General features: G+C 36.5%; 1 protein-coding gene across 1 annotated transcript; it reads left to right on the forward strand.

Annotated features, from left to right (window-relative positions):
• The first annotated feature begins 21,378 nt into the window (after positions 1 to 21,378).
• Positions 21,379 to 40,520, forward strand: HNF4G (hepatocyte nuclear factor 4 gamma). The gene is made up of 10 exons (XM_053949377.1): positions 21,379 to 21,496; positions 24,329 to 24,497; positions 26,857 to 26,951; positions 30,462 to 30,568; positions 34,718 to 34,873; positions 36,761 to 36,848; positions 38,842 to 38,994; positions 39,172 to 39,408; positions 39,873 to 39,995; positions 40,402 to 40,520. Exons 1-10 carry the CDS (start codon positions 21,379 to 21,381, stop codon positions 40,518 to 40,520), a joined length of 1,365 nt encoding a protein of 454 aa, XP_053805352.1.
• The last annotated feature ends 31,569 nt before the right edge of the window (positions 40,521 to 72,089 follow it).

The raw sequence follows: 72,089 nt of genomic DNA on the forward strand, positions 1-72,089 counted from the left end.
TTTTTTTAATTTTAGGTGAGTCCATTATCACTGGTCTGTCTGGCAGTGGCTGCAGTGAGTGAGCTGCCATTGAGAACCCAAGGTGGCTGGGGGTCCTTTGGGGTGACCAGCAGTGATGTGATTTCCTGTGGTGGCATGGCAGCCCTCTGAAGGGTAGCAGGAGACAGGGAACCAGGATTCTTCTTGCTCTATTTTAAATGGTTTTGCCCTCAGCTGTTCAACTTTTCCCCATTAAGTTCTTGCACTTAGTACTGGTGAAGTTGGCTTTACTTTCATGCTGTTCACAAGTAGGAAGGTATTTGCAGATATTATTATTTCAGCTATCTTGTTACAGTTTGTATTTACTAATCTGCCTCACTAGTCTGTGTCTGTCACCCTATATCGAAGGCCCATGGAAAATGGTAAAAACGAGGACATTTTAAAAATTATTTTTTATTTATTTCTAAAAAGGGTTGCAGATGAAATCTGTGGAACTACAGTCTGAGCTCAGTGAAAAAGAAAGTCTGATAAAAACAATTTTGGCAGCAAGAGTGCACACTGCATAAGAAACACTGAGCGCAAGGATAGAGATGTGTTATTGACACAGGTGTGCCTCAGTGAACGTCCTCGTGGTGTGTGCTCCATGTGTCCTGGTCTCTGATTGCCTTGCCTTGGGAGAGAAAGCAAATACCATAGCTCTTCTCCTGCCAACAGGGTTAATGAGAGGGAAGCGAGGCTGCTGGTGCCCTTCTGGACCTCATCCCAATGCAATATGTAGTAAAGCTGGGGTATGTCAGGCTCAGGACCTTTCAGTACTTTCTGGTTGTGGTTTTAGACATTGTCACAGTATAGTTAATGTTCCAAGATGCCTTTGGCAAATTTCCACAAAAAAGCATGTAAGGAAACAAAGCTACCATGAGTTAAGGTAGAAGATTTTTCCTGGATTAATGATTGTTTAATAGAAAACAAAGGGCAGGGCTAGGATTAGGGTTAAAGTTAGCTTTTGTATTGAAAGGAAATTGCTAATGAAGTCACAAATAGATTTGTCCAGACAGACAGATATTCCTAGGACTTCTGTTGTTCAATATATCCATGAAGACTTACTGAAAGGAATTGATTTATGAGGTTGCAAAGTCATTGTTGCAGACCCACTGCTGCAGAGTACATCTAACACATACCCACATCTTAGGTATTGGTAAACCACTTAAAAAGTTGAAAGAGAGGTTGCAAAGATACGCCTCACCTTAGTGTCAGTCAAGATGGCAGCCATCACAGTGATACTGGATAGGATTTTGTAACTATTTCAATTCTTTGGAATTGAACAGATGCTTTAGCTCTTTTCTCCACAAACTGTGCACTGCAAATCCTGGTAAAACAGACGTGTTAAAACAGCCAAACAACACTGTGTTCATGGGACTTCTAAACATAACTCTTTCTTTTCTATTACGTGTTTTGTAATTTCTGCTGATTTTTCTGCAAGCCCCTTTGATTATACTTAGTGCAGCCTTGATGCAGCGTGCTTGAATTACTGTATCAGTGAGATTTGCTAAAATAAGTTACACATGAATTGTAGGCCATTATCTATCATTAACTCATATAGAATTTCATGGCAAAGAAAGTGCTATGTATAATGTGTTTTCTCAATTGTGACAGGCTATGTTGCTTTAGTATATCAGAATATGGCTGATAGTAAAGTCGCATGGAGTTTAGATATATGGAAATCAGTTTTGGGGGAAGTATGGTTCTAATTAATACCTGGTAATATTTAGAATTATTTTAGTTTACTCAGTTAGTTTAGAGATATTTAAATTAGAATTTATAATGCATTTATTTCTTGCAAATACAAAGTCTTATCATCATACTAGTCTAGAGAACACTTAGGTCTAGGGTCAGATTTTCATGCAGCAAAAATTGCAATTAGATGTCTATTAAAATACATTCTGCCTGTTTTATGTGCTGTGTGTAAACTGATCATCTTGTCTGCCAGCAAAAAGGAAGAGTGATCAAAACCATCACAAATAGTTGTTGTTGCTAGTTCTCTTTCCTTTTGAGAATGGTGGTACAATGAATATGGTTGGTCTCTGTGTGTGTGTGTGTGTGTGAGTGTAGGAGCAAATTTTAGTTTGGAGAAGTTGCTGCACTAAATACTAGATATTAGTAGATATTTTTGTGGCATAAAACAATTGCAGAGTTTTTAGGGCCTAAAAACCCTGAAAATATAATTTTATTGGTATGACTAAAATTTGATTATCTTTTATCAGAGTTGCATTCCAGCTGTCATCTGAAGATTGTCCTCTGACTTACGTGAGCTCATATTTCTAGACTTATGTTTATTTCTGGGTTCAAATTTGTCTTTTCTAATTCTGCTTTTTGCTATGAGTACTAGATAGCTTTCTTCATCAGCTTGTTTGAAAAAATTGTCCTGAATGGTACGTATTTTTTAATATATGTAAAGAGACTAAAGGAGTTTTGTCCTTTGTCCCTTAGTACAAAGGGAGATAGTACATGTTGCTGTTGTTTGAGGTGTAGTGCTGCTTTGTAATAATTTGCACATTTTGTGTGTGGATTTGGTTACTGAATGGTATACTTTATGACTACATTCAGTTAAATACTGCAAGTTTATTGTGTGATCATATTTGTTTAGCTTGATGTAGATATGTTGGAAAATCAAGAAAAGTGGCTTGATTTTCTGACCTACTAATGTTTTTCATAGAATTAATACCATTTTCTTTTACATATTTCTGATGAACAATGGTTTCAGCAATGAACTTGTCAGAGTGAGAGATAAAAGACTGTGTTCATTAACTCAGAAAAATAAAAGCTTAATAAGACTGCAAAGAGTAAGGAATAAGAGGACTGACACGAAAGGGTAGCAGAATGAAAAATTTCAGGAACTTGAGTGACTTGTAAGGTGAGGCATGATAAAACACATACAGAGATTGTAAAAAAGCTTTTTAATCATTCTGCTCTTCACTGGTCACAAGTTTCCGAAAAGAAAAAAGGTTAATCTTGTTGGCTGGTTGGGCAGGTGGAAGGCACTGTACTGCAGTTCTGGACCTAAAATGCTATTGAGTAGAGAAGAGGAAATGAGTTGGAAGAAATGGATGTAAATGAGAACCTGGTTTTGGTGTTGCATCTAACTATTGTTAGAGATAGAAAATTTCTAATTTGCTGAAGGTTTAAAGAAACTTTTTAAAATTTAATTAACAATTTTTCATCATTCAGTTAACTAACATTTTCTTCATTTTGACAACTAGCTTGATACATTGGTTTTAATTTTTCACTGTCACTGTTTTGTAGATGCTTTTTCAGAAAGTGTATATATTAATCAAAATTTTGACTTAGCCTAGTAGTTACCATTCTTATCATGTCTTTTTGATGATATTTCTGTATTCACAAAAGAATTAATATGGCGAATGTTTACAAAATTCTGGAAGTTTTCTTCTTAGAAATTTCACTTTTAAACCTGCTATAAAATGCATATGTTGCAACTTCTAACTTATCAGCACATTTCCTTAAAGATAATGGGATTGCATTGAAACAGGACCCTATCTAAATATGTGCATATTTAGATATGTGCATTTGCATAACCTTTTAACTCCCTGTATACACAAAAGCATTCTCTGTCTCTCTCTCACTATATATATATGTTTGTTGAAAATAAAACTTTAATGTAAATTTGTATAGATTAATTTTTCTTTATATTTTGGTAATTTACAGTACCCAGATAAATTGGTATTGATTTTCATTCTGGAAACTAAAATTGTAACTCTTAACATGACTATATTTGCTTGTCCAAGACCTCAGTGCCAAGTTTTGCTATTAAGATTAGGTAAAGTACATGTTGGCTACATTTTAACTATGAGTTTTTTAGAATAGTTTAAACATGTACGCAAACAAGCCACAATATATATAGGGAGTGTAGGGTTTTTTTTTGAAAGGTCATCTGTGTAAGTTCAGCTACAAATAACTTTTTTGTTACCAGTTGGGTTGTTGCTATTATTTATGTTACGAAAATTCTATTGAAATATATTAAAAATGTTTTCATATTTTTTACAGCTGGATAATTCAGACCACATTATAGACACTGTTTTGTGATTTATTTTTAGCTTCTTTATTCAGAAATGTCTTCTAAATTTAGGGAGGCATAAAGTTGACAAAAAGCTATGTATGTTTTTTCAACCCTCTTCCAACTGCCTGACTTTGTCAAGAGTGTAAAATTATGTAGCAGCGAGTAAAATATGGATTAAGAAAGATTCAATCATCCTGAAAGAGGCACTGCTTTGTTTTGTGTTTTGGTTCACTCCCATTATTTTTTCTTCTTCTGTGTCCATGTTTTGTTTCCCCCTGCTTTTAAGCAAAATTATGTGATTTATCATAGTACTTTACTTTGGATCCTAGCTCACTAAAATAATTCAACACATAGCTCTTTTTTATCGTGCTTTTATTTCAGCAAGCCGGGTTTTTGCACAATGGGATAGTGTTTGGACACCTGAAAATTCAAATGAAAAGGAGAACTTTTACCCCAGTAGTTTTTGACTGACTTTTCTAAGTGGAGCATGCTATTTGTAGAATTTTGCCAATCTGTATGCATTTTCTATATATTGGATGCCCTTGCTTGTGCAAACACGACCTGTTGTATGTTTTGCTTACAATATTAATGCAGCGTATCACATGTTATCTGAGTCACATCACTTATGTGTTCTGAGTAGTTACTACTTTATGGCCAGACTTCCACATTTGTGCATCTCATTCCAGTTTGAAACATGACAGGTACCCAGAGGTCAGTGTAGAGAAACAAACTCCTGCTGAAATCTTTAGTAAAACCAATCTGTATAATAAAAGGCTAACCAAAAGAGTGAATATCTCTAGAAAAGTCTAAAGATGGAGACACCAAGAGAAGAACAAGCAATGCAACAGATTTTAGATTTTTATAGAAAGAGTTGTAGAACTAACCACTAATCACTAATCACGGTATGCTATAGTTAAGTATTTTGGGGAGAGAGAAGTCTGATTTGCCATCAGATTCACAAACCTGTAGTTAGATTTTAAATACCTTTCTTACCACTAAGCATATGTCTACAGTCTAATAACAACAACCACCAAATACCATTTGATGTTTCCAGCTAATTTGGACAGTATACTCAAAGACTAAGGTACATGTTTTAGCACAACCTCAGTGCACCCATGCAAATTTTCCATTGTATCTAACTCACATGCAAGTAGATTTGGGATGAATTTGCAAAGCTTTCTTTTTTCCTTTTTTTTTTTTTTTTTTTTTTTTTTTATAGTTCATGTGAAGCTGGCTTTAAAACATTGGGCACAAGTCTGAGAGTAATAACCATGGATCTGAGGCAGTGGAGAATTAATAGCGGCTCCAGGTATCAGTGGGTGCGAAGGTCTCTGTCATTAAGGACCACACTAAATAAACATGCTGGAATATGATTGCTTTATTGCTCTTTGCTCATTTTATGTCATTTTATTGTCCTACTAATGACTATAGAATTAGGTGTGGTAGGGAGATCTGAAAATGTAGAATTAAAAGAGGTACCTAGACAAGTGTGTGCTTCCTGTAAAGATTCCAGCTTCTCATCATGGATGATGGAGAATTTACCTTGCACAGATGAGTGAGGGTAGGAAGAGAGGCAGAGGTACCTCAAGTACGGATCCATTTCTAGGCTTCATCCTCACTTTAGCACCCCTGATGATTTCTATGTGCCTTTTTAGTGATCCCAGTGGAAGAGGCTGTGTAGGCTGTCATTTCAAGTGGTGTTTTTTTTCCCTCCTCTATTAGCCAAATGGTATATTCCTGATCCAGGGGCTATACGTGCAAATACACAGAAAATAATTAATTTTATAGATGTTTGAATAAAATAGTCTAATTTATGATAATGCCAGAATCAATCTGATAGGCTGGTAGTATCACTTCTGAGGACAGAAAGTACTGATGGGCTAATAATTTTACTGCTTTCTGTTTTGCATGCACTGCAGTTTACAAAATCAATAAAGAATGTAGTACCTCTGCCGAGTTACGATTTAGACTGTAAGAATCTCTGTTCTTGACTAAAGTCCTGTTGTATCTAAATAAGGGGAGTTAGTTTTATCCCTAGTGTTTAGAGGTGATTTTCTGTGTTGTCACTTTCTTCCAAGGGAAAGTAGGATGTATTACCCATAAGGTTTCAAGTAATGTAAAAGGCAAAAGAATGCTGCTGAAGCAGGCAGATATTTTTGAAATACGAAAAGCTAAAAATAACATGCTTTTATTTGGATCTTAAGAGCATGAAATTATATTTGGGGTGAAGAAAGCAAATTGTCTTTCAAAACTTTATGAGTGACCAGTGCATATTTTGTTTGGATTTAAGAGTTGCTCATAAATGCATAGACTACACATGCATAAGAATGTATAGAATTAATAGGCAACATTGAAATAAATATATATAAAGCAATAAATTGGTACTGCCTGCCTAGCTAAATCTTAGCATTTAAAAGTACAGCTCACCCCACCCAAGACAAGTCAGCAAGTCTGCAAGAGTTTAAAGTAGTTCTCAAGGTTACTACAAAATGTCCCTTTGTTTCTTTGGTGCTTTCATCCTTTTTGAAATGCTGTGCACATAGCCAAATTAAAATTGTTTTTCTTTCAGGCTTTTCTACTACAAATCCTGTTTTACTATGTAGTTTACCCAGTTTACCTAAACATTAGTCATCCAAAGAGCAGGGGATCTTTTATTCATATGCTTCTATGTCAACAGAACCACAGTCTTAAAAACCATTTTGTCTTCTATTCCCTATATGTAATCTTTCCAGATAGTATTTCAAGACATTGTATAAATTCTGTGCCTTTTTACTCTACAAGTGGAAGAAAATCTGGCATCAATGTTGTCTGATGACTTAAGCATTTTCTTTAATCTTCAGAAATGCCTTTATACCTTGAATGAAAGCACTGTATTCTCAACCTTTATAATCGAAGTAAGAATTTTATTTAGGAGCATATTTGGTTTGCATTGCAGATAGCTTAGCATTTATTTTACTCTTATTGGCTGCAGGTATTACTTAGAAATGAGGATGGAAACACAGCCTAGGAAATTGGCCTTTCCTCATCTGTGTATGAAGAACTGAAGTGTCTGTGCTTTGCTGTTTTCTTTTTTGAATGCAAGTAAAGTTTTGCTGCATGCTTCACTAACCTCCTTGCTTACTAGAGACTGTATCAAGTTAGCTGACCTATTTCAACATGCCTCTCACTCAGAAACTGATGGCCATTTAGAGATGAATCAATTGTAAAGATCATGTGCTTCTGAAAGCCATATAAATACCTATGAAATTGGAGAAACTGGTGGTAGGTTGGTGGAAGATATGCACACTCCAAAAACTTTTGCTGAATGCTATCATTATTTTTGTCCAGCCAAGGCCATGTGTGCTCCTTCCACATTAGGCAATTGTTCCCTCATCATATCTTATTAGTTTCTCCAGTTGAAATTTTCCAATATCCTTAGGGGAAAAGTTGGAAGACCTGTGAGCAACTAGTTACTTCTTTCTTTTTCTTAATTGGTATGCTTTAGTCAGCTAATTAAGGACTTTACCATTCCAACATGTATTGACCATGAAGACCTTATACTTGAAAGCTGAAGATTTTGTCTACTGATTTCATTAGACTTTGAATGATCAGAGATTCTTCAGTTCTGAGGCTTAAATATACATCACTTGAAAAAATATTCTTCCCCTTTTCCACTTGTTAAGTGAATTCTACCTTGAGTGTTTTCATCTGTCCCCCGGTGAGCTCCATGATACTTGTTCCTTTCTACTCAGCAGCCATTTGTGTTTTGAATTCAGTCCCACTTCGTTCATCATGATGATTTTTTTGCAAATTTTTAATAGTAGTTTAATAACACTACTTTTGCTCAATTTGTGTCAACATCTTTTGGAGTTGTTGCAGTTTGATTTTCTGTCAGGGATAGTTCCAAAGAAGAGAAAATGATGGACAGAGGAAATTATGCTGGTGTATATCTTATTTGCAATTCTAATAACAGCTTTATGAATTTGAACACATTAGTAAAGAGCACTTCATTCAAGTGCATATTACCACAGAACTTGCTAAACATGCCTAAGAATAATGCTATTCCATTCTGGGCAAATTAGATGGATAACGTAATTTACAGCAGTTGTTAATTATGCATCAGCTTAATCACAACATAATTCTGTTAATTGCTTATCACAATGAGGTTAACTTTCTCTCATTTATATTACTTTAATTTTTAATTAGAATAATACACTTCATATTTTTCACTGGCCACTTTATCAAAAATAGTCTTGATGCAAATGTTCAGCACAATAAGACTAGAAGAGATCTCCAATTTGACTAGAGGAGTCACCAATTTGGCTGACATCACCAACCCATGTAATACCTTTCATAAATTTCTCTCCATGTCTTAAAACCAGTTAGGTTCCTCGCCTCTGCTGCCCAAATGGAGGAGTTTTGTTGCAGTGCCATAACCCTGACATGTTTAGAAGCTTTCTACTTGCCAGCCTCAAATTTATGCCTTTGTTCTTATGGCAGAATTGTTTTATTGTCTAAATAAGTTTTTCCCCTATGTAGCTTACAGTGCATGATTTATTTGTAGAATAAACTCCCTCTCACTTTTCACTTTCCTGAGATGGGCAAACCAATTCCTTTTAGTCTCCTTCAGTAAGATCTACATTCTTATGCCCTGAACGTGGCTGGCAAGCCATTAGTACTCCTTAATTCCAGCTGTAATGGCAGCTTTTAACTCCACTGCTTGCGTAGATGGAAGGAGAAATGCCATTCACTGTCAGATGAATGACAGATAGCAGAAGGTGTAGGTGAGTTCTGCTGGCTGTAGGAAATGAGTCTAGAAGTGATTGGCTGGCTTCTTATTCTGGCTAAATTAACAGATATGACAGTGTCTTAATTAGAGCTGTTTGAGACGGCTAAGTGAATTTTTTCAAACCAAGTCCATCATGGTAATTTTATTTATGTATACACCTGAAAAATAGGGAATGCTATTAATGCTAGTAATTTAGCCTGGGCAGGCTAGAAAGCTGTTGTGATTCTTAGGGAATAAAAATTTCATTGAGAATTGTGATTCTGAAAAAAATTGGAGAGCAATCCTTTACTGGGAAGACAGTTAGAGGACTAGCTAGGAAAAAAAATATGCTGTGAAGAACCAAAGAGTCTTGGTGGGCACTAAGCAGAGCATGACCCAGCACTTAATCCCAGGAGAAGAGGGCCAACAGCCTCCTGGGCTGTATTAGTAGGGCTCGGGGAAATTATTATTTCCCTTCACTCAGCACTTGTCAGATGACATCTAAAATGGTGCATCATTGCCCCCTTCTTTCTCTGAGGAAATAAATGGATTAACTGAAGAAGGTTCAGTGGAAGGCCACCAAGATGGAAAGGGGCTGACACACCTGACCAGCTGTGGAGAAGCTAATGGACCTGAGTTGTTTCAGCCTAGAGATGGCTTTGTGGGAGGCACCCTCACAGCAGCCTCTGGTACCTCAAGGCTGTTTGTGAAAAGATGGACTTTCACTGCTGTGCAGGTAAAAGGGCTGTGATGGCTAAGAAGTCTAGAAGTCTATGGATGTAAGTTGAAATCAAAGTATTTCAGACTGAATGTAAGGAGAGAAATTCCCATTGTGGGAACTAGGGGACACCAGGTCCAGTAGGAAAACAGAGTGCCCAGAGAGGTTAGGCAGTTTCCATTCTTCAAAGTATTTCTGGATATGAGTCTTTTAAGCCCTTAGCTACCTGGTGTGACCTGCATTGAGAAGAATGTTGAACCTGATGATCTCCTGAGAACACTGAAGTGGATTAAGAATGTATTCAAGGATTAAAGGATTAAGAAAGTATTCAAGATTCCTTATGTCCATAGTAGTATTTGATACAGTTCCTCCTTTTGGACTCATAAAACTTGCTAATGGATTTTATATAAATACCCAGTCATTTAGTTCTCTCCTGTTTCTCTTCTTACTTGACTGGGTTTTATAGTTATATCCCTTTCAGAAAATAACTCTCAAAGTAATATTTTCTTTTTAATTTTTATTTCTATTTTTCTGTTAATTTCTCTTTTCCCTTTTATTTTTCTTCATTCACTTCAAAACACTGTAATGTGCTACAATATTTCTTTAGTCATTTTAATTCACTTCTGTCTTGGAAATTAGCAGAGCCCAGTATCCTGGTTCACCTTTAATTATTTGTTTTTCTCTCCTAAATTATGAAAAGTATGACTTCATTTATGTAAAATCAAACTGTTTACAGAAAATATTGTGTCTTTATGTTTTTTTAGTATTTAGTATTTTAAGTATTCAATGATTCTGAACACTTTGGGTTCCTAAAGTAACTACTTCTGCCACACTTCCTAAGAACGGCTGGTTTTCAGATAATTTTAGCTGTTCCTTTCAAGATAAGAGTAGACAACAGTACTGTAGTTTTGTTTCATTTTTTTCCCTCAAGAACACTATGTAGATCAAATGAGACAGGTCAGTCTTCAACTGGAAAATATCATGATGTTTCTTCTCCCTAAGATTTATTAAATATTAAAAATAAAAGTGTAACAGAGAAGTTCCAGTGTTGTTCAGAGTTTTACTTACTCAAAAGCCCAAGCAAGCCCAAGTTTTAGCAAGAGGCGCCATCTTTCTTACACCAAACAGGACTTTCACTTCAAACAGACAACACTGCTATTCTTTTTGGTTTGGCTGTTATGTTGTTGATAGATTTAGTGGCCAGCACTACAACTGCTAGACTGACTGTAGACCTTACATTACCTTAAAAGGAAAATCATGTTAAGCCTATTTTTCCACTCACCTGCAGTTTCTGAAACTTTCAAATAGTTTTTTTTTGTTGTATATGTAATCTACTTTAACATAAATAGGATATACCCAGTAGTGACATTTCCATCACCTAAGTGAAGTATCTTTGCTTCCTTGCATACAATTGCTACTGACTCAGCTTTCCAGATTCCTAAACAAATAGTTCTTTTTGATTAGGACAGTCTTTTCTACTGCTTCTTTTTCAGAGTTGAAGGACTACATTTTCACAGGAAGTTACTTCTGCTGTTCTTGTAAATCAAGAGCATTTAAATACTAATGTGTTTTAAATGCTAATTTATTAACAGAACTCACTTAGCAAAAGTGGACTGTCACCTTAGATATTTTCTCACGTGTCTGGTTAAAGCAATGTTACCTAGAAGATTAATCAATTTTAGGTGTTGTCAGGGCATTTAATCAGTAGCAAGTACAGTTGACAGCTGCTTTTTCTCCCTAATCAGACAAAAAGGTGTGTATCTTTACTGCATTGTTTTAAAGAAAACTCAAAAACTTTGGAGTGCAGCAACTTTTATGTGTCTTCAGAGATAAATTTAACAAATCTGTTGTGATTTCTCATTTTTATAAAAATAAAGTGTAGCTTTGAGAAGGCAGCTTAACTTCAAGCTGTTCCTGTGGCTGTGTATGTGCGTCACAGTCCTGGCCACAGGAGATGCATCTGAACAGTGTCCCAGCAAGGTGGGGAAGTGACCCGTGTCTTCTGCATACCTTGTATTTCTGGTTGTCAGGCCAGAGGAGGTATCAGCCAGGAAAAGAACTTGTGTGCTTGGTGCACCTTCTAAAGAAAATTATAGTCCTCTCCTTTGGTCATGGGGATTTTGGCTGCTCATTCACAAACCAGGGATGCGGGCAAGACCATGCAGGACAACTGTCCCCCTTTTAGCTGTGGTAACTTAATATTCAGTTCAACCTCCTGTTAAAGATAAGTTTGAGGAATCTGTTTAGATGTGCCTGTTTCTGATCATTATATACAAAGGGAATTGAATGTTTGGTTTGTGTGTAGGCAACTCCGTTGTAGACATGTGAGCTCAAGTGTCATAAACACTATCTTCAGTTGTCCTTTGCCTCACTTCTCTGTTTATTAAAAGGAGATTATAATTTGTTCCTCTCTCACAGATGGGGAAATAATGTTACTGATTGCAAAGTTCTCAGAAAAAAATAGTTGAACCTTCCTACATGAATACATTAAAAACAATGAATACAGCCATATGAATGTTGTTCAGGTCCAGAAAACTCACACAAGACCTAAATGTTACCTATACTATTGGAGGAAAACTTGATCATGTAACCTACATTATTGCAGCTACACATAATTTTTTATATTTTATCTTGATGACTTGCATGGTGTTTTTATGCATAACTGCACTTACGACCATTTCTCAAAGTTTCCTCTTACCTTCTCTCAAGATATAGACCACTTAAAACCTTGCTAGATTTCTCTCATGTCTTCCATGCCAGTGATTTTTTTCCTGCTCAGCTCAATCAGTTCTGGCTTAATTAGTTAAAAGACATGCAGCCCAACTTATTTTCTAATATTTATCATCAGCTTTTAAAACAGACTTCTGCTGATTTTGAACTTGTTAAAATCATTGTTTAAAATCTGTTGGGAGCAGATATGTCTGTACTTCTGTGAAGTCACAGTATTTAATGTTTTGTTCATACCTGGGAACACACCTAACCTGTTAAAATTAAAGAGATAACCACCAGTCGGTGGAAGAGTGTCTGTATGTGTACAGCAAAGCAAAGACTTGAGCTCCTTCTTCAGAGAATTCTGCTTTGTGCTCACTGGGATGTGAATTTTCTGTGCTTAGGTTATAGATGCCTCTGCCAATAAAGGTATCAGGTGTCCTTGTCCTTCCCGATTCTTAAGACAGCCTTGTTATTTGAATTTTCAAGGAGATACTGCTGTCAGTTCATGTCTGGTGAAACCAATAATTATTTTGTTCTCTTAAGTAATATAATGTAATAATTTTAGGGAGAAGGCTTCAGGAAAACCTTATAGAAGGCTTTCAGTACCTGATGGTGGCCTACGAGAAGGCTGGAGAGAGATTTTTCTTAAGGGTATGTGGTGATAGGACAAGAAGGAAAGGATAGAAACCAAAAGACAGTGGGCTTAAATTGGATATTAGGAAGAAATTATGTGAGGATGGTGAGACACTGGAAGAGGTTGTCCAGAGAAGCTGTGGATGCCCCATCCCTGGAAGAATTCAAGGTCAGGCTGGAGGGGGTGTTGACCAGCCTGGTCTAGTGGAAGGTGGCCCTGCCCATGGTAGAGGAGTTGGAACTAAATGATCTTTAAGGTCTTTTTCAACCCTAATCATTCTATGGTTTTATAAAAATCAGGGTATTGTACACACATGCCTTCCTAGGCCGTGAGTTGTTCTAAAAAGTTATTTATCTGATTAATAAAATGGAGTTACTTTGATACTTTAAAGAGCTGATCTGAAATATGGTCGAAACAGAGAATATGCCTTTATGCTTTCTTATTGCTCTTTTGTTCAGGGAGTATTTGAAGTCTTTATTCATTTGTCATAATTTCACTCTAAACTGATAGTCTTTACTATGCTCTGAACTTCTTATTAACTCATTTTTGTAACGATAGCAATTAGAGAACTTGTTAAGCTAAGCATAACCATTCTAGTGTCTTGGAAGAGTTAAACTGAGAGTGTTGACACAACCTTCTTTCTGCAGGAATGTGATGAGTCAGCCTAGGGTCTAGTTAAAAAATTTAATTTTAGACAGAGTAACTGAAAATAATGGCACTTGTCTGACTATTCAGTTGTTTAATTAGCCTTTTACATAGGACCAAGAGTTATATAGTCACTAGCATGGAAAGAAGTGTACTGAGTTTGTTTTGAAATGCTATGTAGAATGCATAACTCATTCAGCAGAGGAGAGAATATAGAAATTAGAAAACTTGCAATGATTAATTGATCACAAAGAAAAGAAAGATTCCAGGCAAGCTAAAAAAAGAGAATACCAAACAAACCTTGCCTTGATAATGGTTAACCTCTTTTTGAACTCTTTTATTGTGTATGACAAAGGCAAGGGTGTTTATCTGTGGAAAAAAAAAATCTCATTATATGGTATTTCTAAGATAACTGTGGGTAAATTGTAAGTTAATTTTATCTAACTAGCTATATAAAACATTGTTTATGAGCAAGTTTGCATAAAACCTGCCAAGAAGGCTTATTAAGAAATTACTAATCACCTGGGGATGGCTGAACAGGAGTGCTTAGTCTTGCTTATCAGTAACATGATGGTTTGGTTTTATCTTATGCCTGAACTCTTTCCTCTTTTCTTCTCATTTCACTCTGCTCTCCAGGACAACTCTCTGATTAATTTTCCTCTGTGTAGCAGAAAATAATAAGTGACCTGATTTAAGCAAATAATTAACAAGTGTATCCAGTCATTTAACTGTACCTCAGCAAATCTCACCACAAAATTCTATGCTACAAAAATCCTTTAAGCCCTCTAAATGGGCAATACTTCATGGCTATAGTGAGTTTTCAAGAATAAAATGAACTAAAGAATATTAAGTTAAAATAGAAATATTAAGTACTAAAGTCTACCTAGTACTAATTCACATACTTAACAGTAAACCTAATCTGTTGCAATATAAAAAGCAAAAGTATCCTGTTTTTTATCCTTCTTCCCCATAAATATGCACAATTTTCTAATAGTGCCTGCTAACCTCAGGGTTAGCAAATCTACTGTTAATCTGGACACAAAGCAAACACAGAAATGGATTGAACTGGCAAAATACAAATTTGCTATTAGTTCATGGAGAGAATCTGGACATGGGCAATACACTGTGAAGAATTACTAAGAATCTGTGTGTAGAAGGAGAGCTTCCCCCTGTCAGATTAATTTTTGTATACTCAGTGATAATTCAAGAGGCAAATTCAGCTGTCACAGAAACACTGACAATAAATTCCCGTGTGTACATACTTATATATAAACATATGTGTACATAAAACAAGATTTTAAATCTGCATAACATTTGATATCTACATGGCTTGCAGTCTACTGTCATTCCAGGACGTCCTCCTGGAATGGCTAGATAAAGGAACATAACTATTCTGTGTCCTCAGTCTTTACTGCCTATCCTGAATAGAAAATATTAGGATTCACTAGACTAGAAGAGATTGGAATATAATAGAAAGTTTCAGTTGAGAGGGACTTGTAACAGCTATCTAGTCCAACTGCCTGACCAAATCATTGCTGATCAAATTAAAATCTTGATGAGCATTTTCCAAATGCCTCTTAGACACTGGCAGGCTTGAGGCACTGATCACCTCTCTAGGAAATCTTCCATGTTTGACCACCCTCTGATAAAAAAAATTCTTCTCAATGTCCATTCTAAACCTCTCCTGACACAGCTTTGCACCATTCCCATTGAGCCTGTCTCTGGATATAAGGGGAAAGAGATCAGCATCTCCATCCCTCTCCACTCCCTGTCTTCAGAAAGCTGTAGAGAGCAATGAGGGCATGCCTCAGCCTCCTTTTTGAATGACTGTCTTCAAGATTCCACTTCACCATTACTCCTCCTTCTAAATCTTCCCATAGAAATGTGCTGCTTCAACTGGCACCATCATGGCCTTCACTCTTCCATCACCCTGACACGATGCTCTCCCTCAGTGCAGGTGTGCAGCTAGCTGTTGACATTTAGTGATGACTCATAATGTAATGGTCCATGTTTGATGGCTATGAGATGGCTTTTCCTCAAATATTTCCTACTGGTGATACTATTTGCTGAAAGGCTGTCACAGATACACTATGGGTTCACTAAACTGTTGACAAACAGTAGCATGGGACATCTGCAAAATGAAGAAGATACTGTATTAATAATTTTGCTCTGTGAGGATTGTGAGTGAATGTAATGTGAGAATCATCCTCAAAACACCTTTCTGCTAAAGAGAGAGCACAACTAAGGGTTTGTAAACTACAATGTGCCTTATACTTCATGAGATGCTACTCAGGTCACTCATTGATCTATGTGTGCATGTGTAAGTGATAAATAAAATCAGATAAACCTTTTAAATCAGATAAGCTTTGTCTACCTTCACCTTAAGAATGGATGTAACATCTCTTTGCATATGACACCATTATATTGCTGTTGCTATCCTAGCATCATATTCTGTCAGTGACACTGTGGTATATAAAGTGAACAAATAAATAATTTATCCTTTTATAATAAGATGGAACAAATTATACTTGGAATAGAGAGGGAGAATCTGAAAGTGAGCTATGTCCTCAGCAAGTGTAAATTATCCTTAAAATTATCCTGCAGCAACTATTCTTCAGGCTCAAAATATTTTAGAGCTTTATTTTCCTTTGATATTTCCCCTCAGCTACTGACAGTGCAAATACTGATGTTGATGCAAGATCAAAATTGTAAATTACTCATCAAAGAAATTGGAGTACTAGATCTCTTACTCAGCTTTGAAACTCTGATGTAGATTACTCATTGACATTTTAATAACTATTTTGGGATTATTTCAAGCTCTGAAGAGTGCTGTAGGGTGGGTCCATAGTATTTGACAAGTCAGATACCAGGCATGTTCTTTGATTTTTATATTTATTCACATTCATAGCCATTGAATTTGTAGCTGGTTGTTCTGAAAGACGAATAATGTTTTAAGCCAAAACATAAATATGATGACAATCAGACCTCACAATAATTGTCTGTTCTGTGTTACGTCAAAATGGAAAAAAAAAAAAAAAACAAAAAACACAACCCTCCACATAACTTATAAAAGAAAGCTATATGTGCTGTATGTTAGAGTGGAGCTCAACATAATGAATTACCAATTTAACTAAAAAAAGAGGCAAATTCAATATGTGCAAGAATCTCCTTTCTATAGAATGCCTGGGGTGGTCTAAGTGTGTAAAAATGTGAGTAATGTAAACAGGCTTAGCCTGGATTTCCCACAAAGATTTGTACTTAAGTTTCACCTGGCATGATTTGTTGCAGCTAATCTTACCACCTTGCCTAATAAGTGTGCCATGAAAACCTGTAATTCAGTTCTGGTACTGATTGTGCTTTTCTAGTGTTTTGTTTAATCATTTTTTTTTTTAGGACAAAGTGAAAAGTCTAAGTGCCATAAATTTACTTGTTGAAGGTGATAGTTGGTGCTGGGTTTGAGCAGGGTTTGAGATGATGATGCCTTTGGTCACCTTAGTGGAAGCCTTCGTGCTATATATTTATTCTCATGATTCACAAATTGTTCTAAAAAGTCCTTTCACATTAGCCATCTCAAAGGCAACTTTGTCCCTGTTCGGCTCTGAAGTTTTTGGGGGTGGGGGAGGGAGAGAGGGGCATGACAATGCTATAAGCCTTGCTGCAATATCTTGGATTGTAGAGGACTGTAATCATATTTCCATCAGGTTACCCAGGTGTTAAGCAAAAAGACTATTTCTTTTTGAAGAAGCTTGGTAAAACATATTTATACTTTAATACACACATATTTTATCACTGATTTTTAGATCTGATCCAACTCTAACACTTTTATTTATTTAAAAAATAAAAAGCCAGCAATATCTGTTGAATAAAGTAATGCCACAGTGTTACAAAGCTTTCCATGTTGAACATGTCATAATTTTATGTTTTAGAACACAAGCAAACATTTCCCAGTCATTACTCATGGACCATTTATGAAGCACTTGGGGGTGGGTGTCAGCAGAGCTGATGTGATGGTGACTAGCAGTGTTCTTCCTGACACTGAGGGAGTGTTCCAGGAGAGGAAAGCTCAGTCTGTGCTATTACATGGGTGTGTACCTTTGTAAGGCAAAGATGAGATTGCCCATGGGTGTGCGGACAATTTCACACTGCTTCCTGGGTAGCAAGTTTCTGGCAAATAAACTCTGTGGCTTGGAGGTCTTTGAGTTTACTGTAGTAAGGAGGCATTCTGGCTTAGCTCATATGGTTTCTTTTGGGTTTTTTAGTATGACCTCCATGTATACCCTGACCTATGTGTGCCAGCCATCAAGAGGCAAATAGATCAAAATGTGTGTTTTGCCAGCATTCTGGATAAATATGACAGATTATTGACAAAAACAGTATGCCTTCCAAGTATGTCCATCACAACTCACTGTACTTACAAAGCAAGAAATCGAGTGAAGATGTGTTCTTATCCAGAATACATTGGAAAGAAGAAAAAAAAAAACCTTTGAATTAACACATTTTTCTGGCAACCTACATTTCTCACTAAGCTGGAAAGGTAAAAGGACATATTGCTACTTATTAAAAGAGAAAACCAAAACTGTTTCAGTGGTGATAGTAGTTTGAGATTTGTTTTTATTTTCAGGAAGACTTTTATGGAAATAACCTTGATTTTATTAGGTTGTGCTGTATTTTATACCACAGTCAGAAAGAATGATTACATTTTAATATGGAGAGCTGAACAATTAACAGAGGTAATAGTCTTAAAGATAAGATAGGAATGCTTTCTATATGTGATCCTGAGGTCATCAGATTTAAAGAAAAAAAGCAAGAAAACCACATGAACAAAACCATTATCGTGTAGCTTTCTCTTCACAATTACTGCAAAATTTACTTTGAGAAATTGTTTCTTACTCAAATTTACAGTATCACTTATCTCAAAGAAGTGCTTAGCGGTTTGACTAATTACACAGTTTTAAAACTTTTGCTTACCTTAGGGTGATATTTCTTGGCTGTCAGTAGTTGATGACTTGACTCAGACTATTTTATACTACAAGCTGCCGTGTCATTCAGAATTTGAAAAACAGTGCAGGTGTCCAATATGAAAAGAAATCTGCTGTGAGGGAGTCTGAATACTAGTGAACAGTATAAAGCTTGAACTGACATAAGACCAAAAGCTGTTCATCATTAGCTTCTTTCGTCAACTGTTCTAATTCCAGGACTGCATTCTAATCCACCTAAGGCTGAAAGAAAACATATTAATATTTTACCATAGTGATTTAGTATACATTAATTGTTCATGATATACTTCATGATGCCAAAAATCCCCCAGAAAGCGCATTTTTATGAGTGCAAGATTTGACTGTAAGAAGTTTCCTTAGCAAAACATGAAAAAATAGTATAAAGAATGTCTTTCCTATAGCATACATTTTTCCATATTAAAAAATCAATTGAAATGAGTTTTTAGATGACAGAAGTATGAAGGGTCAATTCATTCCCTCTCTTTAGCAGTCACTAAGGGGCCTGTTTTGGCAGCATTGAAGAAGTTCTGGTAATAGCAGAGGGAATAGCAGGATTTGATCATGTCATACATGATATCTTCCATCTTACATTCATTCCCTTATTTTAAATTTACTTATATGCCAAAATGTTGTCAGGGCTGGCATTTTGAAATAAAAAATATACAATAGATATGTTTGTAAGCATACAAATTTGGCATTATAAGCCAGATAATATTTATAGAACATATTATCAAAAAGTGTACACTGAAGAAAAATAGATAATTCTAGTTAACATGTAAGCATTTTTATTTTATGCTAAGTAGCATATGAAGGCAATGAATCATTTTTTATGTAACTAGTAATTAGTTTTATAGCAAAAACTATACAAATACAACAAATGGTTATAGCAAATACAACAAATTCTGCTACAGAAGAAACTTTCCAAACTGAGCCATCAGGTAATATAAAATTATTCTATCTCATGATGAAATTACAGTGATTTTCTAAACAATATTGGCTGTCAACAAATAGGTTTTCATCAATCTTAATTTGATATACTTATTTAAGCAAAAGAAAGAAATATTAGCTTTGTTTAAAAACTGTGAAACCTTGTACACTTCCACTACTGTGAAATGACACTTTCTGAGTAATTTTTTCCATGACTGTAGGCAGTGAATATTCTAAAATTTCAGTCATATTTCTAAATATCTTTATAAATTGCCATATTTTGTATTATTTGTCTTCTGTCATGTATAGGAAGTATCTGTAGTCATATCAGCTGATCTTTTTAAGAAGTAACTTTTGCAGTTTTTTGATATCTCATTAAATATAATAATGGATGAATGGTTCAGAGGAAAATTAATAGCAGTAGGTTGAAAAGGACAGCCCCTGTGGACACCCGCCAAAATCTGAGGAGAATTTGTGCAAGCAGTAACACAACTGTAAATACACTTTGGTTTAGGGATAGATGTGTGAATTATACAAGAATCCTGTTGTCATAATTATGTTACTGGGCTCTGCTGGAGTCAGGAGGAGAACTGGCCTGAGACTATATCTACATGTCCACAAGGAGACAGGATGGTTTGTGTCTCTCAGGTAATCCTGGGGACATGGATATTAGAAGAATGAATTTTGAAAGGCTTTTTTGGTAGGTCTTTTAGTGTAAATTTTCCTCCTTCAGTGGTAGCTTGTCTGTCATAAACTACTTTTAAAAATATTTATTTAGTTATTTAATCAAGAAGGTAATTTATGGTGCCCTTTTACAGCTACTTTTACTGAGTAGGAACTGCAGACACTTTTCCATTCAAATATGCATTTCAATGCTGTATATGCAGTTACTAGCTCTTCTTAATTAGGCATTAACTGGGTAGTTTTCTTTATGTAACTATTTTTTAGGACTGCAAAGTTTTCTGTAAAGAATGTATTGAGAATAATAACATTTGAAATTCTTCTATCCAACATTTGAAAGCACCAGATTATCAAGTGAAATTCTGCTGTTCAGGTATATATTTGGCACAGATTCAAGCAGCTTTACAGGAGGGTTTTTAGCTGGGTTTGTATACACCATGTCTACCAACTGATGAGCTGTGGATCTACCCAGAGATTCTTCATTACAGAGAAGGTGATTAATATTTCTTTTCCCCCTGTACATCTGAATGGTGCTTGGAAATGCCATGCAGCTGTCACATCTTGTAGGAAGAAGGGTTAGAGCAGGAAGCTGCTGTCTGAGAGGCTGCAGGGTACAGTGCCTGGAGCCATTGCAGCAGCACTGTGTGTGATGGAGGGAGTTATGAACTGGCCTTGCTGCAGACTTGTGTGACTTGAAGCCTTCCTTGCTTAAGGATGCCTACAGAGCTAAGTCATTACCAGTGGGAAAGAACATTACCAGCTGTAAAATGAGAGAATTTACAGCTGTCTTTTAAAATATGTTGGTGGGTGATTTCGGTATAGTTTGAGATAGTCCATAATCATATCACATTTCCTTATTGTTCTGAAGTGAGAGAGCAAAATGGCACATGAAATTAGTTTCTACATAGAACAACCAGAGTAGTTTGTTTAGAACTGTTCGTACCATACATTGACAGCAAAATGTACAGCAAAGCATGAGAGATAGGAAGCTTCCTGCATGTCCTTGGGTTCGTGCAAGAACTGGAACCAGAACAACTCCTGATAAGATTATTTCAAAAAGCATTCCAAGATTATCAGAAGGGTTGCACTGTATCATAAAAGAAAAAAAACACCCAGGTAAAATACAGCATGCAGAAGCAGTTTTCCAGCTCCTCCCATTGCTGCATGCAAGTGACACAGTTATAGTTAACTTTGGATTATCAATCACTGTGAAACAGAATGGGAAGGTTGTACATTTGAACAGCTTTTTCACTGCTTTTGCATTCAATGATGCGTCTCTCAGAACCAATACTGGACATGGAAATGGCAAACTACAGTGAAGTTTTAGATCCAACGTATACAGCACTGGAGTTTGAAACTATGCAGATTCTGTATAATGGCAATGGTGAGTTCTGCCCTTTGAAGCAAATTCAAGCCAGTTAACAGAAAAAGTGGAGTAATGCTATAAGGTGTTAGTTAAATGTTTTATTAATGGAGCATTTGGGGGTTATTTTCAAACTACAAATCTGCTCTCTTACACTTCATCGCTGACTCTGAGTTAGTAACATTATAATTCTTTAAGGAAAATATAAGAGAAGTTATATATAATAAAGTAGCTGTACTGTCACCAGTCAGTTAATCAAAGGAAAAAAAATGGTCTATTCAGCAGTTGTTTTATTTACTGTAAGACGAATGAATAACTGGTATTGACAGTTTGGACATGGAAGTATATTTTGTATATAAGTTTCAGAAGGAAAGGAAAAAATTATCTAGAGGTTTGTGAAAAAAATTAGCTACTGTTTCTTGATGCCTAGTTTCTAATTGTTATACTAATATTTTTTTTTAATTTAAGTATTAATCTAGCCTTTCTAGCTAAGTGTATATATGCACAAGAGGGATTTAAAAATAATCACATCAGCTTTTTAGAGGGTAATGTTTAGTTGAGAAAAAGTATTTGCGTTTGGCTAATGTAACACTTTAGGAAGATTTTTTAATATGCAATTTTTGAGAATTTTTCTCAATAATTTATGCTTGAAATAGAAAGCATACCATTTTATTCTGCCATCTAGTACTGACAAAAAATACTGTGAATAAAAGTATCAAGCAAGTTAAAGTACTCAAAAATGGCCTTTCAAATCTTTTAATACACTAAAAATGTTGGTTAATTGTGTCTTAAAGTATAATTCATAGTTCTGTAGTAGTATGTATTTTTAAAAGGCAGAACTGATATGTAGTGATTTGCAGGAAAAATATTTAGCACCTGCCATATAGAACCTAGTTAACTTTTTATTGTTGGGCTTTAAGTTTTATCTGAATTTCTGATGTTAAATTACAGCAAGCTTAGTAAACAGAAGGTTAGATTTGGTTATCGATTTAGGAAGAAAAAACAGAACTTTATGCACTAACTAAATTTGTAGCTGTCAACAATGATTATATAACTTTAGATGATTTCTCTGCTTTTTGTTCTAATATGGGTATTTCATTGGTCATATGTTTTTTGCTGAATAGCACCCTTTTGGACCTGTTAATGTTAAATAAAATGAGAAGGCAGATTAGGGAGGTTGTGCTTGGTTGCATTATGTGTTGGTGATAGAGCTGGTTAAATTATCACTGTAAGTGATTAGCTTGATAATTATCAGGTGCAGCATTTTTATGTTTAGAGTTTGTTTTGAGTTTAGCCAAAGTATTTTCTTATAGCATTTATAAAAACATTGTATTGTTACAGTGCTAGTTTGGAACTGAAAGCTGCCCCTTATGAACTTTCCTCTATATCTTTTCTAGCTGTTTAAATTAATTAGGAACATTTAGAGAAGTTTAACAAGCCACATTCAGGCAAATTACACAATTCTGTTGAAATCAAAGAATTTTTCAATATCAGGTCAGTTTTCTAGACATTTTGGTTCACAATAATACCAAAGAAAATACATATACCCTTTTATATATATGCGCACAACTTATATTGCTGTGAAATATTTCATCATTACATTTAAATATCATGTTTTCAATTACTCTGCTATATGATACAAAGCTACAAAACTCCAAAAGAAAGGTCTTACATTTTTCTAAAGCAATTCTGTAACCTAGTTTAAAAATATTTTAAAATTTTCCAGTCATGACAATCCTAATTTTAAAATAAGTTCTTTATAGAACTGAATTCTTACCTCTAAGATTTATTTTTTTAATTTTTAATGTAATTCCTATCAATTACAACTCAGTAAAACAAAACAAAACAGAAAGGCTGCTTCTCTCTCTATCTAGAGAACTCTTAACCTTTGTGGGACACAACTAAAATTTTATAATGTATCTGTGTTATACATTTTGGTTGGATCTATACAATATGAGTAATATTAATCAATATTAACAGTTTTACTGTTCATCCTGTATACTGTTCATGAACTCATGTATTTGACTTTTGAATTCATTTTTGCATATCTGATTAATGTGGCACTCTTTCCTCTCCTGGACAAAACAGCTACAAATGCTTAGGGTATATTTTCCTTCCATTTAAATCAGAACCAAAACAGAAAAAGCTATTTTGCAGTTGTTTCTTTGAACACATCTGTTAACATTGTGACTCAAAGAATAAATATATCTGGTTTGATTTCAGGTGAATTTATTCAGTAGTGTTTACCATATTCAGTGACTAACTGTTAATCACATAGCTAATATTCTGTGCAAGGAAAGATTGCACCAGTGCTCCTGTCAAAAAAGTCTTCAAGGAAATAACAGACATGTTAACAGTATGCTCTTAGCATGTACTTTTGTTGTTTTGTTTTTTTTTTTTAAGTTGTACAAGATCCTTCTTTTTTTGTTTCTTTTTTTAATGTCACAAATCTTTGTAAGAGTTGCCAGCTATTGCCAGCTTGTATGAGAACTGATACATGAGATCTTTGCCAATTAAGACTGCTTTGTGCCAAAGTTCCTCTTCATGTTAGTAGGAACATTTATAATTATAAATGCAGAAGTGCAGTTTTATTTTTAACCCTTCAGCTGAAAAGAGTTTAGAACACGATTATTTGTTGTTATGAACTTCATAAATTCTTTTAACATCTCTATCACTTTGAAAGTGTTCATGTCAGTAAGAACCAGATGTAATCAGGTGGGTCATGCTATATAAATTTTAAGTGGCAATTAAAAGAGAAAAGGCTAGAAAAAGCCTCTGTTTAGGTACAATTTGCTCATGGGGTGGATTTTGGAAGTCTTATCCATAAGTGTGTATGTTCTTGTTTCTTGTCAGACAGTTCAGGAGAAGCTGTCAACATGAATGCTGCTGACAACGGGGTCAGCAGTCTCTGTGCAATATGTGGAGACCGAGCGACCGGAAAACATTATGGTGCTTCCAGCTGTGATGGATGCAAGGGATTTTTTAGACGTAGCATAAGGAAAAACCACGTCTATTCATGCAGGTATTTCAAAAGTTCTAGAGGCACTAAATTAATGAATTTAAGCAAAAATTATATTCATACCTTATCAGAATTTTTCAGTTATGTCAGGGGATTTTCAGCTTTTTCTTAAGGAGTGCTACTTGATATTACACATTCCAGAAACTATGTTCCAGGTGCTTGATGATATTGTTGATATCATTACATCACTGAGAAGCTGTTTCACTCTTTTATTTATGATTACAAGTCATCTCCTGAAAAAAAAAAAAAGGAAAAAATGCTCATACTTTCACTTCAATGTGAAAACTGTAATACTTAACTGTTTCCTAAAATTCTTTCCTTATGAAGGTAGTTTCTGAACAGAAAGTCTAAGATTTATGGGTCTTTTTTTAAGGACTGTACAAACACATCTGCACATATTCCCACTTGGTGCGACACACAGATCTTTTGAGCAGCCACTTCCCCCTGTCTGTCTGAATGGCAATCTGTTAATTTCCAAATGGTGCCCCAAATACCACACTGCATCATGTTTGATGAAATTATCTGTGTAGGCTCAGGGCTATAAAATGTCCATTTTGAGTCATGAGCAGAGTATATGGAAAACTCAATGAGTTTGAACAAATCACTGAAGGGGTATATTGGGTTTTCATGCCAAGATTTTGGTAGCAATATGGCTACAAAAGTGGATTCTTGTGAGAAGCTGTCAGAAGTGTCCCCTGTGTCTGGTGAAGCCAATGCCAGCCAGCTCCAAGATGGCCAAAGCTGAACCTATCAGCAATGGTGGTAGTACCTCTGGGGATAATGTATTCAAGAAGAAAAAATAATTATTATGCAGAAAAAAAATTGTAGCCAGAGAAGAGCAGTGACAACGCGAGAGAGGAACAGCTCTGCAGACACCAAGGTCAGTGGAGAAGGATGGGGAGGTTGTGCTTTAAGTGCTGGAGCAAAGATTCTCCTGCAGGCCATGGTACAGACCATGATGAGGCAAGTGTCCCTGTGAAAACCATGGAAATTCACAGAGGAGCAGATATCCACCTGTAGCACATGGAGGACCTGCTGTTGGAGAAGGTGAATACCTGAAAGAAGGATGTGACCCCATGGGAAGACTGTGCAGCAGCAGGCTCCTGGCCGGACCTGTGGCCCCATTGAAGGAGGACCTCACACTGGAGAAGGTTTTCTGGCAGGACTGTTGACCCTGCAAGGGACCCTTCTGGAGCAGCCCAATCCTAAAGGACTGTATGCTATGGAAAGCACCCATGCTGGAGCAGCTCATGAAGAACTAAGCCCATGGGAAGGACTAACATTGGAGAAGTTTGTGGACAACTGTCTCTGTTGGGAGGGACCTGACAATGGAGCAGGTGAAGACTGAGAGGAGTCCTCCCTTGAGCAGGAAGCAGCAGCAGAGACAACATGTGGTGAACTGACTGTAGCCCCCAATCTCTGTCCCCCTGTGCTATTGCATGGGGTGACGATAAAACCTTCATAAGAATGCCATGTTACTGGAGATGTTGTTTCCTACACTCTTCTTTGGTTGCGTAATATAAGGAAACCTCTCCCTTACAAACATCATCCAGTGATATAGCATAGACATGCCCCTAAAGTGGTGTGTTAAGAGCTGACATAAGTGATTTCAGGAAGAGCTCTGCTTTTGCAGAGTCTGTTTACCTAACAAACACATGCAAAGAAAAAAAGGCAGACCTAGACAGAGAGAGGGGCAAATGGCTCATATGCATTCCCTTTAAGCACACCTGTAGATGTGCATAATAGCCTGGGTAAGCTGCCTTGCAGTGTCGTGCTCCATGTATTTCCTCAAGTCTTTATTTCATTGTGTTGGTTCCTCTCATTTCATGTTTAGGTTGCCACCTGTAGTGATAAAACATGCAGCTTCTTCATTGTTATCTCCCAGAAGGAGTAAACACTGCCAGACAAGGGTAATGGTTTTACAGCTAAGGGGCTCCTCCATGCCAGCAACATATGACTTTTTCTTTGATTGTCCTTTCCTTTTCTATTTGCAGCTTTTCTTATTTTTTTTTCTTCCACTTCCATTTGATGCAGCCAGTTACTGACATACCTCACAAATCAATTGAGGTGTAAATGATGCACATCCCTACAAAAATTTCCATACTTGCCTATTGCAATGCATACATGGGTTTATGCACACACATATATTCCTGGAAAATTATCAGGTTTGAAACACCTCTCAAAACTGATTAATAAAGAAGAATAATCAATGCAACCGAAGCAGAGAGTCTGGTTATAGACATTATTCTGACAGTGGTTATAGACATTATTCTGCCAGGACAAAGTAGCTGGTTTTCTTCTTTGTAATCAGGGTGCTACTTTATTAATGCTGTAAACATTTACCTTTTCTTGTCTCTGATAGATTCAACCGACAGTGTATTGTTGACAAGGACAAAAGGAATCAATGCAGATACTGTCGCTTAAAAAAGTGTTTTCGAGCAGGAATGAAAAAGGAAGGTAACGGAGTCATTTATTATTTGATATACAAAGATAAAAAAATCTGAATTAGCTTTGAAATATAATGAAAATTCTAAAAAACTCCAGCAGAACAAACCAATGGAAAGTCTGCTACAATACCTTCATAATGACAAAGTGCTTTTATATTTAGGTGAAATATATGTCTTCTAACTTTCAAGGATAAGCAGTTCTAGAACTTGGAACATTAACAAGTCCATGGATTAAAAGTGAATTTGCAACTGTTTAATTCATTAATTCTTTCACCAAAATTCATTGATTTCTACATATTGAACCATTTGCTGGAATATTCAAACCATGAGATTTTACTTAAAATGTTTATCAAATCTGAGTAATAAAATCTATATCTGGCTTTTTTTTTTTTTCCCCTGCCCTAAGTAATGACAGGGCCAATTTACTGTTTCTTCCCTTAAATTTAAACATATGAAGCATTTAAGCCAGACAAAGGACTGTGAAGTTGAGTGAAAAAGTAGTGGGAAGAGTAGTGGCAGCTGTCAGTGGAGAGTCCACATTAATTAATAAAAAAATCTAATTTCCCTTGGGCTTAATATAGGAAAATTGTTACTTAGCATCTCACTGACAGATATGAGAAGCATGTGTCACATTGATTCTTCAGTCAAAGTGGAAGGACCAGATCACCACAGGAGCAGAGCAACAGGGAAAGAGCAGCAGTGCAAATATTAGAGGGTTTATTTTTTTGTTTGAGCTGTTGTTTCAAAGGCAATAATGATGTAGAGGCAAAAGATGTCCTTTTCTGTTTCAAATACACACTCAAAAGTGGTTTGTCACAAACTTTGCTGCCTTTTTTGTTTGGAGCATGGTGCATGTGCTTGCAGGCCAGTCTGAAATTTGAATGCTTAGTTCTCTTGTAATGTGGCTATCATTCTTTTTGTCTGTACAAAGGAAGCTTTTTCTTTATGCTCTTAAGTGTCTGTCCTGTAGCAGTACTTTTCTAGTGATCAAGTTATTGGTATGAGATAAAATGGATTTTTCTCCTTGAAAGCTGTATGGGGATATTCTAAACAGTGTTACATGGTGTATGAAATAGGTTTGCCTACTGTTGTGCATCTCTTTTAAGAGACTTTGGCCTTTTGGAATTTGAGCCATTAAGTCAGTAACATATTGTATATATGTTATGAATCTGATGTGAAGAAAGAGAAAGATCTGTGAATATGCAGCAGCCCTAGATGTTTTGCAAATTGAAGAACTTTACAGACTTTCAAAACCTGGCATTAAAGAATAGTTTATCTCAGAAGAAACATCTAGAGTTCATCTAGTTCAGCTCCCACTTAAACCAAGGCTGACATCTAGGTTCAGTCAGGTTGCTTGGGACCCTGTCCAGACAGATTTACACAGTCTGTGAGAGGGGAGATTGAAAAACCTCTTGCTCTACAAGCTCTTCCAGTATTTGACCACCCTCACTGGGAAGGGTTTTTTCCTTCTAACTAGTTAGAATATCTCTTAGTGCAGTTAGAGTAGCGTCCATTGGTTCTTGTCTTTTCATTATGCATCTGAGAAGAATCTGTCTCTATTTTCTATATGCTACAGAAATGAAGACCCTCACATCCATGTTGCTCCTCTTTTTTCCACATAAGCAAAGATGCCTGTCTCTACTTCACCTTGTGCATCTTGTGGATTACATCTCCATAGCCCTCTGCTGGACACTACCTACTTTTCCAGCATCTTTCATGTGCTGAGGAGCCCAAAACAGAGAAATGCTCATTTCCCTCAAGATGCTAATGCAGCCTAGCATGGCACAAAATTTTTAACCCACTTAACGCTACTCTGCCCTACTCTGATCCCACTGAGTCTAAGACTTTCAACATAGCTTTTGTTTGTTATAACCTCTCTACATGATCAGGGCATGTCTCATAGTATAAGTAAGTATAGCATAGAGTCTATGATATTTTCTCACACTTTTAGAAAATCTCTTTCTTTTCTTTGGGACAAAGAAAAAAGAGGCTTCAGTTATTAAAAGCATTACAAGTCCTCTTTGAGCAAATGTTCCACCCTCCTCATGAAGTCTCTGTTTAAGGCACTTTTAGCCTGAATTGACAATAAAGCTTTAGCCACATAGACTAGTCTAGTAATCCAAAATTATGTGTATGTAGAAGAAAATTAAAGCATCCACTATGGTTTTAAGTGTGCTCCACCAGCGATTTTCACTAGTGGTGTATTTTCAGAATACCTTACTGTTTTTGCAAAACTAATCAGTGCTGAACTTATTTTAATTACCTATGTTTGTTTCAGCATTGAATGTTTGTTTCAGCATTCTTTTACAAAAGGTTATATTTTCTCTTTCCTGTCTACAACATACTGTGTGTTTATCACCACACAAGATTTCTTCCTGTGACCTTAATAAAAGGTCCATCAGTGAATGTCCCTGCAAAAAAGTTAGTACACCTCTTGAATAAACTGTGCATTGTTCAGATAAACTCTGAACCTACTCAATGCACAGAGGGGTTTTTTTATGTTTTTTTTTTTTCAAATTGAAACTTGTTCTACTACTCCTAAATTCTGTAATGCAGATTGTTTACCACAAACAATATAGCAAATGTATCTTTGGGAATAAAGCTGCTGCTCTTAAAAGACAATGAAGTTGCTCATGCAATAGAAAGGTTTCCATTGGCACAATTTCCCCCCCCTTTTTTCTTTTCCTTGGCCTAATCTTTCACTACATATCTTGGTTTTAGAAGGATCTGACTGTTAGTTTTTATTTTTTTCTTCTTCCTTTGGTTTAAAAGTATACTTTCTTGCTTCATAAGCTTTGCATGTGCTGATTACAGATTTCTTATCCAAAGCTCTTTCAAATGCCTGTTTTTGGACCCCATGAGACAAAACTTAATGAATTTACTGTCCTAAAACTTTCTTCGTGTGCTGGTTTTTGGGTTGATTTTTTATCCCCATGAAACTTAGTTAATGTTCCATAAACTGGCTAGGAATGCAATGTCACTGAGGAGGAACCTGAGATTTAACTTTCAAAATTATCTTACTAGTGCATTAAATTCATGATTCATTCCTGTTTCATTGTTTCCTACAGCAGAACATGAGTAGGGCTTTCATACTTCCTCTGAGAGATATTTTTTCAGTGGTGATGCTATACCACTTGACCTGTTTGGTAGTCTGGAAATGTCCATTTCTGCTGTTATCATAAAGCCTGACTTATTAAATTGGTTGAAATTGAGACCATGTGTTCAAGTTCAAAGGAAGAAAGAGGTTTGACTGTAATTAAGCTAGTGACAGCAGTGCAGATGATTCAGTGTTTATCTGCAATTAGTTATACATGCTTTTTGCAGGCAAGTAGTGTTCCAATAGAGACTATAAACATGTATATCATCCTTCCTCATCACTCAGAGCTAAACACAGATCATCTTCTTTGAATGGCATACCTTTCAGTTCTTACAGTTATCTTCTGGAATCTAGTAAAGTTCTGAAATTATTCTTTGTGTCAGTGTTTACAAGTCAATAAATGAGATGATTATTCTTTTCCAGCTGTACAAAATGAACGGGACAGGATAAGTACAAGAAGAAACACTTTTGATGGCTGCAACAGTCCCTCTATTAGCACACTGTCACAAGCCGAGACACTCTCCCGCCAGGTACTGAGATCTATGACAAAATTATTTAGTGACATTAAGACCACTTTTACTAAAATTAAATACTTCTCAATTTCTTATTGTATCGAAGATAATTATTGAGATTACTTTTTTCCTACTTCCAAAATGCACTCAGCTTCCTCTTCTCAATGGAAGAAGTGGTAATAGAATACATTCTTGAAGCATAGTCAATAAAAAAATTTTACTTTCTCTAGAACAATATGTCTTAGGCACCTTTCTTAATAAAGGTTTATGGTTCTTACTGCTTTTAAATCAACTGCTGTCTTAGGCAGCTGGTGGCATCTATCTATCTTTGAAGCAGGCTTTCCCATGAAACGTAGGGAAAAATTTGTCCAAAGCCATTACATTCAAAGGGGTGTGGACACTCATTTCCTTACATTCTTTTGAAATCCCATTTTTAATATCCTTAGACATTACAAGTAAGGAAAACAGAAGTGTTCCAACTGCAGTCTATTCACATCTCACTTTTAAATTTCTTTGTCTCATCTGAACTTCATTTTCTCTTTTTCTTTTTTTTTTCCTATTGAATCAATTGCTGAATGGAACAGTCTCCAGTCCTTTTCTGCACCTCAGATAAATCATGATCATTGATTCTGCATTCTTGCACCTCTTACTAACTTGCTTAGAATTTAACTGCCACCTTTATGATTTCATACTGACTGATTTATACATCCCCAAATGTTTTGTAATCTTGTTCTTTATCAGCATCTCTCTTAGGCTGGAACTGCCTGTAAAGAATTGATGCAGGAATTACTGGGTTATAGTCTTTGTCACGTATTGCATGTCCGGGCAGACTAGATGAACATAATGTACCTTCCTACCTTTCCTACCTATACACTATGAAAAATATAGCTATATTTATCTCCTTTGTAATTTTTTGAACCTGCTTATTGTGATTTTTTTTAATACTCCTTAATCATTTCCAACTGGTATATGCAGTTCAGAAATAAGAACTGTCTTGAACAGAATCACATCCTCAGCTGTTTATAAGACAAAGGTTTTTTTCAAATAGTAGGTTCTTGGCCTAAAACATCTCCTTGTGTATACACAAATTTATTGTACTTACTATTTGATATGTTTTAGTAGAACAGAATTGCTTCCATTATGTCAAGCATATATGAAGATACAATCTTGGCCTTAAAGTCCAAGAGACTCCATTAGCAGGATGGAAAAGCAAAGAAGTCTTAAAAGTACTTCTCCCTCAATTGAATAGGTCTGTAAGATGAGTTCAGTCCTGAGAAGAGACTTAGAGGAGGTGGTAGAGTCCCAAATGATTATCCAAGTACTTCAGCTGTGAAATGAGGAAGAGGGTGGCATTCATCTTTTTTGAAATGTTCATATGAAATAAGGAAAAATAGATATTTTCATCCCTTTTGAAGTGTTCATAATAAATAGGGAAAATTAGTAATTTTGTTCCTTAAGATCCCTTACAGGGGGGAATTGTCTAAGTACAATTTTTCTCATACAGACCTGGGAGATATGAATAAATATGAAAAGGGCATGCTGGACTCTCATATGAGTAAAGGCATCTGTCCCTGAAGGTTTTCAGAGCAACTGGGATACAGTGTTACATTTTCATGTTCATCAACTCATTAATGGGTACAAGTTACACTGGGAAAGATTTCACCTCAATATAAGAAAGAAATTTTTTACAGTGAGAACAAGCAATTACTGGAGCAACCTTTCCAGGGATGGGTGTGGTGAAGTCCTCATCACTGAAGATTTTCAAGATGCAATTGGACAGGGTGTTAGATAATCTCTAGGATTCCTTTCTCATAAAAGTTTGGATTAGATGATCTTTCAAGGTCCCTCCTAACATGTGCTAATCTGTGATTCTATCAAGTCAGTGAGTCCTGTGTTGTACCCCATATATGAATATAAAGAAATAGAAATTGAAAAGTTCATAGCTTCATATCCTTGTCAAGATATGCAATCCTAGGTGTTCATAATGAACTCCATGGGAGTCATCCCACGAACCTCCAGCAGAAGTTCACCAAGTAATTTCAGCATGGAGACTGTAGTTTGTAATGTAAGACGTAAATTGTAAAAATGCACAGCTTTGATTAAATATATTAAGGGAAGGACAATGTATTAACTTCATAGGTCAGTATGTCTAACAGTTAAACAATCTACCTCTTCTTTACCGTCTTGTAGTATCTTCTAGCTGCTGCATGGTTAGTATCATTTTCAGGTAGTTCAGAGTGTGACCTACTATCAGAAATCTCTTCTTTGTACCTTTGAATCATGATCAAGACCCTTTTTACTCTTCTGGGAAAAAAAAAAAAATAAAGGAAATGTATTGAATTTCTTTACTGTCTTTCTGTACTGAAGTTTTTCTAGACTGAATCGCTCTGGTAGCTCTCACCTGAATGAATATCAGTATTTTCAACATCCTTTTTTGTAGAGGAGATGCCAGAAATGGATTCATGATTATAGCATGGATTTCACACATTCTCTGTCTACAAAGAGGCAATACCTCTAACCATTTTCCTACGTGATAGCCTTTGAATTATGTGTCTGAGGAATTTTTCACCTGCCTAGCTGCTGTATTTCCCTGAGAGCTAATGTTCAGCTGGTTAACTGACATAAATATCTAAGCTGTTTTCACTGTTTTACACTACTGAATTATGTAGGAAGCACAGAGCTTTAGTTCTGAAGTACAACTCCTTTTGACTACTCAAGGATAAGAGATTTCACTATAGATCCCACTGTGGGGTTTAACATGGGTATATGAATGAAGGGAACTGGCAGGAGTCAAAACTAAATACTTTCCACCATCCTGAAAAATAGGAATGTGGTAGTGGAAGACCAAACAATTAATTTCTTTTCCTGAGGAAGATAATCATGCTACATAATTTCCCAAATATGCTTTTGATAATAAAACATGAAGGGAAAGTCAGTTTCTTAGGCCTTGTACAGTGATCTTTTTGTTTCCCATTTTTCTTTTTCTTCTTTTTCTTCTTTTTCTTCTTTTTCTTCTTTTTCTTCTTTTTCTTTTTCTTTTTCCTTTTTCTTCTTTTTCTTTTTCTTTTTCTTTTTCTTTTTCTTTTTCTTTTTCTTTTTCTTTTTCTTTTTCTTTTTCTTTTTTTTCTTTTTCTTTTTCTTTTTCTTTTTCTTTTTCTTTTTCTTTTTCTTTTTCTTTTTCTTTTTCTTTTCTTTTTCTTTTTCTTTTCTTTTTCTTTTTCTTTTTTCTTTTTCTTTTTCTTTTTTTTTCTTTTTCTCTGTTTCTTTTTTTTCTCTTCTTCTTCTTTTTCTTCTTCTTCTCTCTTTTTCCTTTTGTTTCCTTTTTTCTTTTTTTTTTTTTGCCTTTTCTGCTTCCTTTTTCTTTTTGTTTCCATAGTACCATAAACTGGCCTTACCTTCTCGGGTTTGCCTTTATCTTAAGCTGGCTTTCCTGCCTGGCTCAAAAGAAAGCCTGATTTTGTTCCTTTCCTTGAAAAGCCATTAAGAATTTCAGGAATTGTCTCAGTAGAAGTGCCCCAGCTTTAGGCCCAGAAAGATATTGCTCTCTTGCCATTTCACAGAACACTGTTCCCTGCAGGTGGTCTAATGCACACTCATATCCTTTACATTTCCTCTGAAACATCTCAGGCCTCTGCCTATACCACTGCTTCATCATTACAAACCATTCTCCTCCAGGCACTAAAACCCCCCTGTTTTACCTTCCACAGTTAATGATACTTATCTTTCTACTAGAAGAGCATGCTACCCCTTTATCATTCTCTTTCTCTTATTATCTCTGTCCCTTAATATTACTACATGCCACTATGACCTCTTATTTTTTTCTGAAATGAAGTAAATGTCAACCATTTTAAAGAAAAAAAAACTCAAAACACCTCCCTTCTACAAATGAAAAGAGCTATAGTATTTTTAAAAATAGTATTTTGGAATGAGAAGATATTGTATCATGATATGATTAATTAAAGCTTTAGCATATTGCAATGCATACTGGTAATAATGAGAAAGAAAAATTTATCATTTACGTACAGGGTAATGGTCCATATGGTCAAGGAATTTCTCAAGAGTACCTGTGATTACTGCCGTGATTTTTTCTTAAATATGCTACTAACTAGTGAAAATAAAATTATATGAAATTAAACATCATTCATTTTTTTCTCTCATTATGGCTAGATCTCAATCTCCAGTCCTGGTGCTAGCACTGATATAAATGTTAAGAAAATTGCTGGTGTTAGTGATGTCTGTGAATCTATGAAGCAACAACTTTTGGTCCTGGTGGAATGGGCTAAATATATTCCAGGCTTCTGTGAATTACCACTCGATGACCAGGTATAAGAGGAGAACAAAGAGAAAACTCTAATTACTGCTCTGTTATTTCTGTGATATTTAAATGTCAGGATGAAGCACTCATTCTTTTTTGTCTGAACAAATAGAGCTGAATACTAGACCTAGCCTCTTAATTTATTTTATTTAAGTTGTGAAGTAACACCACTATAACAGAAAAGACATGAACAAAAAGAAACAGCAAGGAAGCATGGCTTTAAGTGTTTTGTTCTTTCTGTAGTGTTTTGGAAGCAGAACTTTTTCTGACCTTAAAAAGTATTTCTTTCATGTTCACCTTTCATTATAATATGGTATAAGACAGCATGTTACTTAATTTGAAGCAAGTCTTCTCTACTTGCAAAAACCAAAAGCGATTAGAATCTCAAACAAATTCCAAACATATTGGTATCAGTCCATAGCAAATAATCTTTCATGCAATACAATGTACTAAAATTATATTCATTAATTCATTGCTTAGGATCTCTTGATTCCACACCAAAATCTGATTCATCTTGAAAATCACTCTGTGAACTGGAATTGTGGAAATACTTTTGCTTCTTCAGTCTCTCAGTTTTTTAACAAAACCCTGCAAGTGTCAGGTTATCCGTGGTTTGGACTGAATCATTCCCCTTTATATTGTTCCTCAGGAATATGGGTATGTTTCAGGCCACAGGAAACTCCCCAAAAAAGAAGTTAAATGATGTCTTTGCAGACTGACAGAGCACATATGTTCACAAGCGCAACATACTCAAATAAGTTTAAACTGTTCATGTGAAAAAGAATTTCAAATGTCATTACTACACAAGGGCAACAAAAGCAAGCAAAAAATATTGCTGCTTTTATTGTTATGATAGCATGGAGGAAAAGAGAAGGTATCAAATATCCTTAAAATGTTCCTATATGCATTTAAAAAAATAAAATATCAGATTAGAATGATAGGCTGAAAACACACCTGCTGTGCTTGAAGAGTACATGTCGGGAAATACTCTGAAACCTTAAGTACATTAGAAAAATAGGGATGAGGATGTTGAGAGATAAAACAAATGCAACCTTTTCATTTGTGAGAGCTAGTTTCTAAGGCGCATTGTGCATTCAGTTATGAAATAAGCCATCTGGTTTTGAAAAAACAATTCCTGATCTGGGAGTAGCCTGATTTACAAACCACAGAGCAAAGCAGCTAAGGTAACTCTACTGAGAACCTGAAGTCCTAACACATAAGTATTACCCAGGTGCTGTGTACCTTTATATCTCTTTTAAAATGACTGGCTTGGATTAGAATTACTTGTCAAAAGATGAGTTCTTTGAGGAAATAAAGGCCATTGCTGAAATTTCAAGCAGACATTAAAACTAGAGGAAAGTAAATAGGTGACTAAGAGTAAACTAATAAAAGAAGTTCCTTCCTAGTGCAAATTGGGATTCCTCTTTGTGGACAATAGTGGCTCTGTTAGCATATCTGACTTTGTTGGGAAAAAGCTCTTTTAAGTGCTGCAGAAATTTTTGGTTCAAGAGAAAAATTAAACACTGCTAGAACCAAATTTACTGTAACAGTTCATTCCAGCCCACTGGTGTCTTTAGTGTCAATTTAAAATGCCAGAGAAACTTTGTCAAGGGAAGCAATACATATTAAGAAATAAATGCAGGTAGTATATTTATTGAGAAGCATTTTGCAGATGTTTAAAATCTAGACAGAATGCTAGATATGACAGAGGATGACAATTTAATTAGAAGGTGCTGGTTTTATGGTGTTCAGATTTTTACATTCACTTTATATTTTACATTGGAATCTTAACAGTCTTCAACATGTACCTAACACACAGTAATATGTATCCTCTTTTGCTCTTATTGAAACTTACTGCTTTATCATCTAATGAGTCTGCTGCTTTTTTTCGTGAGGTTGCCCTGCTAAGAGCACATGCTGGGGAGCACCTGTTGCTTGGAGCAGCAAAACGGTCCATGGCATATAAGGACATTTTACTTTTAGGTAAATATTGGTTTTATTTTACTTACTGATGATGATGTTATAGTACATTAGCAACGATGTAGTCACTTAAGTGGGACAACTGTTCTGGCACAATCAAAGCAATGCATTCTGTAAATGCTAAATAGCTATTAATGACATAATGTCACGTGTCTGTTCTAGCAAAAGCAGGTGGATGTTTTCATGTAGGTTAATACAGGTAAAGGTATATTGGATAGCAGAAACCATAGTTTAAAGGAGTTCCTGGCAATCGCCTCCTTACATTATTGTCCTTTCTGCACCCTTTCCCATAAAAAATTGGAATAAAATAACAACACCACAAAAACAGCATAAAAATCCCTTTGCTTAGGAAAGGAGTAGCCAGCCTGTTGCACATGTACTATTATCAGTCTTCATGAAACCATTTATCTGGAGCTTTCTCAGGAGTCCTTCAGATTCAGAGAAGACTCTGCTGGCTGAAATATTAGATAGCATGTTACCTGCAACTCACTTTCCCAAGACCTCTCTTACTTCTTCCTCTACAGTCCCCATATGGCTGCCACGTAAACATCATTCCTGCTGTCCCTGTTGCGTGGCAGATGGGTGCACCACGGCACAGTGCCGAGACACGCCTGCAGGAGCGTATTCTTGGTCAGCTCAGATGGCTCCTACGTTGGGTTGTATAAAGGGAACATGGCTGTCAGGGAAGAGGATGTTGTCACTGATGGAAGCATGTCTTCTAGTTCACGCAGCTGAGAGGCCCAGCAAGATGAGATGTGCACCTGTGTGGAGAGTGATGTGATGAGGCATTTGTTAGCCTTGTTTGACACAGTGCTCTGCCATTCTGAAGTGGGCAGGATTTTTGATGTGAGGCAGGGCTATATGGAATATGGACTCACACTTGTCTCTTCATTGGTGCTGTGGTACAAGGACATTTTCTACTACTTGTTCTCCTTCCTCTTTGGAAGCTTTTCATAGCTCTGAATTAGCTTGAATTTATTTTTACACATATTAAAACATTAAAAGAACAAGAAGGGCTTGGTCTGAAGGTATTTCTCTCACCAACAATCTTTTCAAGACAAAAGCTGTACAAATGTCTTTCTTAAGGTACTGATTTACCTAGATACAATTTCACTAACAAAATTAACAGAAACTAAGAAAGATAAATTTGCAATTTTATTTGCATTAGTAATAAGGTAAAAAGGAAAACAATGATAAAATAATAGTAAGAAAATTATATATCATGAGCATCAGCAGATACGCCAAAAGAAGAAACAATTTGAGGCTTCAAGGCTTATTTTTTGATACTTGGAGGCAGATATCTGTTTTATGAGTCATTTTGACGTGGATCTCTTGTGATATAATAATCAGTTTTTCTTTCAAAAACTGCATGGTGACTTCTGAAAGCTCCATGATATTCCTAGTATACTCCAGAAGGTGAATTAAGATACCGTAGTGGAGACCTCCAAATTGGATATTAAAAAAAAAAAAATCAAAACCCAAAAAACTCTAGGTAAAATTATTTCCTAACTGAAAATTTTACAATGCTACTAAATTTTATTAGGAACAACAGAAACATCCTTTAGAAAAATAAGTATTTCCAGTGTCTCCTCTTGCCTATTGTCAAATCCTTGTCATTCAGCTTGGGATATATTATTTTAATCAGGGAAGAAGACATTTTAAGATCAATACATTGGTATATTTATCTGTTATTTAAACATAGAGGTCTACTTGCTTCACACTTGTGCCTTCAAATACCAGCCTTGGTCCTGTGGACTAATCAGTAACTACATGTTGGCATACTTACATGTGCAAAGTATTTACTGGGGGACAGCTATAATCTGCCCATATATTCTGTTTGCAAAGAAAAGTTGTGTGTGATGTAAGGGAGAGTTATTACTTTAAAAAATTAACTTGATCAAGCAATATGAAATATACTTTTGAAAACTGGCTTAATCTAGTACATTACATCAAAATGTTTCTATTAATTCATATGTTGATATTCTTTCTCTCTAAGGCAACAATTACATAATTCATCGCAACAGCACTGAAATGGAGATCTGCCGAGTGGCAAATCGGATTCTGGATGAATTAGTTCGTCCCTTCCAGGAAATTCAAATAGATGACAATGAATATGCTTGCTTGAAAGCAATTGTGTTTTTTGATCCAGGTATTTTTACAAAAATATCTCTCAATTGTTTTACATGTGATTGTATTGAAAGTAATTTTTGTTAATGTAGCATCTGTTTGTGTTATCTAGCTGAATGGAAAAGAATAAAATGAAAAAAAAAGATGCTCCTCCCAAATTATAATATGCCTTGACTTTACATTTTTGTCATTTTTTAAGATGCAAAAGGCTTGAGTAATCCATTGAAGATTAAGAATATGCGATTCCAAGTCCAAATCAGTTTAGAGGATTATATTAATGACCGTCAGTATGACTCCAGAGGAAGATTTGGAGAACTTCTTCTTCTACTGCCTACACTCCAAAGCATTACTTGGCAAATGATTGAGCAGATACAATTGGTTAAATTATTTGGAATTGTTAAAATTGACAGTTTGCTTCAGGAAATGTTACTGGGAGGTAAGCTAGCAATAATCTTTTATTATGTTGAATTTAGCATGTTGGGATGTTGAGGGAATCCTGATCTAAGCTACCACTCTGACTCACTGGCTGAGCTTTGTGTTTTGTAATTGTTAGCTAAAGCATTCTTGTCTTGGCAGTTCATCTTGTTAACTTAGTCCTACAACAACAGATTTTGTATGTACTTCTCTGTAACTACTGGGTTGTCCTACAATTCCCTAGGCAGATGAAAGAATCCTTAGAAATGTTTCATGAAACACACTGTTAATGTAGTCAAAACAGTGAAAATAAACACAGTGCTTAATATGCTTGAAGCCTGGTTAAATTGTTTAATGAATACCCAGAGGCAATTATTCAAATTGCCAATCAAAATATTTACTCTGTGGAAATGTAATTACTGAAGTATAAGTCACTGGCAACAACATGCTCGTTTACATTGATATATGCTCATGTTATTTTTGCAGGTACTTCTAATGATGCCAGTCATCTGCATCATCCAATGCATCCTCACTTAGCCCAAGATCCCTTAACTGGCCAAACTGTCCTCATAAGTTCAATGTCTGCTCCTGTACATGCAGAACAGATATGTAAGTAATTGCAAGTTAGCCTTCTGTCATAACACTTCACTGTTTCATTTTAAAATATTGATTAGCATGGTGGCCTGTCAGTGTTCATAGAGCTATTTCATCATAATTCTTAAATTAAAATAATTGTGCATTAAAAATGTATGTATATAAATGGTGTTAAGTAATAGACTTTGACCCGAATTTGATTTAATTTTAAAAATTCAGCTCCATTCTGATATATCATTGTTTTTACATGCACAGTCTTTAATAAACTAAAAATTCTGATCATTAAAATATCCTATATCCCTGCGTGTCAAGGCACTCCTTTCCCAAGCATGCAACAGGACTCCCTTTCAGTGCAGTAGTATATATATGTAGAGTAGACCAGGCTCTAAAAATATGTAATTATTTCTGTGGTTTTTTTCAGCAACTCCAGAAACTCCATTACCTTCCCCTCCACAAGGCTCTGGGCAAGAATACAAAATGTCTGCAAATCAAGCTTCAGTCATTGCACAGCAATCTATTTTGAAACAAAAATCATTGTGATATTTTTATCTCTGTCTTATCTTTCCTTCATTCCCTTCCTTCTCTTCCTTTTCATGCACTAGATAGATTGGTAGAACACTTGCACATTTAAAATCTCAGGATTGATAAAGGAAATTATTTCCTCTGCAGCCACTACTAAGTGGGTGTTCCTTAAAACACCTCATGATTTGGAAAGTAATGCTGTTCTGACTACTGCATACAACTGCAACTGTGGACACTGCAGTCTAACAAATATGTATAGAGGTAGATATTATTTTTAGATCTTAGAAATGCACAGATTCATGTTTTATTTCCTGTTCTAGTTGTTGTCTTAATATTATTGTTTTAGATGTGTATATAATTTTTTCATCATAATGGAACTGCTTAGTGCTTGTTTAGCTGTGAATTGTAGATATGAAAAAGTGGGTTATTCAGGCAAAAGCCAAGATTCCACTAATAGTAGAACATTAGGCTACCAAAAAAGCACATGAATTGAAAAAAAAAAAAGGAAAACATTCTTAATGGACAGAAAACCCCAACTATTTTTAAAAATCCTGATTTGAAAGGACCATCTCTTTCAAGTAAAATTTCAACAAAAGCATTGAATCCTTCCTGCTTAACAGTTTGTTTGAAGCAGAAGGCTTGCCTGGGTGTATATGCTTGAGGACTTCTTAAAATCTATATATAGAACATGTATCGATACTATGTCTATATATAGTCAATTGGCCACTGCTGAAGCATTTATATTGATAAGTACTTAGAACAAGGACTGGTAGGCTTTTTGGTCTGGACTAATTAGTGCTTTCCCAAAAAATTTATGAGAACACTTTGGGAATTAGGCCAGTCAAGGGACACTCTTCACCAGGTTCTTTGGACACAGCCCTTCTCTTTAAGAGTACAGAGAGTGTCACAGAACCCACAGAATAAACTTTGTGGGTCCCTTCCAATGAGTTGGAAGGGACCCACAAAGATCATCAAGTCCAACTCCTGGCCTTGCACAGCACCATCCCCAAGGGTTGTCCAAATGCTTCTTGAATTGTCAGGGTTTCCTTTGACCACTTCCCTGGGGAGCCTGTTCCAGTGTCCAACCACCCTCTGGTTGAAGAACCTGTTCCTAATATCCAACCTAAACCTCCCCACACAACTTCAGGCCATTCCCTTGAGTCCTGTCTCTGGCACCACAGAGAAGAGATCAGTGCCTGCTCCTCCTCTTGCCCTCACAAGGAAGTTGTAGACCACAGTGAGGTGCAACTAGGACCATGTTATTTGACCTCAGACCAAGAGGACATTTGTGATTTTTGGTTTACTAGTGTAAGAGTAGCCATTGTGTTTATTTGTCTGACTGGGTGGTAAATGCATATTTCATCAATCACTAAAATTCACCTACTGAAAAGTTGTAATTAATGTAGTAGCTCTGTGTTTGGAGAGTTATGACGTACTAATTGCAGTGGCAAATGTGCCTGAGTTCAGCTCCAGGTGTTCCTGGTTTGAGCCATGTTATTTCAAGCCAGAAGGCAGCCAGAAGACAGCACATCCTCTCAATTCACATACTCATCCTCTCAATATCTAAGTTTTCAGAAGTGTGGGATGACTTGCTTTTCTGTGATGAGCCCCTTTCTCCACCTCTTCCTCCCCTTCCAGTCTGGGGATAAAACCTTGACTAGGCTTTGTGTCTGGAGTCCATAACAACCCATCTGGATTTGGACTGTCTGTGAATTTGTACAGTGGACCTTGTGACACATGCTCACTTGGGGAATTTATACTACTCAGTTACAATTTGTGAAAGTAATCTTTTATGATATATGAAGTGATGTGTTGTTCATACAATACTAACATCATAAGAAAATCGCCACTTCACATATTTTATTTATTCCAGAAAGCAATGATTTAGTACTTTAAAGCAGACTTTCTGCCAGAAAATATGTAAGAGAGAAACATACAAAAAAGAGATAATAATATATTGAAGTTTGCTAAACTATTGCAAAGAGAAAACATAGTGGAGTCAGAAATTCTTCAAGGTGAGGTGTTGATCATCCTGTACCAGACACCTTCATTAATTACAGCATCCAGAGATGCAGTGACACCCTTGGCTTGTAAAAGTTGCTCAAACAATCCGGAATGATTCTTCAAATACATTTTTGTAGGCAGGAAATGCAACACAGTAAATGCTGAGCTGACCTGAACATTCAAAAGGCTTTAATGAGAATGCACCTACCACCAGGTAGACACTGTGTTTCTTTGTTATTTTAAAGTAGTTGCTTTTGTAAAGTCTGTATACAGTAGCTATTAATGTTTGCCTTTTGCTTTTTAGATCATTTTTCCTTTTTGCTGTTTTCTGTTTGTTTTTTATTAATGCATTGCTCTTTTTACAAGTTCCTTTTAATATGAGTTTTTATGACAGAATAAGGTACTGAGGTTTTGCCATTAACTTTAAGGGTATCCAGACTCTGCTTTTTTTACAAGTTGGCCACCAATGCTTTACAGTGATACACAAAGGTAAAACAAGTGTGAGAGATACTGAGCAGCCCGAAAGTTTACTGATTTGGCTCACATTTGTATACTTATCATAGAAAGAGTGTTGGACTCTAGGTGGATCTGCATGAATTTACTGGGTCAGATAAATGAAGTCAGCTACATATATATGGCAGTATTGGTCTGACTAAAAACATATAATTGAAAATAAAGATCAGTCCCCAAGCTGGCCACCCTTGCTTTATATAAGAGATGTGCATAATAGCTTACTTTATTTTTCACAGTGAACTTTAAATATCAAGTGTATAATAAAATGTTGCCACACACTGCCAAAATGTACTGGAGGAAAAATATACTTTAGTATTTTGTCTGACAAAAAGCTGTTGTCTATTTTGTACGATATATTGCATTTTTGAATAAGAATACCACTGTAATTTATTGGGAAAAGCTGATTTATTTTATAAATGTAACATTATTTTTGTAAACTTAATTATGAAAAATCAGAAATGATTAGTGCTGTTAAATATTAAATTATAATGAGATGTAACTTTATATGTTTGAACTCTGATACCAAGTTTTTGTATTGAGCATGTGGAATTGAAATGGTTGCTGGAAATATTTCAAATGGACTGTTTTTCATCAAAGCTCAATAAAGAAATATGAATGATCCAAATGACACATTTGCCTTTTAATATTTTTTTTTTTACTATTTACATAAACAATGAGAGTGGTTGATATTCCTTACACAATGAATAAGTATATAACTAACATGCTTTCATCTCTACAGTGTTCACAGCATCAGAGAATGGGTGAGGTTGGAAGGGACCTCTGGAGGTCATCTAATCCAACCCCCTCTGCTCAAGCAGGATATTGAAATCATATGAAAGAATCTGATGGCAACATTTTAGTTGATTCTGCTGTAACATGGCAAAGTATTACATAGCTATGGTCTTCAGTCTTTACTTCTGACTCAGAACTGAAGCACATGCTTAACTCCATCTGTGTTTAAAATTAACCATATGTTCAACAGTCTGGTTTTTTTGGACAGGGATAACTTAAGAAATCACTGCCTTTGCTCCAGCACATTGTTATTTAGAAAAATTTAGGTGCAACTTGAAAAAGATGTTGTAAACTTTAGAAAGACTCTTTACAAAATATTTTTTTAGATAACCAGTATCTCCTCTGCCTTGGAAATTATGTTCGGTTGCATGTCTCTTTACTAGATTTTGAATAGAAATTGGGTTAGGTTGTTTGTTCATTTGTTTTGGGGTTTTTTTTTTGTTTTGGTTTGGTTTTGGTTTTTTGTTACTAGTAATAATACAGTGATTTGGGCTGCTTACTTTTGCTGAAATGGGTTCTACTCTGGAGTGCAGAACTACAGGGAAAATCTGCCATGGAGACTCCATTTTGAATGCTGGAGATCATCTGGTCCTGAGGAACTTGAATCAATGGTTGATTATTTTACATGCAGGAAAACTCTACTTATGAATGCTGACTGGGGTGTAGAAGGTTTATGATTTTAGGGAACTGAAGAGATTTTTTTTTCTCAGCCTACAATGAAGGAAATATGGAAACTCCCTTACAACTTCAATGCTGTGAAGTGCTGACAGACTATTCTTCAAGGATTTTAATAAATCAGCTTTACAAGTAGCCCCAATAGGTGAACCAGGATTATGTGTTTTACAGAAAGAGATAGTTGAACTAGCTTTCAGTTCTAATCATTATCCAGAATTTCTCCCAACTAAAGAATTCTGAAAATGAGCAAAGATATTTACTGAGCTCCAGGAATCTTCTGTGACAGAAAATTCAACATTCACAGAACATAAGAGAATTTGTTATAATTCTTTGTTTTATTCATATACTTGGAAGTTCTGGTTTTACCTCAAGGATGTCTGCCAGTCTGTGATGGCCTAACATTTTTTTATGTCTTTCAACAGACTGTCTCTAGTTGTGCACCACCATTTGTGATACTTATGCTAAAGTATATAGTAAAGAAATACTTAGATTCACATTTTAATAAGTCTATAAAAAATTTTCTGTATTGGTTTGCAATTAATTGTTACATTATTCTATTTGGCCTGATACAGATGCATTAGCTTTCTTCTTTCCCTTTATTCTCCCTAGGAATAAAGAAGAAATGGAAAAAAAAATATTTATCACCAAATTCAGTGTTACAGTGGTGTTGCATCCCAGGTTTGGGTTCAGATTAGGGGTTCTGATATGAATTAGTTAGGCGGTTCTGTTTACCCCTGTGCACCCCCCGTGTTCCCCCCCACGGTGGCCCGCTCCGAGTCTCTTACCATTGGAGCATCACCATGACACTCCTGTAACCACCCCTCTGTCCACTCCGGAGCGTTCAGTGTCTGTTACCCCGTCCCCGCAACCCCGCTCGTCCCGGAGACCCGTGTACGCCCCTGTCACATCCCCGTTGGTTACTCCACGTCACTGTCCCGTAACCTGCCCCCATTGGGCGAGGGGGGCTTCCGTCCCCCTCCACCCGCCCCCTATAAAATCCCGTGCGTCCCCGGTCCCAGCGCCATTTTGTCCACGCGGCGCTGGGGAGTGAGTCGTGCTTCTCCCCCGCAGCTCCACGTGACAAATAAAAACTTTCCAGATTGGACTTTCCTTTCTTTTTTGTCTCGCCCCTCGTGCCGGCAGCAGAATGCGACCAGCCCCACCCTGGTGTGCGGAACGCAGCAGCGCCCAGGACAAGCAGTGCCCCAGTCCTTCCGAGAAGCAGCACCCTTGCTGGGCTCTCCGGAGCTGCCCAGGACCAGGGAAGACAAAGCAAAGCCACACAGTGGTAACAATGCAATGGCACTTTTCTTTCTTCTGTTGTTTTTTTAATATGAAGATAGAGGAGATGGTTGTCATCAAGGTTGACATCAATCACTGCTTTCTTTTAGTTCCTTATTTTCTTGTGGCAAATCCAAGTATTTTCATTAATTGAATAGTCTATGTGTAAATGCCTTCTATGAAGCCAAAAGGTATATTTAATTGCAGAGGAGATTAAAGGTGCTCAATTGCAGGAATATATTTTCAGAAATTTTTTTCATAAAAATTAAAATGCATGCTTGATTTCTAAACAAAAACATAAATATTTATATTAAAGGATAAGAAACTTAAAGACATAATCAAATGTAAAGATTCTTAAATAATGACAGTGAAAGAGAACTTCCATTTTGTGTCACCAACTATAATAATTTCCTTTTAAGTACCACCTAAATAGGATGGGCAAAATCTCATTAAGACATATGCCTAGAAATGTTCTTATGGCAGTGATCTCTATTCCTTAATATTGTGATAGAGCTATGATTGCTACTGACATTATGCAGTTCACCTGAATCAAGTGTCAGTCAAAGATGCCATGTCGATACTAGATTTACTGATGCTGCTGAGAGGGTAGCCACCTCCTCACAAAGCCTGATGTGACAGCTTCTCCAAGTCACGTTGTGGCGGGACACCCTTGCATCAGCACAGAGCTCTTAATTATCCAATGATTTTGGGCCTGACACCACTTCTTCCTTTTGCAAGGGTGAATGTCACCAATGTCTGACATGATGAGGTGAACAGCAGCACGTGCTGAAGATTTTCGTTTAGCCAGTCTGGTCAAGGGGTAGTTTCATCTAAAGCTTAGCACTCTCCTCTGAGACTAGAGCAGAAAGCCTAGAAATCCAGAGTTTTTAAATGTCTTTGGCTTTGATCTGAATAGCACTGGCTGTTTTTTTTGAGTCTTGATGTAGCCAGAGTTGAACCATTGAGTGTCCTGTGTCTGATTAGGCTCAGTGACATTTTGGGGTCTGGCCTCCCACCTAACCTCCTTTGCTAGTTTTTTGGTGGGTTGACCAAACAGACAGCAGTTGCTGTTTCAAATTTAGAATACTGAAAGTCTTCAAGGAAGCATAATCATAAAGATTGCACACAGAGATGTGTCTCTGGGACTGAAATTACCTGAACAAGTTAAAAGAGTTAGTGATTGGTTAGGAAAAAATAGAGTACATAATAAAGGCGTTCTTCAGTCTTTCAAGAGAATTCAGTGAAAGGAGGAAGGAAAGAAGACACACAAAAATTGGCTAACACTGTTGATTCCACAAGGAGATTAGGAAAACCTCTTTACTGGAGGTATGAGATTAGACAGCTTTACTCAATATATTCAATGTGGTTTGGTTTGTGGTTCAGTGTATCACCTGTAGACTGCAAACTTCATACTCAGAGCAGCTGACTTATTTACAGTTTTGGTTAAGCAATTCATGAAACATATCCCAGCAGCTTAACATACCCTCAAGTGCCCACTGGCAGCTTGTTGGCTCTTCACTGGGCAGCTCTACAGGGAGGTCTGGCCACATTCTGCATCACAGCTCTGGGACCCTTACTCTAAGTATTACTTAAACACATTCTTTACCAATAGGCCGTAATGCCATGGGAGTGAAACAATGCTCTTCATGTAGCCCATGGCAGTTCTTACTGTCACCAATCCCCTTTTATCATCATGCTTTGTTTCATGTGATACAGCTGAACTTGCCAGTTGTATCACCTGCTATGCCATGCTCTGTTTCATGCTTCTCACAAAGCCAACTGAGACAAGATAAAACTTTGGTTGGGTTTTAAGTTGCATTCAGAGTCAACATTTCACTTTGATATGACTTTGGAGCAAAAACCAAAGTGTTGGATCTGGTGATGTTCTCATCTGTCACTTTTAGGTCATCCACCCGATGTGCAGAGTTTTTGTGTCACCTATTACAATGGCCCTTATTTCCTGTCTTGTTCAAATAAAGCAAGTAAATAGGTTGGGTTACAACTGCTCTCTAGTTAAAAGTAGGACCAATGCATAGAACACAGTTTTGAGATCATATTGAACTGGTTTTCTTTAGTCTATGCATTTTGTAGCTTAAATGAAATGGTATGGCTTATGTTACGTTTTGATCAGCAGGCAGTTTTCTTCTTCCCTGTTTTTTTGACCTCCTCACAATTGAATGAATTTTCATGAATATGACTGCCCAACAAAGCATCCAGTTTTTCAGATGCCTGCCTTTTGTAATTTAAATAATGTAAGCATATGAACATAGAGTTTGAATTAAGAGGCAAAGGCAATCTCACCAAAAGAGTTTATTCAATATATTTCCAACATCATCTATTTCAAGATATAATTAAGATTACCATGGCCCAAGTCTAATTTACTGTGGTTTCCAAAAAGTAGAGCAGATAGCAATTGTAATAGAGGACAAGAATTTTCCATATAAAATTTTTCATTGTCATATTAGATTTTTAATGAGCATTAGTCTTGATCAGAAATGTAATAAAATGGAACAATACTCTAAAATATGCAGACAGATGTACTGTAAAATAACAAAGTTTATATGTTTAATTTATGTACTATGAAGTACACTTTTCTTTTGCAGCATGAACATTAATATCCATTTTTTATCTCAACACCAAAATCACAATTTAACTGTAGCACAATCTGTCCTCTATTTTAATGTGAGCTTTTTTTTGCAGATTGATTAAAATTGCATTGTGTGATTAAACACATAGAGGCAGATATTCTGTCCTTGTGACACTGTGCCTCTTCAGAGATTGACAGCCTGAGGTGCTGCTCATTAACCAACAAATAATTTGAAAATGAAAAGAGGGATGGGGTCCTTCTGGAGGGCAGGAAAGGAATCCCCATCTCCCTGTTCATGAAGAAGGCAGTGTTGGAGCTTTCAGCTTTTGACTTTGGAAGAAGACATCTGCTTAAGGAGAAATTTGCACTTTGAAGATAGGGGTAATAGTGGGGAAAAAATCCTTTTAAAAAATATAGTGCTGTAAGTCTCAAGGGAACCCAGTTAGAGAGGTGGCTTGATGAGCACAGAAGGGCAGTTAGTCCAGGAAGTAACACAGTGCTATTGCCTTTTGCAATGTTTCAGCTTCTGGAGGTATATCATTATGTGAAAGGGAATCTTTCTTTTTTCATGGTCAGAGCAAGCTTGAAGGCACCATGGTTAACAGAGTACCTCCTTAAACAATGAAACTTACATGCAGAAAAATTATTATTTTGATTTGGAAAGAATTCAGCTTATTGATTTTTTTATACAAGTCAATCTTTCTAGTATTCTGGGTGCTCTTTTCAGATGTTAAATGCTTGTAATTGACTGTGATATGTTAGATGCCAACTTTGTGTTCTGCTTGCTAAGGGGGGGTGTGGGGCAGTGAATGAAGATATAAAAAGGTCAGTAAGAAGCCAAAGCCATGGAAACTCTCAGATCCAAAGATTATACCTTCTCCAGCACAATAAATAGTCTCATGGAACCTACTTCAACTAAAGCATGTGAATAGAATCATTTCCTCAAATTACTGTCTTCAAACCTAATATAATTTGCTGGTGATATAAGGTTCTTTAGTGTAATAACTATTAATTGCATTGCCCTGTCCTCTCTCTTACCTGAAACTTATCTTTCCCAGAGTAAGAGTCCTTATTTATTTACAGCTTAATTTATATTGACTCTTGTGCCTGAGAATCCTTGAACCCATCAAGCTTACAGCACTTGTGTTGTCACACTGCCAGTCCCATTTCATGAAAATTCAGGCTGAGTTTCCTGGAGCAACCCCCTCTGCCTACTAGAATATCTAGAAAAGGCAAGAGAAAGCAGCAAATTTAGAAGATTGCAGAGCACCCTGTCATTTCTGTTACTCACTGCTGCTGAATACACCTGCAGTGTATGACCTCTGAACATGTTAGCGACTGCATGGTTGTTCCTCACGTCACAGGAGATATATATGGTGACACAAAGGTCTATGTGCTACCACTCATTTTCTCTGCAAAAGCCACATCTGGATTGTTATGGGGAGTGTTTGGAAGGATACAAACAGTATGGTTATTTCATCCCATTCTTTTGTTTGAAATGCACAAATGTATGAGTCATCCTTTGGCTCTTTGCACTTCATTCATAAATATTGATGTTGGCATATTAGTAAAAATATAACATTTAAACCTCATCTTAGCTGATGCCTCTTACTTTTTTTCTATCACAGACCTTATTGAAATAGTTTTTTGTCTGTGTTTATCTTCTAATACCACTTGATTTTATTGCAAGATAGTTTAAGATTTTAGTCTAAGTTTATGATGTGACGGTGGGAGAATAAAGAAGTATACCAGTATTTCTCTAAATGAGGCATCCTGGCAGTCAGAGTGTGTGCTACAATGCTTTAAAGTGGTTAATCTCTGAAGTTCTGTAATTTGGGTGCACTGTGTATTACAGGTTAACCCCCAGTACACACAAACCAATTCACCAATTTAAACCTCATTATTTCCTGTCACTTTGTTTTAAACTTCAACCACTGCAAGGCCAAAGCTGTGCCTGTTGTCTACTGTCATTCGCTTTATATATGGAGACACTGAGAGTTATTTGTTGACCTTTGAAGTAAAATGTCAAGCTCCTTTAATATTCTTTCATTTCAGATGATGAGGAATACCACTGAGAGTGCTCAGTCAGTCCCACGTGACTCATGTCCTCCCTGGTAATGAGGCTAAGTGGCACAAGTGACCCTTCATGTTAGGGAGCAGCAGAGTGCCTGCTCCAGCATGTCTGTAGGGCTACACCACCCTGTAGCAGGAAGGGAGTTAGTTTCTGCTTTTTTTCCCTCTGGAATAAAGGTAGCTCAGCCTCCACTAAAGCTGCTGCTACATTGGAATAATTATTATCCATTATTGGGCATTTTGTTTCTTTATACGAAAAACACTACAGTGCAATATTATGACACAATACAAAGCATAGTATGATTGAAAGGAAAATTTTACTAAAGGCCACAGTACGTCTGCCTTACAGTTTGGTCATACTTTGTTCTATGAGTAAGCCCACCTGAGGAAAGATAATAGGAGTCCTAGAAATTATGAGTATTTGGGTATCATTTGCTCTTATAACCTAATGTATAAAAGTACCTCCTTCAGAACATAAGGTAGAGCTCTTCAGGCTAAGACATTTGAGATAGAATCTAAAAAAAACTACTTTGCACTCTGACCTGATCCAACAGAGCACTTGTGCAATGCCAAATTCATAGTCATGGCTGACTTCATTGGAGGTGCTGGTAGGAAAGTTGAGCACACTGTGACGTGCTGTACCACGTAGGGATAGGCAGTGTTCACTGCGTGCCACCCTGTGGAACAGAAAATACTGCAGTGCTGCAGACCATCATAAAAATTATTGCTGCTTCGCCCACAGTTGTAAAAAAATGCCACCCACTTTCAGAAGAATGGATGTTTTTTCCCATCCACAGGAAATAACATAAGAAGACAAGCTTAGTCTGAGCTGTGTCCTCTATGAATTACAAAAGGCTCCCTCCAATCCTCATAATTTTGAATATAAAATTAATCAGAGATGGAAAGTTGTGATTTTAATCCTTGGACGTTTCTTTTGAAGGAAACATGTAGCTCTTTCCATTGACACTTAGGGGTGCTGGTCAAAAGTTGGATGGACATCAGCCAGCAGTGTGCCCAAGCGGCCAAGATGGCCAATAGCACCCTGGCCTGGATCAGAAATAGTGCGGCCACCAGGACTAGGGCAGCAATCATCCTCCTGTACTTGGCACTGATGAGGCCACACCTCAAATTCTGTGTTTAGTTTTGGGCCTCTCACTACCAGAAAGACATCGAGGTGCTGGAGTGTGTCCAGAGAAGGGCAATGAAGCTGGTGAAGGGTCTGGAACGTAAGTGTTATGAGGAGTGGATGAAGGAGTTGGATTGTTGGACAAGAGAAGGAAATTGTGGTGAGGTAGGGGTTGGCCTCTTCACCAGGGAACTGGTGATATGACAAGGGGAATGGCCTCAAGGTGCTCAAGGTGAGGTTCACATTGGACATTAGAAAAAATTTCTTCACTGAAAGAAGAATAAATAATTTCTGAAACAGTATTTTTTAAATACTGTTAAATACTGAAACAGACTCCCCAGGGAAGTTGTAGAGTCACCATTCCTGGAAGTGTTCAAAATAAAAGTAGAAATTACACTTTGCTGTATGATTTAGTGGGCATGGTGGTGTTTGGTCAAAGACTGGACTTAATGATCTTGGAAGTTTTTTTATACCTTAATGAGTCTATGAAACTATGATCTATGTGAGAAGTATTGTTGGAACTGAATGGCCACCAGCTTGGTAGAAACTTTTGTCTGATCACAAAGCTGTGCCCACAAATAGTTGCACTCATATCCTTGCAGCCAGATTGGAGACTGAATGAACTGTGAGACCCTGCTCCGTGTTCTAACATTTTTTTTGACACAGCCCCCCTCAAAATGGATCTAGTGATGGGAACTCTGGGCTATAAGAATCTAAACTTTGTCACCAGTCTTCAAAGGTATTTTGTCACTACCTACTACAGAAATCAATGGAGCTGGCTACCTAAATACTAATTAAGTGTGCATGTATCTCTAAGGATCTGTGCCTTTGATCTCAAAATATGTCAGTCCAGCTCGTTACAAGCTGTACATTTACTTGAAAAAAATATATGAGTTATAAATTAAGGATAAGATTAATTAATAGTGGCGTTATAACTGTAGCAAAGTAAAGAGACTGATTGCCCTGACAGAGAAACTAGAAAGGATAATGGATTTAATGGCATGTGTTCTAATGGAAAAAAATAACCTATTACATGAGTCTGTCATATCTGAAAAAAATGTGGCCACCATTTACAGTTCATATAGGGACGAAAATGTTTATATACTAGCAGTATATAAATCACTGAAAAGAGTAAGTTGAGATCTTTATAGTAGCAGTGATATATTTTCCCTTGTGGAAGCCTTAGCCCAAATTTGTATCTACAGAATCTCTCTCTAACACAAGGGACTGACATATCTCAAACACCCAGTGCTGGGGAAGGATGCATCCTGAATAGAGACACTCAGACTCTTTGAGCAAACACCTACTGAGGAACAGGCATGAAACCTTCCTGTACTACTGGCTAACTCAGGGATCTCATAATTCAGCTTACTAGACTGCCATGGTTGTCATTTGAAGTATGCCTTAAAGTATGGTAAGGACAGAAAACCTAAATCAAGAATGAGAATTTGATGGGTGGCCAGTGAGCTAGGAAGTTAAACGTTCCTAGCAGAGGTATCTCTGATGTGGGAATTCATGTGTGCTAACCACTGAGGTGGCTGCTAAAATGAAGAAGAGATGGTTTCCTTCTTCTTTTCTGTTTTTTTATCTCCTTGAGGAAATTTGATCGAATTCAGAGCCATTCAGAGGCTAAGATGCTTCTGGCTGTGTATACAAGTAAAAATTCAGGAGCTTTTTCATGGGACCATGGTGTTAGACAGAATTTTGAGGATGGCAGCTAGCACCTCAGCTCCTCTTTGATCACAGAATCGTATCATGGTTTGGGTTGGAAGGGACCTTGGAAGGTCATCTGGTCCAGTATTGAGCAAGGACAACTTCAGAAGATCAGGTTGCCCAGAGACCCATCCACCATGACCTTGATTGTTTCCTGGTATGAGCCATCTACAGCCTCTCTGGGGAACCTGTTCCACTGTCTCACAATCCTCATTGTAAGAATCTTTTTCCTTGTACCTAGTCTGATGTTGGAGAACAGGCAAAAACAGCCTAAAGAAATCCCACTCCAAAACTTGATGGTGCTGAACAATTGCTCAGCAATTTCTACACGCTGCAGGATGACACTGTGGCCTCTGAGACACCTCAGCTCTCACTGTCCTGCCAGCTATCATACTGCAGGTATCATAACTGTATCAGTACAATATAATCTCAAAGATATAATGCTCTGATATGGCCAAACTGCTTTTAGAACCAGGTTTGCATTTTCAGGAATGTCTGTGCTAACTTGGTATTCTTCACCTATGCTGCGCTGTGCAGCACAGGCATGTACTTGTGTTGGATTCCTTTGCAGACCTAGTTTTCAGTGCTATCTTAATAGGGTTTTTTGCCACTTCCCTGAGTCTGATTTCTTAATTATCCTATCCATGCAGATATGGTGGAGGAAGTAAGTAAATTTTAAAAATAAATATAGCTGAATATGATGTAACTGCTACATAAATCTAGAGTCAAGCTGATACAGAATGAAACGTGATAATAGCAATAATTTTACCTGGAATTAGTGTGCCGAAATTAATGATACTTAAGGAAGTATGGGGTTTTATCATGCTTATAAGCAGGAAGTACATGCCTAAGTCTGATGGCTGTGAATGTTCTCAGCTTGCAGTTAACATCCAAATTGCAGTTGTACGAAGTTGCAATAAAAATAATAAAATAATAGAAAATAAAATAATGGTTTGCAATTATAGTAAAATGAATGATCTTGGTTTCATATTCCCAAGGCTTTTGATTTAAGGTGCTGGATAATGAAGAAGTGTCTAAGGAGCAAAGTGATGCCCGCACAATGATTAAGTGCACGGTTCAATTTGGGAATGGAGGGTGGGAATGCACAACAAAAAGAACTGTTACCTAAGCCCTTCCCTGGGCTGCTGAATGGGGACCAGCCCTCAGGCAAAGGTTAGAGCAGCCCTGAGGCTGCTAAATAGACAGATCCCTCTGCAAGTGCAAGATTACTCCCAAAAGAATGTAATCGACTGTTCTTTTCAATTTGGTTTTAAATGATTCATGTACTAATTGAGCTTCTACTACTTACCAGCTGAAAATATCATTTGACCTGACTGTTAGGGAACTCAGTCTTGTTCCAGAGTCCTGACAATTGTCACTGTGCAATTGACCACCACCACCACCAAAAAACAAACAAGTGCCTGCAGAGCGAATTGTGCCAATTGAATTTGCTAGGCGAGTGTGCTTGGATAAATATCATGCTACGGTTTATTTTTTCAAGAAACAAAACTATGAAATGCTTCAAAGCACCAAAGCAAATGGGCAGAAACCAGAACCTAGCACATTTTTCAAATGTCCTGGTTCATGCTAGTGATAGCAAAAAAAAAGGCAGACAACTGTATATGATCTTCTTCATAAGTATGTACTAAACAGCAGAATACTTGAAAGATGAGGCAACAAAGGAACAGGCATGTGATTTAAAGGATCCCTGCCAGAATCACTCCAACACATATTCAGTTGACTGATGGGGCTGTATTTTCAGTGAGTATATACTGACTGAAAGGACACCTTTTCTTCCCTCCAAACAAGATATTTGGCACAGATTTGTTTCTTTCTAGTACTTATCTTTTCCCAGAGTGTAGGTTTGTATTGGTCTCCAAACTAGCCTTTAAAACCTCAGAGTGCAGGGAGATGGCAGATGTCATCTAGTGATTGTCCAGAAGTACTATGGGGGCAGTTGTTGAAATAATTAGACTGAAGGGACCAACTAAAAAACCATTTTCATAATGTCCTGACATCTTTCCCTATTATTTCCTCAGAAAGGAAGGCCAATTTTTAGCTTTGAAATGAAAGACTTATTGGATATATGAAACCCTATTCAAAATCTGACTTGAAGATTCATGAGCACTGATCAATTTTGGATTTAGCTTTGAATAGGATGAGGTTTTGTTTGGGTTGGTGTTTTTTTGGTTTTTTTTTTTTGGGTTTTTCTTTTTTGCTTGCTTGTTTGGGTTTGTTTTTTTGGTTTTTGTTTTTTTTTTTCACATTTCATTATTTGTGTAATTTCTCCATTCAGTGTATAAAAAAGAGTCAGGTCACTGGTATGATGGGTATGAGGCTAAAATTACCTGTGAAAAAACTGAAGGAGCAAGTGTTCAGTGGAAAGAGAGCACTGCTGTGATTCTGTCACTTGTTGCAATTACAAATGCATCAGGAGAGGGTATTGTCTGGAGCCAGTTTGTCTCCAGGGCTGATACACTGGCAAACCAAGACCACCTCAGTACCAACAACTTACTGTGCTCTCATAAGCCTTACAAATTTTCTGTGAGTAAGAAATATTTTTATTTCTAGCCAGACCTTCAAAATACCAAAATATCAAAATAGAGCTAGATGTGTGCAATACTGTATTTAGCCTCATGCATTCTGCCATCTTCAGTGTGAACTTCAGTGTGAGCCTATGGGTTTCAATATGAGACTGAGCTCCAGAGGAAGTTTATCTGACCCTCCACGGGTTTATAGGAGCTGGACATGCCTTGGTAAATAGCACAGGCCAGATTGTTTATCCCTCCTCTAGAGGATAGAGGTCAGAAAATAATCTGGCCACACATGCTAAATGACTGAACAACCCTAGTTTGCATGTGTTGCTCAGAGAAGTGATGAAGGCAAAATAAAGATTACACTATCTGCAAAAAAGACACATTGAGGTCAATCAGCTGAACACATTGACATTAGGATACTTGAACTACAACCATGAGAATCTGCTGTTCTTTGTATTAGGTCTCACACAACTGACAAAGAGACAATATATATATTTCTTCTGAATAAACTGTATAAAATTATATTGAGACTTACAGGTATATTAATCTTACCAGGCATAGGAAAGGAAAAAAAAACTCCACAGAAATTAAATGAGCAATTTTGAACCAGTTCGATGATCCTTTCATTTTATTATAACTCACATCACTTTCATAAAAGAAAATCACATCTTGAAGAACTGCCTCAGTAGAACACCCACCTAATTGTGTGTTTCAAAAAGATTTAAACCTGGGATTGAGTGATCTGATGAATCAAAGCTTTATATACCAGAGCACTCCTGAGCATGCTAACAAAACACTGGAAAAGGAAAGTAGAAATATATTTGGTCATCCAAGAAAACTTTTTTAGTCTATTAAGTAAGTCAAAAGTTATAAAGGTGAAGGTAATAAACAGGTTTGTTTTTTTTTTTCTCTCTCAGTAAAAGGCAAATAAAAGATAAATGGGAATGAACAAGTGAATTTTGCAACAGCTGAAAGGATGAGTAAGAAAACAGTTCTCATGTTTCTTGGTGATATGAAAATGAGATCAGAGGAGAGGAAGAAATCTGTATTTATTATCTTTGTAACCTATGGTAGTAAAACAAGTTTTCCTTGTGGAAAAGGAGGAATTGCTCATAAGAGCAGGATATTTTTTCTGTAAATACGTTTGTCTCCCATCTCATCTCTCTCTGTGTGATGGCCACTTCTCATCTCTGGGACTTAGCATGCTTCTTGGGTGCCTGCCTGGCTGGCCAGCATCTCTGGGGGGGTCCCACAGGCAGGGAGGGTTGTGGCAGAGCAGTGGTCATGGAGTGTGGGACCCTGCTGCAGCCCAGCACCCAGAAGAGCTGTTATGCAAGGCACAGTCATTCTTACTTCAAACTTTGTGTAATATATTCCTAATTTTTTTTTGAAACTGATGGAACTGTAACAATTAGGGAAGTCCAGGACCCGTGGATGCATACAGCCCCTGCCTACAGTTCTACAGTATTTTTCTCTAACTTTGCTCATTATCCCAAAGCCACTTCTGACAGTCCCCATTTTTCATAATAACTTTCTGACCAAAGATAATATGGAGATTTTAAAATTTGCTGCTTTGATTTTTGACTTATTCATGTTAAAAGGTCAGACAGATAATCTTTTTTTTTTTTTTTTCTGTTGCAACCCAGAAATATCATAAAACTCCACAGGCCAGAGATGTGTAGAGGAGATGTATAAGAAATTGAGATGCCATATTTCTAACACATAATGCTCATACACATCGGTGCACAAAATAACCCACAGCTCCAATTCACTTTAGTGTCACAAAAGCAAAAGAGAAGTAAAAATTTGAGATTGCTAGGAAAAATTGACCTGTGATGTAAACTGGTATTCAGATTCTTCAGAATTAATATTTTTTGACAGGGAAGGTTCTGTTGCAAAATTTTTAGACATTTATTTATTTTAAATGTTTATATTTGTAAGCTATTTAAATAAAGCGTGATGTTATGCTACATACAAATATGAGTTATATATGTATATATTTTTATATTACATTGATCAACTGCTGCATGCACATAACTGACACAATGTCTTAGGGATTCTTAGCAGATTCAGATTTTTGGTTCTCTGTCAATTATATAATAAACATTGAATTATTCCAGCTGTTTCATCAGTTGTAGGAAGAAACTGCCTCTTGTACCATCATTTTGCATCTTATGTATATACTAACTTAGACATCCAAAGTAAGATAAATGGGTCTTCTTCCACAGAATCTCCAGCTTAGTATGCCACCTGAAGACATTATTTTTCCCCCTCAAAATCATAGAAGTTTAGCATGCTATAGACTAATACCTTAATTTACACACTGAACTAAACTCAAATTTGTGAGGATCATCTGGAAGGAACACAGGAGATAATATAAAGAAACCTCCTTCTGGCCTAATAATTTTGCAGTATGAGGTCTTTCATTCCTGTAACACTGTTCTTTGCAGACAAAGATATAAAACAATACTCTTGGTATTCAGGAAGGTATATTGAAATGTAAAAAATCCTCTCTTGGTTATTTGATCTTGCACACTACAAATACAGCAGTCACAGTGTATGTGAAGATCTAAGTGGCCACATTACATTTACTTGTACAGCTGAATAAAAAATAAATATAATTTTTTTCTAAAATCTAAAGTCAAAAGGTTCACCAAGGATTACTTTATTGTATCATTGAACTTCCTGGCCAGTTTCCACACCATAGACTTTGGGGTCAAATCTGAACATTTAAGGCACAAAGAGAAAGGGGCAGATTTGACACCTCACAAAAGAAAAAGCTGATACAGCAATAGGGTTCAAATATAGCAAGATTCAAAAATGACCTTCAGAGAAAATGTCACAAAATAAATTCATGAATTCTTAAATTGCGAAATCCCAGACAAAACACCAGGTCCATTACATTTCTCTCAGAACTGAATTCCCACAGATATTCTTGGGTTTGTCTTATATTTGTTTGTTTCCTTGTTTGTTTTTTTTTTTTCCTTAATTTCTGAGGTACTGAGGAAATGGTACTTCCATTCCTACCCATCCCAGCAGGCAGCAGGTGCTCAGAAGGTCTGAAAAACAAAAATCACCCGATTTCAAGAGGGAAATATACACATTGAAGCAAGTAGAATATGCCATGCCAGGAAATTTCTAATTTATAATAAAATAGTGATACAATTACATAACATCACATTAAAACATTGAAATAAATTATGCTTTAACAGTGACTTTATAAAAATGTATACTTTAAGAAAGGAATCTCAATTCTATGATAAACCACTATTTGTTAGAGAAGATGTGGCACAGATTTATATAGTCAGACAATTACTCCTAATATAAAACCAATCCAATAGGCTTTACATTGTCTTTGCAGATATTGTAAACTACATGATTCCCAGAATCTTTGATATGCATTCAGTACCATTACGTGAACCAAATATTATCCTCTTAAACTCCCAGAATCCAAGAAAATTTTCATATAGTGTTTTCTCTTCTTGTGTTGGAAATTAGTCAATGAAATGTCTTCAACTAATTCTGTATTATAAATTACTAGGAAAGCTATACTATTTTTCTGTGAAAGCAGGGCATGTGCACAAGACCACAATCTCCTAGATATAAGCTACAAGGGATCTCTTTAGTCTGTTTCATCCTTTACTTCTCAAAAAAAAGCAGGTAACACTGCAAGAAGAGAATGTGAAGCAGCCTTGCAGTTCACCAGTGCTATTTCTGGACTAAGAGGAGTAGGATATTTCAATGATGCTCCAAGAACTGGTGAGACAACAACCAAGGAACCTCGTATCTATGCAGAGAATAGTCTCTTACAGTGAGCCAGTGTGTCAAGAAACATTTTCTCTGTTTTTCTCTGCCGATTTTATATTCTGTTACTTTCCCCAACCTCAACATTATGAGGGCAAAAATCTGTTTAGGAATGGACAAGAAATTGTTGAACTATGGACTTCGTTTTTTGTTTTCAAATGTCATTACATCAGGTTTCTTCTTTTAGTTCATAAATATGTTCATATTTCTGTGCAGTTCTTCTTCCAAAAGTAGTATTCCTAGCCCCTAAAATCATCTTCTCAGCTCTTAAAACTCAGGACATGCTTTTGGTAATCACATTGGAAAACTACTGATAGACAACCAGCTTTAGGTAGAGTGCTTTGAGACAGGCTGAGTAAAAGATAAAAATGAAAAGCTTGTGTTAACTTTGTGTTTCTTGGGAAGACAGTCAGAATCACATGGAGAGGGTCATTGTGTTGTCAAACTTCTGTGCTCTACTTAAATACATTAAAAATACTTCCTGAAGATCTTTGGTACTTTTAATGAAGATTGCTGGCTTTAATATATTTATCTATGTGTGTATGTATTTCTTTATTTATTATTTAAATAAAAGAAGCAGAAGCCAGTTTTCCTGCTGTCCTAGTTCTGGAGAACTTTTCTTGCAGTTTGTATAAATATATTCACATTCTAGTGTGGTTAGTATTACTCTACGAATTAAGTCTTACTTGTGGTCTTTTGTCTGTAAAATGTGATTAATTTTAAATTAAAGCATGACCCAAACAACACTTGCGACTAAACTGAAAGGTGTTATAAAATATGTATATTGATTTTAGCCAAATGCAATCTTTTTTGATAAAAATACCCTTTGATCCATAGTGCACCAAAAACCAGCTTTCCTGACTTTGATCACGCAAAGACATGAGAAGATGTCAGACATGAAATAAATAAGTGAGAAGTGTGGAAAAATGAATGAGGTGACATAGCACTGTTTGAGCTTTGTTGTCCCTGCTGTACACTACTAGAACAAGCACTTCTTGCTAATATGAAGGAACAGCTCAACAATTTTCAGGCACAAAGACTACTTGAGGGAAAATTCAATAAGTTAAGAATACCAAACTGTAATCAGACCTTGGGGAAGAAGCAGTATTGAAACACAACTTTTTTTTTTTGACAGTTTTGAGTGTAGCTCTGGTGGTCTGTTTCAAAAACTGTCAAAATGATGATAAGTGGTCTTAGGGGTCTAGTTTTGATTCTTATACCAAATAATCTGGCTACCTTCTTGGTATTAGTGCTATTAGCAATTTAAGAAGTCTGATTTTTGAAGGAGAAGAGATGCTAAAATAGAAAAATGACTATGCTGAATCTAGAGTAATTACTTTTCATGACATCCTCATCGAAATCAATAGGATTGACTAATTAAGATATCTAAGCTGAAATCAATAGGATCTGACAGCTAACACCTCCCTGTAGCAACAAGCCAGCATCAACAATTTTGCATCTATACCGATGTTAAAATCAGTCAATCCGATTTCCTTTGCTATTTAATACTTAATGTTTTTCTGAACAGCAAAGCCATTCCATACCTAATATGCTTCCCACATTCCAAAATAAAAGCTGATGAAACTGCTACACCTATATATCTTCTGCCATGTGGTGCATGTTTGCAGCTTGTTACCAAAGAGCCTTGACTGACTTGATGTTTGTATTCTCAATCCTAAAAATGCCAGTGGACTGTAACAAGGCAATTAAAATACATGCCAAGGCCAGGAGTGTCAAATACAGAAACAGTAATCCAGAATAGGAAAAAAAATTCCACAACCAACACCAGCTTTTTTTAAATTTTTTTCACCATCAAGTCTTTAATAGGAAAGCCTTTGGGTGGATTCCTGCCATGAGGGTTTACCCTGCTTTCCCTCAAGTTTCCAATTTTCCCTCAGTAGATTTCTGTTAATCTATGCAAAGTCTGTGCTACATTACCCCCGAACCTATCCTCAGTGCACAGTAGAACAGGTTTACAGAAATCATGGTGCCTTGAGGCTTTCTGGAGTTGGAAGGGAGAGAGTGCCATCCAGTAGACATGCAGCTGCAGGTTTTTTTCCTGCTGGTTGGATTCTGAGTCTCATTGAAATTTCTGTTCCTTCTGAATTTCTAGGCAGATAAGATAGTCGACGTTTTCCTTCTTTAGTTTGCAGTTTGATGTTGTAACTGTTCCTCAAATCATGCTGATGGGACTGATAGTCTTCATTAAAGCAAGCACAATCCATTGACATTATGCACAAATGACATTGAAGACAGGTCAGGAAATTCAAGGAGAGTAGAGCACATCAGCAATGTCTTCTGAATTATGCTATTTCATTTCCCTTCCAATCATTGTTGGGTTTTTGCACAGTTTATTTTCATCTTTAAAACAGGGCCAAATTAATATTATTGCTTTTAATATAGTTGTACACAGAACCATGTCTTCCAACCACTAATGGTCACAGTAAACAAATGTTTGAAGACATGTTAGAAGCTTGCTATGGACCAGATGTACATTTTCTCTTTCTCTCAACTACAGGCACATTTATTTGTAGATGGATTACAAATTTAAGAATGTCTTTATGTGACCTATGTGCTTCAATTCATGAATTTTACAGCTAAATCTCAGAAATTTTTAAGAACCCAAAGTAACAGCATATCCTGTCTCAACTGTAAAATAAAAAACAAATATCCAAAATATATTTTAAGTTGCAATCTTTCATATATCAAATTATCTCTTCATAATTTCTGAGCCAAAGTACTTCCATAATTTCTTATCCTTTGAAGAATTTTGCAGATGTGTGGATATCAACAAAAAAGATGTTGTATTATTCATGTTGGAAAAGAGCTGAAGTTCACGTTCCCTAAACAAGCAGTAAATCTTGTAATTTGACATATTAGAATTTTTCTTTAGGCACCCTTTGCTTTACAAGAAACTTCTTGTATTTTGTATTTGATTTGAGAAGAATTGAGTTGTTTAAATTTGAGGTGTGTTGAATATTTTGTCCTGAACTGGGCTGGCAAGAACATCCTTGACATAGTGGCTGGTCATCTTGTTTATGTAATGTCTGCCACAGCTTCGTTCAACTCAGTAGAGTTTTTCTGTTGGACCAGGGCCCAAAGAATTTAATCATCTCTGCTGATCTCACTTAAAGAAACATGGCTTAGAAGCAGAAGATTGCACTCAGGTTGAAAGTTCCATCCCTCTTAGGAAACCACACTTAACCTGATTCAATGTCCTCTGAAACGTTATTCTCTGCAAATGTTACTTCTCTGCAGATGCCACCAAAAAACTAAAAAACTTTACTATATTCTTCAAGCAAATGTCAGCATTTTCTTCAAAACTGTGGCTACAAAGGAGACAAAATTACATAAAAAATATGAAAAAATATTAAAATACCAAAATTTTGATGTGGCAGGAGCCAATTTGCATTGTGGCTAAAAACAAGAATTATAATAGCATGCTCTTTATGGGAGTAAAAAGAATGTTTTATACAAGGACTATGAACTTAGGAGCAATGGATTTAGTTTCTCCATTTTTTCAACATGTATCTTTTGGTAAATATCTTGGTCCTGATGGATCTTTGTTCTTCAAAAGAGGCTTGAGATGGTTCTTAGGTACTATCCTCTATATCACTCTCCACAGGCATGTAGAAGGATACAGACAGACAGAATGCTTGCCCAGAAGAGACACTTTGCTTAGAATTGGGGTTAATGAAGCACATACCTGAAACACAGATCTCTTACAAATAATTTATTTTTTCTTATTTATGTCAACCCAAGGCTGACTAAGTCCTAATATTGCTTTCTTGAGTTGGGAAAAACTGGATTCAGATCCCTGTTCTGCCTTTGTCATGGCAGTGATCTAGCACAAGTACATCTATATGATAGATGAATAGTGTTAGAAGAAAGAGATACTCCCTTTTTTCTTACTACATAATTTATAAAACACAGAGTAACACCAATAAGATAAATTTACACTTCAAGTGTTTTGCAATTAAGGTATTCACGTGGGAACTGACATAGCTATGAGGAAAATTCTTGGTCTAGTTCCAGCAGCAGCAGAACTTGAATGCAGGCTTACCTCTGTGTGAATGCTTTAAACCTCAATTTACTCTATGCTCTGTCATTTTCTTTGCAAAAGGACAAACCAAGTTTAGGTTCATGAGTCTCATGGTGGGTTATTGACAAGGGATTTGAATACGTATGTCTTCAATTTTGCAATACCTCATGTTATTACTTTTAAGAGGACAAACATTTAAGTTTCTTTTTTTTCCCTTGTCCATCAAGAACGAGATATTGGTGCTTCTCACATTCTACGAGTGTAATCATAAAATTGCAGGTAATGGGACATCTAAAATCTGTGCGTAGATATCTAATAACAAGTAGCTCATGAAGGTAGTGAGCCAATGATTTAAAAGGCTGAAAGAGAAACTATTTGAAAAGAAACACCTCTGGGTTACAGACTCCACTGGGTACTTCTTTTCTAGAGGTTTTAAGTGTTCAGTGTAAGAAGAGCCATAATAGAGGTACTACAGAAAAATAATTTCCGTGTGAGAAGTGGGAAAGGATTTCTATAACAATTAAGCAAGTGGGCTTTGTAATGAAAAGGCTACTGCTAACCACACCTTCCATCTCTGTGATATAAAAGAAGAATCTTTGTACTTTGAATATAGAATAAATACTATAAATAAGGTAAAAAAATACATCTGCATTCCATAAAGTATTTTCATCAATTCAGTCAAATAAGAGTCTATAACCAAAGCATTATATAGATTAAGTAACAAGGTTCAGATACCCTTGTTTGTGCCTGCAGAGCTCTGTGATACTTCTCAGGAGAATACCTTCCATTTTAAGTGCATTATATTCATTATTCTTTTCCTCCCCCTCCTTTCTTCTTACATTTTAATTCATTTTGCAGCTTTCTCTTTATCACATGGGCTTTTATTTTCAAAATAAGCCATTTGTGCAGTATCTTTTCCAATGCCTTTGGAAAATTTAAATATATAATGCAGCTACATTCCCTTTATCTGTCATGCTGGCAATATTTTCAAAAAGTCTAGTGTATTTGTAAAGCAAGTGCAGCTCTCCTAGCATTCTTACTGCATCTTGTTAACTAATCCTCTTGTCACCACCTTACTTTCACTTTCTTCTGTCACAAATTAATCCATCAGCAATCATGTAATTCCAATGATCTGGTTTCCTTCTTTTTCTGCCAAGTGACATTAACTCGCATTTGAGTTGTAAGAAGGGTGCATAGTTTTCACAGAACAAAATATAATCAAATCTTACTACTTTTAAATACTACTTGAGGGCTTTGCTCACTACCATGCAATGCTGTCAAGGATATTTAAGAACCTAGACAGAGGTAAAATGCAGATTGGTTAAGATGTGGGATCTAGACCTTGATGGAGCCAGTGTAAAATATCCCATTGACTTTGCTACCAAGGCAGCACTCTGCTGGGTGCAAGAGACTTCATTTTCGAGTATTCTGGGGAGATGAAAGTAGAGCTCCCTAGCTGTCATGTGAAACTGAGAAGGGAGAAACAAGACTGGTATTGTCCCATATAAAAACAAACAAACAAACATAATCAGAGAGAAAACCCCCCAACACAACAGAACTGATCTTGTATTGCCTATGAAAACAAAACATGAAAGACTGGGGAGTCACCCATAGCTAGACTTTTGGGTTTTCTTACTGCTACAAACTGTAACATGCTACTAGCAGGCAGAAACAGTTCAAGCAGAAACTAAAGCCATGAGTAATTGCTGCTGACTTGTTTCAAATAGGAAACAAAGGACTCTGAAAACAATAACTGAGTCTGGCTCTCAGCAGCCATGGGATGGAGGTTGGCCGGCCGCTGTGGCGGTGATTGCTGTGGCGTGGGTAGCACAGCAGAGGCACAGGGCATGAGGAAACCGAGGCAGATGAATAAGGGAGGGACACTTGTCTGAGTGTCCAAATATTTAATCTCGAAGTGGGGCAGAGCAAGTGACACGTCTGAATCTAAAGGGGCTACTTTTAAAGGATAGGGGGAGTACGGGGAGGACGCAACCTTTGACCAGTAGGAGGGCATTAGGGGAGGGGTGCAGGGTAAGGGCTCCCCAATAGAATCCAACATGGGGAGGGAGCAAACCTTACAATCCAATTCTGCTCTGAGGAAGGGATGAAAGACAGGGAACACTCCAGAACCAAAGGAGTGTGCTATCTTTGACAGACAGGGGTGAGACAAGGGAACAAGAGAGGTATACAGGTGGATTGACATGTGGATTGACATACATTTTGGTCGGGAAAACTGTGGTAAACAACTCAGGACTGAACCATTAGGGAAGCCAAATGGGGTACATAGAATGAAGCATTACAAACTTATAACAAGGAATATCAAAACATACTGCAGAAGAACAAACTGTAAAATAATGGACTACCACAAATAACAAAAAAAAATATAGTTTCAACAGGTAATCCCATTTCCTGGTTGACTAGAACCACTTGACTTTTGTCCTTGCTTTTTACAGTGTGTCCCAAATAAACAAAGGTCTCATGTAACACACACCTTGCTGGAGCCTCTTGCAGATAGAGATAGAGGATTTGTTTCCAGTTGTATTGAATTTCCTTTAGTTGTATACTCCAGTGCAAAATAATTGTAAATATTTTTGAACTCAACTTGATGGCACTTATATGCCTCTTGCTTTTTATCAAGAAGCAGATGTGACAACACGATGTAAAAGACAATTAACCCAAAATAGCAGTTTCATAACTTTTTCCCAACTGACCTACCGGAAACCTCTGAACAACCTTTACAACCTTTCATTTCTTTAATGTCTTTCATCTCATCAAGATTTTTGAAATTAGGAACTTCAAATAGTTTCACATAAAAATTACATCTTAGAACTCTGTGGAGGACTTAACTACACTATTTGGAAAGGAGGAGGTCCATAATAAGGAAAAAAAAATAATATCATGATCTCACATAAGATTGGTGAACTCCATTCAATATGGAATCTTTTATTGTCTTTTATAAAGTTACATGGAAGGCTTGTTAGTGTGAAAATTTGTAGCATTATAGGCTTTTTTAAATGCATGCGTTCCCCGTCCGCACAGACATGACCAGTTTAAAAAGCTGAAAAATATTTTCACTTTTATTCTTTTAATCTCCAGTGAGAAGACTAATTCATGCCCAGCTTCTCACTTAGGCCAAAATTCTGCTGTTTTCAAGATATATTTGTTTCTTGATCTTTCAAAATTAAAATTTAAGGGGCCCTTTTTTTTTCTTTTTATGTTTCTTTCAGCTAACTCTTGGAAATATCTAGAAAACTTTTACAGTCTAAACAATCTTATTTTAGGAAGAATCAACACTCAGACAACTTCAGACTGCTAAATAGATACGTCAGGAAGTTATAAAGGTCTGAATTTGATATGATGAACATGAAAAGGGTTGTTATAGATGCTGTATTGTAATGGAGTCTGTACCAACAGTCTCTCATGCTGAGAAGGAAGACTCATGTTTTATACATCTGATTCATACCATGGCAAGAAAGACACACTCTTGAAGATGTTTTATAGTCATGTAGTTGAGCAAGAGGGATGCAAAGAAATTTCTCTGAGAGAAAAGAACAATGTCTGGAGCGAGGAGTTAAAAGATGAAGCGGAAGTAGTTTTTCTAGCTAGGCCTCTCAGGTAGAGACCATGTAGTGTGAAGGGTTTTGTTAAAGGTTACAGCTGGAGTTTTGATGCTGGAGTTCAAAGTGGAAGCCAAACAGTGGGGTCACCCAGGGAAGGGCGAGGACACTTAGCTGTGGACAAACACTGTGTGCATCCTCACAGCTTTCAGGAGCAGCCCTCCACTCCCCAGAACCAAGAGGCATTGTGCCTCCTTGCCTGGCAGGAACTGTTTTGAGTTATTTTCTGTTTTATGCCAGAAAACCCTTCTATAATCTTCCTGTGTGGGGATAGGGACTGGGCTTTTCTCAAGAGAGAGGGTTTGAATATTATCCACTCCTAAGGAGGCTCAGGCAGTGGCCTTTCCTGACTTCCCAGGGGACCATATGCAAATTAAGCTCTCTGTAGGTCTCAGTTTCCCTATCTGCAAACAGAGAACATGTGACTTCCATAGCCCTTGAAGACATCTGAAAATAAGCAATAGTTGAGTGCAGACGTCTACTAAATATTAGTACTGTTAGAAACAGGTTATAAAAGCTGTGTGGACCAGCTCCAGAAATGGGTTTGGGCAAAGGCAGGAATTTGCAGATGCAAAATGGGCACACACAGAAGTTGCATACAGTGGGGCTCAACTGTTCATTATTATTTTCATGATATTTTTCTGGTTTTATAGATTTGTTTTTTTATTTCAAGCACTAGCCATTGGATATAAACTCAATTATTGCCTGTGCATGAAAGTTATGCTTTCTCATTTGCACCTCTTTTATTATGGCAATTGAATTCTCATCATTGACCCATGTTTATCCTTATATATGTCTATATCCCTATAGGATATAGACATTTTCAGTTCTTCTCTCTATTGCTGTACTGTATTGATCAAGCAATTTGCAACCTTGTCCTTCCTTTAATGTCATTTCCAAATATCCATCTGTCTAGCTTCCTATCTCTCCCAGGTAAATACTGGGTGGATTCCGTCTTCTCGAGTATAGCATGGAATTATTTCTGTATTTAAATGCCACCTTATATATATAAATATATAGTTAAATACATAGTATGTAGAAATTAATGAAGAATTTCCCTGAAGGTGTTAAGCAAACCCTATTGATAAAAGCAAGTGAGATAGAAGGGTAGCTTAAAAATAGATAAATAAAATATAAAAATTATAAACAGAAATTTATATATAGAGGACAGTCCTAATAATTGCCTTCTTCAGCTGTCAGAATAACAACAAAAAAGCCCAATGAAAGAGAATAATCTTTCCCTTTCCTAGAGAATACACATTTATTCCTTTTCTCTTGAAAAAGCTTGAATGGTCAAATTCAGATCACTTTTGTATTGGTATAACACAAACATTTTCAGAAAAATTATTTTCAGCCCATGGAAGTGATGTAAAACCAGATCCATAAAGCAATGCAGTTGCTTTCACTTTCATTTTAACACCACTGTTCTTTTACTTCCTCCTATATAAACTGGATTAAAAGACCAAAATCTTCTGATAAGGCTCTGCTTTATGAAGGAAGATTTTTTTATTTCACAGAAAGACAATTTTTACACTTTTTGCGAAAAGCAAAGAGTTTAATTTGCAATATAGTGTACCAACCTCACAAAGAAAAATGGCTCTTCAGTCCTATAAAAACAATATGGAATTTTAAGAAAACTTTTCTAAAGAAAGAAAATAAAGGAAAGCTTGTTGGAGCTTTTCTAATTTTCAGTTTGGTTTTATATATATATATATATATATATATATATATATATATATATATATATATATATATATATATGTAGTATATATATATAAGTATATATATATATAAAATATATATATAGTATATATATATATATATAAGTATATATATATAAGTGCCTATAAGTACCTATGTATATAATTATATAATTATGTAAATATTTTATATCTTGTTATTATTTTTTTGGTAGGCCTCCTGCTTTAGCTGCCAAATCAGTGTTTGAACTCTTCTTGCTACGCGTTTCAGCTTTCCATAGGTCTCTGTGTTCCTAAAATTGGGATGGACCACAAATGGCTGCTCACAGAGGCTTATCTGCAGGACTGGGACCTTGATGTATGGTACATGTGAGCCTGCAAAACTCTAGTGTGTAAAAGATTCTGCATGAGGCATTGAAACAAGTTTTTTTTTTCTAGCCTTTTCACACAAATTTGTACCTAGTACCTCCCTAGGTTTGCTCGGGAGCCAGAGTGCTGAAAGTAGATGAGGAGTAGTGATGTGCTCCCACCTGATGTTGGTTCAGATCACTGGAAGAATGTTCGTACAAACAAAAAAGCTGCAGGCCATGTCAGAGCCCCTTTCCTCTGCTTAATCCACAGCTCAGTTAAGAAATAACATATTTTTATTCACTCAGGACACCTTTTATCTTTTTTCTGTCTCATGTGTCTGTGAGGTGTTTTCTTTCTCCTCTTTGCTTTTGAACTGCTGCTGAATGTTGATAAGAGACTACTTAGGCCAATCCTAGAGTGATTTTACATTATTGTAGGCTTTTTTCCCTTCAGGTCTGGCAATTCTGGATTCCTGCATTTAAGAACACCACGTGGCTTAAATTGTGTGAATACTGGATGTTGTCCTATGACGACACCTTTCTTCAACTCTCTTGAGGAAAAAAAATGCTTTAGAAGACAAGGCAGAAATGTTTCTCAGTGAATTTTGCAAAAGAACAAACTACTCTGTCTTATCTGCCTCGTGAGCAAAAATCACAGGATGGAGACATATTGGAGAGGAAAGAAAGCAGAAGTTCAGCGCTGGTGTTCTGGGTCAGTAGGTTCCAAATGTACACTTACTTTTACATCTGTTGCTCTGATTTATAGACAAGGTGGAGGTTAACTGTTTTCTGTTTTCGTTTTGCTACAACTTTCTCTGCGCTCAGAGCATATGCTTTCTTGATAGTATTTAAAAAGAACCCTTGGGTTAGTTTTCTGGGGCTGGAGATACTGGCCTAGACATGGTGAAAAGCCCCATTTTAAAATTGTATCTTCTATGCTTGTTAAAAAGCCCGGCAACCACTTCCACTCAGTTCTGTTTTCTGCACTTTTAGCAGCAGTGGTTAAAAAACCATATGTGCTCCAAACTCTTGTTTCCACTGTAGCTGTGACTGCTGGGGGGCGGGGGGGGGCTTGATAGTTGATGTTTTTCTGTGCTGGTTTGTGCTAGAGAGGTGAAAATATTAAAGCCAGCTCTGCAGAATGGGAGCAAATGAGGTATAGCCTGATAGAAAAATGCCAAGAGAAAATTTGCCAAGACCAAGGGAACTACAGGGAGTCTTGTACCAGGTAGGTTGAGATTTAGCTAACACAGGGGAAGGTACAAACCCCTGCTTCTGTCTTGCATTGATGCACTTCTGCCACAGGTAGGGTAGGCATAGAAAAAATAGTTGCTTTTTTCTGTATTCTCTGAACATGCTTTTCAGAAAGCTGTTGAAAAAAATGGTATATAGGAGTGGGACTTTTCCAAAGCTGCAAGGAAATGTGCTGGTACCAGTCAGCAGGGGAAAATATTTGCCCAAGGGTTTTGTTGTAGGGCAGATTCCCTGATGTAGCTTAATCAGTAGAACAAAAAGTCTATTGTGGACTACTTATGAGCACTCTTAATAGGATGTATGCAAATCCATTGGCCTTAATGGCACTATTCATGTATGCAAAGGTGGGCACCCTGCTTTAGGCCTCCCAGTCAAGCCATTTTGTTGTCAGCTCAACAAAAAAGCAAAGCCTTTGCCCCAGCCCTTACCTTGGCTACAGTTGCAAAAGTTCTGGTAGGAAAAATCTGAAATGAAAAAATAATATTGAATATTTATAATTATAATTAAAAGATTCAGCCTTTGTTGCCAAACATATTAATAGAAAACAATAATTTCAATGGAATTTTATTTTGGTGATTTTTTTAAGAGGCTCAAACCTTAAACCCTGCAGTAACTGTGAACAGCAAACACTTGCTGCAATTTGGGAAATGCATAGCCATTGGAAAGCAAGGATTGTCAAAATCAGGAGACCACTTATAGATTGTAAAGATTTTTCCATTGAATCCTTTGAGGTAATGCATTTCAAAAATCATGCCTTGTTTGAGCAATGGTGGCTTGAAGAATATGGTTCACAGAGTAAAATATCAGAATCTTCTGTATTGCAAAGTAGGCAGCAACAAACATTTCTCAGTAGAAGTGTGTAAAACATAAATGATCTGTCTTGTAATGGATATCTGTCTATGAGGTAATTCTACCATCTTGCAATTACATGCCTGAAGACATTAATAGCATAAAGCATATTTTAAAAGTAATTGGTAAACCTATTAATTTCCACATCTCCATGTTTTTGTCATTTACCATGAAATACTTAACTGTCTTTTGCATTGTTTCAAAAGACGTGTCCATATTTAAATAGAAACCTCCTTTCATTGTCCATGCTGCATGTTTCATTTTATCTGTATGAGAAATGTGAAACTAGGGAATTAATAATTATTTCACTTGGAAAGGTATGAAGCAAATTCCATTGCCTTTGTCTGATTAGAATCTTCCCTGCTGGTTTAATTAAAAATGGCCATGTGACAGGCAAAGAAAGCATCTCTCCTTTGGGGTGGAAGGGGGAGGAGGGAATGGTATTGTATTTTCTGGTAAACAGTGAATCCTGAAGCTCCAGAGTTGTAAAATTTAAATGCTTAATGCAAATGAAAAATGCAGACTCAGGTCAGCTATAGACAAATGTCACTAGACTGGATGGAAAATGCACTGCAGGCAGAAAAGATGACATTTATCAGTCATCCATACATCAGTAACTAAAACAATTTTAGGGTTGTCTAGACAGGCATCTATTATTCCTTAAATTTAA

The sequence above is a fragment of the Vidua chalybeata genome, chromosome 1 (genome assembly GCF_026979565.1).
Source record: "Vidua chalybeata isolate OUT-0048 chromosome 1, bVidCha1 merged haplotype, whole genome shotgun sequence".
In the NCBI taxonomy this organism is placed as follows: domain Eukaryota; kingdom Metazoa; phylum Chordata; class Aves; order Passeriformes; family Viduidae; genus Vidua; species Vidua chalybeata.

Coding starts and splice junctions, on each gene's coding strand:
- HNF4G (XM_053949377.1), top strand. CDS start 21,379: ATGATGCGTCTCTCAGAACCAATACTGGACATGGAAATGGCAAACTAC. Junction 38,995..39,171: donor AATTGTGTTTTTTGATCCAG/GTATTTTTACAA, acceptor TCATTTTTTAAG/ATGCAAAAGGCTTGAGTAAT. Junction 39,996..40,401: donor TGTACATGCAGAACAGATAT/GTAAGTAATTGC, acceptor GGTTTTTTTCAG/CAACTCCAGAAACTCCATTA.